The 72,089-nt window shown below is 37.9% G+C and overlaps 2 long non-coding RNA genes across 6 annotated transcripts; one reads left to right on the forward strand and one right to left on the reverse strand.

Annotated features, from left to right (window-relative positions):
• Positions 1-5,697: 5,697 nt before the first annotated feature.
• LOC126957156 (uncharacterized) lies at positions 5,698-34,301 on the reverse strand. Of its 5 annotated transcripts, none has more exons than XR_007726672.1 (7): positions 34,225-34,301; positions 19,421-19,491; positions 18,812-18,911; positions 18,267-18,441; positions 11,138-11,279; positions 7,486-7,919; positions 5,698-7,102 (listed from the first exon to the last, which is right to left on the reverse strand). It is a non-coding gene; the product is annotated as an uncharacterized LOC126957156 (long non-coding RNA). The 5 variants fall into 5 exon arrangements; XR_007726671.1 differs by lacking the exon at positions 34,225-34,301 and adding an exon at positions 22,992-23,096; XR_007726669.1 differs by lacking the exon at positions 18,812-18,911.
• A 59-nt stretch (positions 34,302-34,360) lies between these two features.
• LOC126957158 (uncharacterized) lies at positions 34,361-42,215 on the forward strand. Its single transcript, XR_007726674.1, has 3 exons — positions 34,361-34,452; positions 41,774-41,859; positions 42,128-42,215. It is a non-coding gene; the product is annotated as an uncharacterized LOC126957158 (long non-coding RNA).
• Positions 42,216-72,089: the final 29,874 nt, after the last annotated feature.

Consider the following 72,089-nt stretch of genomic DNA (forward strand, 5'->3'; position numbering starts at 1 on the left):
AAAGCTTTACAACAAAAGTGACATAAAATAAAAACTCCCCAACAGATGCCTGTGAGAATAGTGACTGCAATTCCCAATCAACACAACTACTTAAGAAACGAAGTCATTGAAACAACTATGTTTGTGTATTGTAGGAAATAACGGAGTTGACTTTTTGTTTTTATTTTGGCTGCTATTTTAGTGTAATGAAGAATGATCTGAATTCAGGGGAAATGCCATGAGAACTTCCATGAAGGTCCAGATGTAGTTTCCATCTTGAGGACGGAAGGTAATTCCTCTTCCAGGGGTGGAGTTGCTTCTGTCTGTTCTCTTATCTGTCTCCCTCCTATCTCTGTGAAGGGAGCCAGAAGGAACTAAACTGTGCCCTGAGGCACCACTGATTGCCTTATCTGAAGTAAGCTTGTTTAGTTGCGTTTCTAAAAATATTCTGATCATATTTTCTGTTGTTTTTGGCTCCATGAAAACAGAGAATATATGTTTGCTTTAAAGAAATGTCCCAGCATAGGCCTCTAGGTACAACTTCAGGGCGGGCCCAAAGGGAGCATATGGTTGTCAAATGCTAATGATTTGGCACCTTGGAATGAAAACAATCCCCACCCACGTTTTCTGTTTGTGGTTGCAGCCAGCACCATCACTCCCACTTCCCCAAGGGAACACCTTCAAAGGTGATAACTTGCTTTCTCATGCCTCACACTTACTTTCCTGGAGTGAAGTATACTATGAGAGGTCTCTCTCATACTCTCTTCCTCATCTTATGATCAAATGGCAATGAGACCTCAGAAAGTGGTCAGGATCAAATGAGTTCACCAGTTTAAAGCATCTAACGTAGGAACTGGCACAGATAAAGTGCCAAGCCAAGAAAGTACCTCCACACCGCACTTTTTCTTCACCAGCACCTCACCTGGGCTTAATGTGAGGAAACATCAGTTCACCAAAATAGCCCAGATTCCTGCTGTGGTTTTAACACAGACAACTCATTTATTTATTTTTCATTTAGTTAAATAGAAATTACTAGCTAACACATCAAATTAGTTATTGAGGCCCCAGGAAAAAGTGTTACATTGATGTGATGTAACTTACAAATGAGGTTTCTGGATCCTGTTAATTCTCACCTCCATGGTGACACAAAAATAATTGAGTAATAAATTTATATTTGTTTCTTAGTAAGGTAATTAAACATAGGCACAGAAAGGAATTATGCATATGTGCATGGTCTTCATGCATACTGTTAAAGCACAAAAAATCTTTTTCAGCTTCCAATATTCACTGCAATGTTTCTTCTCCAGCCATGCTTTCAATTATTTGGGGTGTGACGAGGATGAATGTGTATGCATTGGGTGTGTGGGGAAGGAGAGGGATGGGAGAGCCCGGATACAGAGGCTTTGTACATGGTAAACTTGGGCAGACAGGCAGAAACGAGGAGAGCTAGTCACTGCAGGTAAAAGAAGCCCTTGGAGGCTCCTCTTGAAAACTATCTTCCCGCTACATATAATCAGGTGGAGACTTGAGGGTTTTTTTTCTAAGCTTCTCTATTAAAATGCAAAACACACTTCTGGTTTTTTACTTTAACACAGACATGTCTAAATGAAATCTTTTCCAGCCCCCTCATTTTACTTGTGAGGAAACCAAGGCCTTGAGAGACGGAATGACTTGCCCATGCCATACAGCTGGTTAGTGGGAGGAGGCTGAACTAGAACATAGTTCCCCTAATAGCCAGTCTGGTGCTTTGTCCCGACTTCCACGTGGCATGGTTAATCTGACTGAGTTACAGGAATAATGAGATTGTGGCTTCAGAATATAAAGTTGGGCATGCTGAAATGGTAGCAAGTATTTCACAAATGGTGGCATGCAATACAATTATACACTGCTCTTTTCAAGGCCGCCAAGGACTTCCATGTTGCTAAATCTAATGGACAGTTCTCTGTCTTTATCTTAATAGAACTTTGAGCCACTGTTGAACCAGCTGGTCACTGATTCCTTCATCTTAATTCCGGCACACCACACTCTCTGATTTAACCTGGCCCCCTGCTCCTTCTCAGTCTCTTTTGCTAACTTCTTTGCTGCTTCCTGGGCTCTAAATAGGAGACTTTTCAAAGCTTTGTCTTCCAATGTTCTCTCGTGTCTATCTATACTCATGTTGTAGGTGATCTCATTCAGTCCCATCAGCATCTGTATATTGATAACTTTTGAATCTATGCCTCTCCCTTAAATTCAAGATGCATGTGTAACTGTTTATTTGACATCTCCACTTAGATATCTATTTGGGACATCAGAGTTAAATGTTCAAAACTGAACTCTTCTTCTTCAGTGACCTACATAGGAAATGGCACGAGATTTACTCAGTAGCTCATATAAAAAACCTTGATGACCATTAGTACTACTAACGGTCTCTACCAACCCCCACCAACACCCCAAATATCCTGACACTGTCAATGTCTCACAACTCCTCCGCTATCATCAAAATAAGCTAAATCACCTTCATTTCCCCCTTGGAATGGAACAATTTCATTGTTTTTGTCTTCCTATTTCTCTTGCCCACCACATTTTATTCTTCACACAGCAAATGATTCTTAAAAACTCAACTCAGATCATTTCACTTCTCTGCTCAGAACTAAGCTCTCTCACAGTTTTCTATTAATCCTAGGGAAGGCCGGGCGCGGTGGCTCAAGCCTGTAATCCCAGCACTTTGGGAGGCCGAGACGGGCGGATCATGAGGTCAGGAGATCGAGACCATCCTGGCTAACACAGTGAAACCCCGTCTCTACTAAAAATACAAGAAAATTAGCCGGGCGAGGTGGCGGGCGCCTGTAGTCCCAGCTACTCGGGAGGCTGAGGCAGGAGAATGGCGTGAACCCGGGGGAGCGGAGCTTGCAGTGAGCCGAGATCGCGCCACTGCACTCCAGCCTGGGGCACAGAGCAAGACTCCGCGTCAAAAAAAAAAAAAAAAAAAAAAAAAAAAAAAATCCTAGGGAAAACAAAAACACAATTCTTACCATAGCCCACAAGGCCCCACATTATTCAGACCTTGGCTGCCTCTCTGACCTCATGATTGCCAACATACTCCTTACCCATGGAGATGCAACAATGTTAACAGTTTTATTACCCCTCAGATATGCCAGACGTATTCATGACTCAACTTGATATGAAACTGCATTGTTAAAAATAGAATGATAGTTCAAATAGGTTGATAAAAATTCAAAATCAAGATAAGGGTTCGCCCTCATAATTAAGTGTTAGGTTAACAGATCTTAAGAAAGATATACACAGACTTAAAAACATAATGAAACAAGTAAAAAATTTGACATCAATATAACTGATGATTAATTGGATGTGAGGGATAAAGGAAAGAAGGAATCAGTGGTGATCCTCATGGTCATCTGGGAGGGTGGTCAAGTTCAATTTACCTACTTGGGACCAACTAGGCTTTATAGGAGCTAATAGTACCCTCAGTGTAAGGAGTAATAAATTACTGCACAAAAGCATAAGTTCTTCAAAAATCAGTAATCTACTTACAAATAGATCAGCAATTTTCAACAGTAAGACCTCAAGGTGTCTTCATTTAAATTAGGACATATCGATTTTTAAATAGGATTATTTAAAAACTTGAAAAATTGCTTTTAATTTTGTTGAACCTAATTAAGCTAGATTGAATTGTTAACAGCAATTAGAATAGCAAAGGTAGGGAGATTTTGCCTCAGTTTTATCCATTAAACAGATGCAGTTGGCGTTATACTGTTGATTTCTGGCAATTGAAAGAAGATTCTGACCAGATTATCTACTCTTTGTCATTGATTGAGGTTGGACAGGGCAGTGGGGGGGATTTGGCGGTACTTGAATGTGCCACTTTCCTATTCTGGGCCATGAGTATGATTCAGCAATTACTGAAAAACAAATATTTATTAAAGTCCAGAGCTGTCATTTGGAGACTTTTAAAATGTATTTATAGCCTAGTGTGCTTTCACTTTAATAGACAGTGACAATTTGCGCTCACAGTTAGGAAATAAGAACAACAGACAAAAATATCACTCCTATAGTTGGAAGGGTTTTCATCCAAAAGACTTAGCTGGTTAATTGGAAAGAGAGACACTAGACTATTGTCTTAATTCTCATCTTGGCTTGAGGAAGTGATGAGAGAAGACAAATTTGGGCTGGAAAGTCTTTCTGTGCCCTCTTTTAGCCATTCCCTAAAACTTCTTTCACCATTGTAATTCCTTTCATTCTCTGCCCACATCAGTGTCAAACTGATTGCCTCTTTTCAGGAAATCTGTCAACTTGGTATTATCAGCCTTTTAAATTTTAGCCTTACAAATAGAAATAAAGTGGTTTCCCATTATATTTACTTATTTAATAAACTGTTTTTAATTTTATAGAAAAAATACAAAAGTAGTACAGAGTATTCCCTTATACCCCATATCAAGTTTCTCTTACTATTAACATCTTGCACTGATAAGGTACATTCTTTGCAATTAATGCAACAATGATGATACATTACTCTTACACAGTTCATACTTCATTAAAATATTTTTGGCTTTTACCTAATGTCCTTTTCTTGTTCCAATATTCTCATTAAGGATTCTGTACTACATTTAGTCATCATGACAGTTCTTATTTTTGATGACTTTGGAAGTTTTAAGGAGTACTGGTCAGGTGTTTTGTAGAATTCCTCTCAACTGGGAGAGGAAGACCACAGAGTCATCCCTTGCATCAGGGATACATATTATCAGCATGACTTACCACTCTTGACATAAAATTTGATCACTTGACTGAGGCAGTGTTTTTCAGTATCCTGTATAAAGTTACTCTTTTTATGCCTCTTCCTATACTGAATTATACTTTTTGGAAGGAAGTTACTGTGTGTAGCCCATATTTATATTTAAGGAATGGAAAGTTATGCTGTACCATGAGTGGGGAGTATCTACATAAATTATTTGGAATTCTTCTATATAGATTTGTTTTTTCTTTCTATTTATTTACTAATTCATTTATATGAGTATGAACTCATGGATGTTCATTTTATACTCTAAGTTATTCTCCAATGCTTCTGTAGCTCTTTTCTTCTCAGATCAGATTGTTCCAGTTTTGGATGTTAGGAGCTATTTCAGTTGTGCTCCTATGTCCCTTTGTCATGCCCCCATCATATTGTTTATGTGTGTGTTTATGTGTGTGTGTGCATGTGTGTGCACATGGGCATGCAGTGAACGCTTCCTTACTTTTTGGCACAATAAGATGTGCCTTCTTGCACAGAGAAATATAATCCTGTTTCAGTCCTAGAATTAGCCCTTTCTCCAAAAAGCCCTAGCTCCTTTTATTGGAGAAGTTATTAGAAACCAAGATCTGGCACTGGGTGTGCTGGTTGCTACTGGGTGTTGTTGCTTCTAGGCTCTTTCAAGTGACAGAGCAAGGAATCCTTGTGTATAGAAACACATATAAATATTCAGCATGAATGTATCTATATCTCTATTAAGCTAAATTAAATATAGATATGATTGGTATCTATAAGTTAAAGTTCACACAGATGTCTCTGATTCCAGTCCATTAATACATGGACTGTTCTAGACTCATCCCCTTGTTTATTTGTAACTTCCTAATCCTACAGTGATGAATCTGACTTCCATCAGGAACCATCCATTTACTTAATTATGCACTTCCAATATACATATATAGCAGTTTCAGAATTTTTGATTCATGCTCCCATGAAAAATAACTTTATTAAACAGGTATAGATTTTTGCCTCTAGTCTTGTAGATTTCTCCCATTTCAAACTTCTTAGGTCAACACATTTTTCCCCTACCTTTCACTAAGGTTGTTTGATACATTTATAACATACATAAGTACTTTTAAAAAATATTCTGCATTCCATCCTAGGTTGCCTTAACCACCTAATTTTTTTAGTTTCCCAATACATTAAGGTTCACTCTTTGTATTATAAAGTTCTATGCGTGTTGACATATACATAGTGTCATAAATCTGCCAGTATGATGTCTTACAGATTCATTTTACTGCCCCCAATGTAGTGGCTTAATACAACACAGATATATTGTATTATAGTTCTGCAGGTCAGAAGTCTAAGCTGGATCTCATTGGGTAAACATTAAGAAGTCAGCAGGGCTGTTTTCCTCCTGGAGTCTCTAGGGGAGAATCAATTTTCTTACCTTTCCCTGCTTCTAAAGACTGCTCATATTCCTAAGCTCAAGGACCCCTTCTTCCATCTTCAAGGCCAGAAATGTCATGTGCAGTCTTCCTCAGGCTGCATCTCTCTGGGTCTCCCTCTCTTACACAACTTCCACTATTAATGTTTATTACACTGGGCCCACCCAGATAATACAGTATAATATCCTTTGCTAATCACTAATCATGCCATATGATTAGGAACTTAGCATGCCATCTGTAACTATAATTGCCATTTGCTGTATAGCCTAACATATCCACTGGTTCTGGGAATTAGCACATGGACATTTTTAGAGGCCATTGTTTTACCTACCACTGCATTTAATTGTTGCAGTACCATTTGCTAGGTCATTTGTTGATAACGATGTCTTTTCTTCATTGAATTGCTTTTGTCAAAAAGCAGTCTGTGCCATTGTCAAAAAGAGTTTACTATGTTTGCATAGACCCACTGTGGTTTTTATTTACATTTTCCTGAAACCTACAATGTTAAAGCATTTTTTCATATACGATTCTGATAACTTCTGTGTGAGATGCCTATTTCTTTTGTGGGAAGTTTTTTTCTCATTTTTCCCCTTATTGTTGCTTCTCTTTTTCTTACTGGTTTATAGCTTTGCATTGATTCTGTATCCAAGTCTTTTGTTAGGTATGCATATAAAATATTTTCTCCTAGTCTATGGTTTACCCTTTCACTTTCTTAATAATGTCTTTGGATAAGCAAAAATTTTGATTTTGATGAAGTCCCAGTGGCTATTTTTGTTTTCTGAATGATTACTATTTGTATGTGTGTGTTTATGTCCTGTTTTAGAAATCCTTGTCTCCCTTGAGGACCTTAAGATATTTTTCTATTTTCTTCTAGAGCAGCACTGTCCAATAGAAGTATAATGTGAGCCACAAAAATGAGCCACAGATGTAATTTTGAATTTTCTAGTAGTCACTGTAAACAAAAGTAAAAAGAAACAGACAAATTAATTGTAATACTTCATTTTGTTTCACCTAAGATATCAAAATTTTGTAATTTCGAAATCTAGTCAATACAGATATAACTAATGAGTTAGTTTTCTTTTTGGTGTGTATACTAATTACGTTTTTTTTAAAAAAAATCAGTGTATATTTTAGACCCACAGCACATCTCAATTTAGACTAACCACATTTGACATGTTCAATAACTACATGAGTTTAGTGGCTACAATATTAAGATAGCATAGTTTCAGAAGCTTGCTTGTTTTAGTTTTTAAATTAAGGTCTATTACCCATCTTTAAATAGGTTTTGCGTAAGCTATGAGGGAGAGGTCAAAACTTATTGTTTAATACAAATACCTGGTTGCTCCAACGCCAGGTATAGAAAGACTTCCCTTTCTTCATTAGCTCCTTTCTTGAAAAGCTAGTAGTTGTATATGCCATATTCTCTATTCTGCTCCATTGGTCAACTTCTCTGTTCTTATGCCAGTATCAGATCATCCTTAATTACTGAAGATTAAAGTAGATCTCAAAATCTGGTAGTGTGATCCTCCAATTTTGTTCCTCTTCAAATGTGCCTTGGCTGGCGTGTGTCTTCCGCATTTTTGTACATACTTTGGAATAAACTTCACAATTTTTACTAAAGCCTTTTCAGATGTTGACTGATAGGGAACATTGTTCTTTGAACACTGGTATCAGCAATTTATTATTACCTCCAATAGTTAAAAGACATGTAGTTACAGAAATTGAAGTCTTTCTGTACAATTGATGATAACCAACTATTTTCTTTTGACCTGTAATGACAGATGGGAGAACAGAGATGATCATTGCCAAATAAGCAAGAGTGAGGATGAAGAAAGCAAAGAAAAGCTAATATGTACTAGGTTACATAGAACGTTCAAAATAGTCTTTGAAGAGACTCATGTCATCAAAAAACTCATGATAAATAATAAATTACAACAAATATTTCTTCACATATACATGGGTGTGTGGAGGTTGTGTGTATGTGTGTGTGCTATGGTTCGAATGTTTTTGTCCCCTTAAAAATTCATGTGTTTGAAATTTAACCTCTCATGTTCAGTGCCGGGGCGTGGGCCCTTGGGTGTTTAGGTCACGAGGGCTGTGTTCTTATGAATGTATTAATGCTGTTATTAAAAGGGTTTGCAGGTGTAGATTTGGTCTCTCTTGCTGTCCTACCACATGCAGACATAACAAGAAGATGTCACCAGATGCTGGCATCTTGATCTTGAACTTTTTAGCTTTCAGGACTATAAGAAATACATTGTGTTCTTTATATATTACTCAGTCTCAGATATTCTGCAGCACAAGATGAACAAAGGCCACATAGCTTCTAAAAATATTGATTTGTTTCTATTACCATGTACTCTAAATTTTTAGAGGTGGAAACATTATGCCAAAGGAGATTATATAATTGTCACAGAAAATATGTTAAAAAACAAAATAGTTTCTATGGGTTAATAAATTATTGCAGTGAAATCTAGTTTATTCTCCATTATGTCAAATTACACTGACATTCCTTTATATTTGCAGAAGAATGATAATTCAAGAATATAATACTGATCCTAAGAGACTAAATAATTCTTTAATGTATATATTCATTTGTTCAACACTTATTAAATGTCTCCTAAGGGTCAGGTGCTTCGCTTGGTTGGTTTTTTTTTTCTCTGAGAAATTGGACATCAGAGAAATATTGTTGTCATAAATATATTTGAATTTATTTTCCTTGAAAATTGATAATCTATGTATGCTGTTTATAACAACTCTCTATTACCCTGATTCCTCTAAACTCCCTGGATCAGTTTGCACACTAGAACAATCTTTCTCTCTTTGGGATGAAAGGAGGACTTGTTAGAAATTTGTAGAGGTTTTGACTCTACACTTTTAGAAGGTAAGAGTTGAAAGTGATGGTAGAGAAAATAATCCCTGTCTATTTTCTGGTTGTGGCATAGTTCCAATTCAGAAGGCTAGTCCTGAAAGCAATCATAGAAGCAAATCTGATTCTTAAACTTTTATATGCCTGAGCATCACCAGGAGATTTTTCTTAAAAAGCCCATTCTTTGTCCCACTATCAGAAATTCTGACTCATAAGACTGGAGAGGGACCTGAGAATTTGCATCTTTAGTAAATGCTGCTTATGATTCTTTTCCTCAAATTATAAACATTATTGAGTATTGACTGTGACCAAGACAAGAAAGGAATTGAGCTTGGTCCATAGGATAATGTTCCTCTTGTTATGGAGCTTACTTCTAGGGGAGGAGATAGGACAGAGGAAAAAGGGGCATAACATTCACTGAGACCCCAAACTGCACTAGTGGCCTACGTGTTTGAAATTCTCATACACTAAGTGCTCCTAAGAAATAGTCAGCATGCAGGGATTCCTAGGACCAAGGGGCTGGGGCAGGCAGTGGCCACACTCACAGGGAAGTGAGCTCGGTAAGTCAGAGAGATTCAGAGAGTATTTTCTGTGGGAGGTGGGGTTGGAGGGGCTTCAGAAGAATTGTGGGCGCTGCAGGAGCATCACAGAAATACTGTAACAGGCCATCAAGTCAAATTTGACAGCATGATTCCATGTCCCTTCCCTTTTCCCATCACTTCCTTTCGCAGCAGTAGACCACCCAAAAACAACCTGCTGTATCCCATCACTTCTGGTGATATTTAAAGTAGTTTAAGAAATTTTGCTCTAAGTTTTGAGTCAGTAGGCAAGGGAAGTGCTTTGCTCAGGTTTACCAAGTTGCTTCTTGTAAGCTTTCTAAGGTTTTTTTTTTTTTTTTTTTTTTTTTTTTTTTTTTTTTTTTTGGTTTTTCATTTGTTTTTTGTTCTAAGGGAGGGAGGAATCATAGGAAATGTTGCCGTTTTATGTCATTGGAGCCTCCAATTTAGAAACAGAATGCAAAATAGGGGAAGCGATGGGGTGTATTCACAAGAACATAAATGGCCAGTGTTCTTGCAAGCAGAAGCAGTCTTGGCCTTAGCAACATAGAACAATGAGAATGCTTTCTACTTAATATGGCCCTTGCTTGCAGAGAGACAACATGTGCTCTTGAAAATATTCCACCAACTATGAATTTCAACAATTCATAATAGGTTTATGAAATAGCCAAGCAAAGTGGAAAGCACAAAAAGTAGTAAAAATTTCTTTGACTAAATTAGTTACATCACTCTTACTTAGCCTGTAAAATTACTCTCAGGTAAGTGCATTTGTCCTGGCAGTTTATATTGAATAATAATAAATAACAGGCACCCGCAGAATACCATTTATTTCCAACTTATTTCAGGAAAACCATAATTCAGCATCCTCTAGATTAACAGGAGATTACATTTCAGCTGTGCTTAGAAAGACCACACAACAACATTTTGGGGGCTGCATAGCAAGACAAAAATGTGATCCAAGTGAAATTACCAGTATATTTTAAGATGCCCAAATCTAATCAACACATTGGAATTTTACCAAGGTTGTTAACTTTCCTGGTTATTCAATAACCCACACATTTGCCATGTTTTTTCTTATGTAAACAGTAGTGAAGGACAGTTTTATGACTTTCTAGTTTCAAAACAAAATGCAATTTTCTAAGGTATTACCAAGAGGTTAAGCTCGATGAGTTGGGATAACTCCCAATTCCTCGTACCCTCACTTGCTCAAATCTAAGGTCTACAAGCAAGAAGTTTTTCTTCTGAAGTCTTTTCAACACAGTGTGACAGTCATGAACAAACCTGCAGTCATAGAAGAAGTTAATTAAGATGAGAAGTAGGCTGACAGCTTCCTGTCACATTTCCCTGTGCTCTTTGTAGATCTCAGATGACACCGAGAAGCAAGCCACGGTTCATGAAGCTGTTCTGCCCATTCCTGTCCACCCTGAGATTTTAAGTTAAATTTTATATACTATGCAGTACAGAGTGCAGCAAACTTACAGAAATGCAGAATTATTTTAGGCATTCTAGGTGGTTTTAGACCTAGAATACATCTGTAACTCAAACCTTCCATGGAACTCACTTTTCTCTGAGGTCAAGTCTGGTAATGTCCTACACGCTTAGCAACACGGTTCTGAAACAGAATTCTTCTGACGTGCTTCCCACCACAGAATTGATGTCACAATGATAGTAGATATGACAATTTGTAATCTCACTTCATTTATCTGACAGGGAAAAAAATAGTAAATACAACACCCCTCAAAATCTGATGTTCTATTTTATGTTGCACATACAAACTTTAGGGAGAAAATTCTAAACCTTTTAACTGTCTTTAATTATTTTGTTGTAGGGAGAAGAATTCAGCTCTACCTGGAATAGTTTAGATCAGATAACTTTTAAAAGTTATGTTGTTATAGGGGCTCTGGATCTTTCTCTGAGTTTAAACTCCAGCTCCACTCCTGAGTGACTTGTACATGAGGTAGAGATTTCTTCATATATAGAAGCTGAAGAACTGATTTTTCTACTGCTGTAAAAATATTTTTTTGCCATACACTAGTTTAAAAGAAGCAGCGCTTCATTTCCAAATAAAACTGTGAATACTAATGCTTACTAGATAAGATTAACTTGTCCAATCCTTACAGAGGCCATTTCTATATAATAAACAACTGAAAAATTACCTTTAAAAAATACCACGTACAGTAGCATCAGAAATACCAAATACTTAGGAATCAATTTAATGAAAGGTTATTGATTTTATAATGCCATATTAGTTAAAATACCAGTACAGATAGATATTGCCTATATTAGAAAAAAGGCATTTAAAATGATAAATATCTCTAAATACCACTTTAGCTACATCCCAGCCCTTACAAAATGCTGTGTTTTCATAATTCAATTGAAAATATTTTAAACTTTTCCCTGTGATTTTTCTCTTTGACCAATGGGTTATTAAGAAATGTGCTATTTAATTTCTAAATTTATTAAATATTTTATTATTATAGCTTTTCAGTTTAAATTTGTTGTGATTAGAGAACATATGATGTAACATTTTAGCCTGTCGTATTTGTGAAGATTTGTTTTAGTCCCAGCATATAGTTTAACTTGGTAAATTTTCCACATGTAGCTGATAAAAAATACATATATACACTCACAAGTTGGGTATAGTACTCTATAAATATCAGTTAGGTCAAATTGGTTGATGGTATTCAAATTTTCTCTGTTATTACTAATTTTTTGGTCTACTTTTCTATTAATTAAAGAAACAGAGGTTTTAAAATATCTAGCTATAACTGGATTTTTCGTTTCCTTTATTTCTCTCAGTTTTGATTTATATAGGTTAAAGCTCTATTTTTAGGTACATACATATTTACAATTGCTATACTTCAATAAATTGCCCTTTTCATTAAACTATTCCACTTTATCTCTGGTAAAACTGCTTGTCTTGATGTCCGGTTAGACTGCTACTAATAGGACCACTCTGTCCTATTGTGCTTAATATTTGCATGGAACAAATGTCTGTTTTTTAAGGTTTAGTCAGTTCCGTTAATACTATCCTTCTAGAGAATGACTACTCTTGCATTTTTATTCCTCCTGAAAATTTATGCTTGTAATTGTAATTATTAATATGGTTGGATTTAAGTATACCATTGAGCTATTTGTTTTCTCTATTTTTAAATCTGTTTTTATTTGTTCATTGTTATTCTTCTTTTACTTCTTTTCTTCTCTTCATTTTTTCCCTATATTATTTCCTTCAGTCTGAAGAACTTCCTTTAACATTTCTTTTAGTAAAAATCTGCTGGAAGTAAATCATCTTAAGTTTTTTTCTGCATATATATGTGTTGGACCTTAATTTTCAGAAGTAGTTTAATGGATATTTAATTCAGGGTAGACAACTTTTATTTTGGAGGGGGAGACACTTTAAAGATGTTACATTGACTCTTGGCCTCCGTAGCTATTCTATTTCGATATCTATGTATCTCTGTATCTATCTATCATCTTTTTTATTCCAGCTGCTTTTAATATATTCTCTTTATTCATTATTTTTGACAATTTGGCTAAGATGTACCTATTTGTTGATTTCTTTTTTCTTATTCTGCTTGGGATTTGCCATAACAATTAAGGAAGTTGGGAGTATTTCTTTTCTGCCCCATTTGCTTCTTTCTTGCAATTTAGCCGCTAGTATGTTTAATTACACTAAGTCTTGTCCACTTTTTATTCTTTTTAAATCTTCAAATTAAGGACTTGCTCTTTATTTGCTTTAAAGTTTACTGATTTACTCTTTTGCCATTTTCAATCTGCTTTTAAGCTCAACTTGTAAATTTTTTAAATTTTCAATGTTTGTATTTCTCAGTTTTAGAATGTCTTTTTGATTTTTGTAGTTCATTTTTTCTTTTCTGATGGGATTCCCTATCTGTTCCCCTACTGTATTCATGTCTTCCTTTATGTCCTTGAAAGCTTCCATAATAAATGTTTTAAAATTTTTTATTGTCAAATTCTAACATTTAAGTGAGTTCCACTGACTGCTTTTTTAAAATTCTGTTTTATTATGACTGTAAGCTGAACATGTGAATGATACACTGCATGGAGTCATTTTATGTCATCCTTATTTGAAAAGTGTTTTATTTTTGTCCTGGCAAGCAATTAAATTATTGGCAGGTTTGATCCACTCTGGCTTCGTTTTTATGTATTTATTTTTTAGGAAAGTTCTGTTTTGTTTTCCCCTCCTTTATTTTTAATACATGCCCCTTCCTCCATGGACTGTTTCTCACTTCCTAGGTGTGACCTTTCTGGGGTTTAAACTGAATGCTCTAGTGTCTCAGTGAAGTTTGTCAGTTTTGGCTGTGTCGCAATTCCCAGAATTGTACAACTTACTGAATCTCCATTAAGCTCAGAGCCCTAAAGCAACCGCCTCTGCTAGACTTCAAAGAGTCTTACCCAGTACATGCACAGCCCATCCAAAGACCTTGCATCTGTCAAAATTCTCCAAAGAATCAGAACTAATAGATTATACATCTAGACCTAGATTTGTTTTAATGAATTGGCTTATATGATAATGAGACCAGCCAGTCCAAAATCTGTAGGGTAGGCTTACAGGCTAGAAAGACAAAATTTCTATGTTCCAGTGTTGAAGCAGAAATCCCTCTTCTCCAGGAAATTTCAAATTTTAGTCTTGAATCCATCAACGGATTGGATGAGGCACCTACACCAATGAGTGTAATTTTCCAAGTCAAATGATTGTATCAACCCAACTTTAGGGTACTCACTCTGCACATCCTACTCATGTCCAGTATCTGTTGGGAAAAGACTTTTGGGTTTCCCTTCCGTACAAGTTCCCCATCTCCAGTATCCTGACCCTCAATTTCCTGCCACTTCGGCAGTCACATTCTCCAATACTTGCCTTCTCACCTGGGTGAGACCTCTGTGGTCTGCTTGGTTATCAGCCCCCAGCACCATGGTTGGAACGTGCCCTAGGCAGGCAATTGGAGTAAATGTGGGGATAATCTCTACTTTTCCATTCTCGGGAATTACAGACCTCTTCTGTATTTCTCAATGCCTAAAACGGTTGGGTCATATATTGTGTCCAGGTTTATGATTGTTTATCATGAAAGGTCAAGTCCTACACCAATTACTATGTAATGGTTAGAAGCTGAACTTGAAAACTGTGTAACTAGTTCTTAGTTATCTATGTCAACTGTTCTAAACCCTTTGAAATGAAGCATAAATTACACCTTAGTGGTTCTCTGTTGCATATATCTTAATTAAAACAAAATTAGTAAAAAAATCAACATTTTATTTTAAGATTTCCCTTCCTATCTGATATTTTCAGTTCATTGAGAAGTGCCAATTGGTTTGGAGACATTGGCTGCTGCTATACTCTAACTCTCCCAATATAGCATAAATGCAATCCAATTGCTGAAAGTTTGAATGTTATTTAATATTACAGGTATTTATGGAAATGGTTATAGAAATAATGAATTTGAAAAATAATCAGTAACAAATATTTATACTGCACAAAACATTGTATTAGCAGCTCTGGATAATGCTATGTCTTCAAGAAGTTTACATTGTAATGGGAGAGCCAGAAAATTAACTGTTCTATGTGCTATCCTCAATTTTACAAACATTGTACATCAAACAAACACTGTGTCCTTGTGTATTTAGAATAATCAGAATTCTTAAAGACACAATGCTTGTTTATAGGAGCAGATGGGTGTCATTTTTCAGAAATGGACAAAATTTGGACAGGTTGCATGAGTTCACATTTTAGCAAGCATTTAAATAAAAAAGAATTGAGCAAATCAGGAAGATGATTGGTCTAAACAAGGCAAAACATATGACTATTTGGTTATCTAATGTCTTCAAATTTCTCAGCAGTTAGTCTTTCCAATCCCTCTTTGAAGGAATAACACAGTACCCATTGCATATATGTGCAGATAAGTTTTATAAAGTCAAGGTAGGACATGACTTAAATGAAAAGTACAAAAGATGGGGTGGGGAACTAAGCTATATCTTGAGACCTAAGCAGACATGTTATTCTTACCCACAATGGACTTCATTGATTAATTTATTTGCAAATCATTATTAAGTCCTCACTATTTGCCTGAAACAGAACAAGAGATTTGTGATACAGTGGTGACAAGGCATACATGGTCAGCTGTGAAGGAGCTAGGACATCCAGGCCTAGAACTAGACCAGCCATCACCTTCATGGAGTTGAGGCAGAAACCTTCAGAACCAGACTGGCTGAATTATATCTGAGGGTCTCATAGGGATCAAAAATAGACTAATAGTTTAAGTCCAATTGTCACCTGGGTTCATCAAGCCAGAAAAGCAGAAGTTAAATGGCTAATACAAAGATGTAAAGTATACCTGTTTTTAGAATCCTGGTATGGTATTAATAATGCATAGTTTAGGCTGGGCGTGGGGGCTTGCACCTATAATCCCAGAATTTTGGGAGACCAAGGCAGGCCGATCACAAGGTCTGGAGATTGAGACTGTCCTGGCTAACACGGTGAAACCCTGTCTCTACTAAAACTACAAAAAATTAGCAGGGCGTGGTGGCGCCCACCTGTTGTCCCAGCTACTTGGGAGGCTGAGGCAGGAGAATCAATTGAACCTGAGAGGCGGAGGCTGCAGTGAGCCAAGATTGCACCACTGCACTCCAGTCTGGGTGACAGAGCGAGACTCTGTCTCAAAATAACAATAATAATAATAATAATAATAATAATAATGCATAGTTTACTCTCCTTTGCTGAGCTAAGCTCATGTTCTTAAAAATAGCAAGACAAAACCAATTAAGAGTAGAAGCCTATAAGGGAAAGTCTTGGTCCTATCGTTGGAAGAAATTTCAGTCCAGTAGGTAAATATAATACCTAGAACCATGATATTTAATACACCATAGTCAACAGATAGTGGTCCAGAGTCACCATTGATATTAAGGACTTGTAAACCAGAGCAGAGATATTTTCCAAAATGCGGTTGGAGATTGAAGATAAGGACTCCAAAATCCAGTGATAATCAGAGTTGTAGGCCATTAGTATGCAATGGCCTCCAACTTTGTCAAGAGGCAAACCCCAGACAAAGATGAATTTTCAGAACCAGACCTTAGGCATTCAAGCGTTGCAGCAACAGGAACAGTTGCAAAACGAATGCTCAAATGTAAGGAAAAAAAAAAGGGTGTTATAATAATTGAGATTCGTGGTGGTATCTCAGTCATAAGAATAGGCTAGAATCCCAGCTTGCAAAGCTAGGCTTTAAGGTCAAAGCTTGGTCTCTGAACTCCAAGATGGAACTGGGTAAATACCTCCAGTTGTAGGGTAGAATTTGTACTAGGGACAGGGAGCTGGTCAAGCTGGAAGATGGTGAAATTCAGAGACAAGGAACTAAGCTGGTCCTGTCAAAGTATCTTCTTCATGAATTTGGAATTGACCTTGTAAGGTAGTTATCAGATTAGTTGACCTAAACATTAATACTTTTATCAGAATATCTTTGTTTTATACCACTAATGCTTTGGTCTTTAGAGTATATTTAACAGTATAAATTTCAGCCAGTCATCTATTTGAGTGATTTTCCAGGGAAAGACTTTCAAATTTGTGATAAAATATCTACCACTGCAGATCATTAGTTTATGGCAAGCATGAAGATAAAAATTAGTTCATCATTTTTGGTTCTACTGTCTTAATGTTTACAGAGCAGATAGTAAAAATGTCCCCAAATGAGAACAAAAGTGTATTAATTGACATCAGTAACTCATACCCCTCTGCTCTACCCATTGTCATTTCTGCTTTTACCATGTCTTCTATCTCTAATTATCCTACCCCCATCTACTGATTGAGGGCTTCCTCCTTCCTGTTTTCCTTAAAACCCTATATATTTTTTATGAAGGCACTTATTATAGTTCAAAATAATAATCATTATCATTGGTGCTATGTCAAGCTTTCTTGAGAATGGAGCTCTTTGGGAGTAGAGACTTAGTCATATTCTTGCCTTTTCAGGTCCTCATACTGTGCCTGACACATTGTAACTATGCAATGAAGTTTGTTAAACACATGAATAACTGAATACATACCTATTTTTTCTTTAATTTTTCAAAAGAACTGTGGTATACTAGTTAAAGAAAAAGTAGACTATGAACTTACGTTTTCTTTGGGCATTTTATTACCCTTGACTACATTCCTTCACTCATTCTTATCACCAAGGACTCCTGAGAAAATTTTATTGCCGGAGAATGGCCGCTGACAACTTTATTCCTCCTCAACGGAAGAAAGTTCTTTAAGTCTGCAGGAATTTTACTCTGTACCTTTGATGTGAAATTTTATCATCTATTTCTGGGAAAGCTTGTTATGTTATATAAGAACATAAAGAAAGAAACAAAGAGAGGCTACTAGTCTCAACTTTTGCAATCTGCAGATTTCAGCTTCAAAGCAAAAACGACAGATTAAGTTCCCAAGTCTTGAGTTTTGCTTGGAAGAAAAACAACATTTAGAACTTATTTGCATCTCATGGCTCAGTTTTATAAATGGCAAAGCTGTAATCTTGTGCAGAGAACTCCATCTGGGCCTGGTATCTGTGCTCATGCAGTGCATCTCACTGGGGTGATGAGTTTTCTGCCTATAACTGCTTTTGAGAGATGTTACTCTGAAACGTGTTACCGCCCGCTGGCATGTGAATAAAAGACCCCAGTCAGAACCTGTGTTGTTTGGGACAACTCACCATCTTGTCATTTTAATCATTGTAATACCAATCTCTCTTCTGCATAAGGTCATAGTTCAATGAGCCACCTCTTCCTTGATGTTGGGGCTAGCTCCAGATTTGTTCCTATCTTTAGCACCTGGTAGCTGTGCTATTCTGCATCTTCTTGTATTTCATTATTGAATCCCCTTGTCCTCTAAACATAAGTGGGAGCAAAACAGATATAAGGTAACATTGACAGATGAGAAATAACGCTATCATCTCCCTCAGGAATCATTTTGCAACCTAAAAGGTTAAGATTTGAGAAACTAATCATCCCAAGTGACATCTTATGTAAAAGACACATCTAATTTTATCATGTAGTTAAATCTTTATGCAGATGATTAAATCTGTGAATTTTTCCACATAACAGACACATTATAACCAGCTTCTGCCATCCGAGTTTCTTTAAATTATGTATATTCCATATATTATGCACATCTCTGATATATATGAGATATATGTGTATATATATACCCATATAAAATTATCATGTAGGTACTGTTATTCCCTGGTACACGTCTTACCCTGTAAGCCACGTCATTTCTGTTTTAAGATGAGCAAGTTTGAGGTTAAGCTTTGACCTAAAACCAGTCATGGACAGCTTGTTTACTTATATTCATCAGTCTAAAAACCAAAGCAAAACAAATAAATTGGTTTAGGAGAGGGAGAGATAAAATTTTACTGCAAAAATTTAAAAATATATTTTTGTGGCTTTAAGTTGGTGGTTCAAACATACTTAATTCGTCCTTCAAAAAACTCAGTGGTGGTGTTAGATGAGGCACAGGTATAATTATACATTAGTGTCCAGATTTTAGAAAATGTGCCACGGGTTAGGAAACGTACTAGGAAGTTAGGAAAGAGTTATGGCAGCAGTTAGCTGCAGAATTCTGATGAAAACCAATTGTTCTCTATTCACAAGACTGAGTCTTTTGGCTGAAGCAGTAGTCATCAAATGCTGGTCAGCTGACACCTGCATCAGAGTCACCTGAGAGCCTCTAAGAATCAGAGTTCTATAGCTAACCCCCTAAAGATTTCAATTCAGAATACCGCTGTAGGGCCTAGAAATCTATACTTTGAAAACTTTCCAAATAATTCTAATGGCTGAATTTAGGAAGCAGTAGATAAAAACTTACATTGTTCTGTTTATGAAGTCTTGCAGTAGAAGACGTGGTATTGTGTCAAATATAGATCAGGGACCTTCAGCCTTTAACAAGAAACAGACGAATAGGTCAGTGCCAAGAAGGTTTCAATGAACAGTCAAAGCACAAAGGGATGACTTCATTGGGTAAGAGAATTGACTGAGCTCTTAATAATCTTCCCTCATGCAAAGAAACATACAATCTAAGTAAAAACATGCCTTTCTTGTACAAAAGAACCTCACAGGACTAGTTTATAGCCCACTGGCCCCTTTATCCCAGCTCCTTACCAGGATTCCTATCCTTTGTTGTATTGAAATTCTGAAACTATAGTCATTATATATCCTACTATTTCACTTCATTGTAAATGAGCTTAGAAGAATATCAACAATTGGAAAAATTAGCAAGATAAGGAAGACTATACTGAGAATCTGTTTAATATATACTTGAAAAAGATTGTATATTATCTAATTGTTAGGTGCATTACATTCATAAGATAAAGTTCATTAATTGGATTTCTTAAGTTTCTGTAACTTTAATAATTCTTTTTCTGTTAAATCCATTGTTTCTGAGAAATGTTCAAAACCTCTCATTTTTGGCCAGGTGAAGTGGCTCACGCCTATATTCCCAGCATTTTGGGAGGCTGAGGCAGGTGGATCACTTGAGGTCAGGAGTTCGTGACCAGACTGGCCAACATGGTGAAACCCCATCTCGACTAAAAATACAAAAATTAGCCGGGCATGGTGGTGGGTACCTGTAATCCCAGCTACTAGGGAGGCTGAGGCATGAGAGTCACTTAAACCTGGGAGGTGGAGGTTGCAGTGAGCCAAGATCACACCACTGCACTCCAGGCTGGGTGACAGAGTGAGACTCCATCAAAAAAAAAAAAAAAAAAAAAATCCATCATTTTTAGGAAGACTTGTCCATTTTTTTCTTGCAATAATCAATCTTTGTCTCTGGCAATATTTTGGTCAATATTAGTATTCCTTAGTAACTGCCTGGCATGTCTTTTATTTATTTATCTACTTTTGGTTTTTATCATGTAGGTATGTATTTTATAAGTGATATATGTCCAAATTTATCAAAACCTAATTTTACAATTATTTCCTTTAACTGGTAGATTTAATTCATTCATGTTCAATACCATTACTGTTACATTCGATTATTTTAATCTTATTTTGCGTCATGTATTTTCTTTGTTTTTTTTTTCCTTTCCTGCCCTTTACTAAATTGATCAAGTTTTCTCTGTCATAATTTTTCTCCTCTATTAGCTTTTTTTTTTTTTTTTTTTTTTTTTTTTTTTTTTTTTTGAGACAGAGTCTCACTTTGCCATCCAGGCTGGAGTGCAGTGGCATGATCTCTGCTCACTGCAACCTCTGGCTCCAGAGTTCAAGCAATTCTCATGTCTCATTCTCCCAAGTAGCTGGGATTCCAGGCATATGCCACCATGCCTGGCTAATATTTTGTGCTTTTAGTAGAGACAGGGTTTTGCCATGTTGCCCAGGCTGGTCTCAAACTCCTGAGCTCAGGCAATCCATCCGCGTTGGCCTCCCAAAGTGCTAGTAAGCGTGAGCCACAGCTCCCAGCTATTAGCTTTTAATTATACATTCCATTTCTATTCTTTTAGTGGTTACATGTATTCTTAAGAAAGTCTAAGTTTAATTACTCTTCCTTTGTCCTAGAACTGACAAAGTTTGGTTGCTTTTTTTTTTTTTTAAAGAAAGAAAATCACATATCACCGGAAGGATAAATTGCGCTTGCTCCTCAATTTTCTAATAATTGAGATCCAGAGAAAATAATACTTTAGAATTGAGTCCATTATGGACTCTAGTCCTTTGTTTTGTGGTGGGTGGTGAAGAAGAGAATGGGAGGTGCTTTAGGGGCTGTCTGAGGGAAAGGAGGTAGGCACTAGGAGCTCAAAGTTTCAGTAAATCTGCTTAGGGGCTGTACAAAGAGTATAGTTATTACTCTCTACATCTCTTTGGTTGGATTATTTTCTCCCCCTCTTGTGCCAGGATAGGAAAAACTGAGAAGGCACAAGTAACTCCCCACAGACTCCCATATGTTTATTAAAACTCCTGTGATTACCAGGACATGAGGAAGGTCCCATGTGAGCAGATGCAGCAGGCAAAGTCTGATTTCTCTGAGGCATGAGCATAGTGTTTTCTTGGGAAGCTTGACTACTCTTCACCAAGTCTCACGTAGGCTCTCCTACCCTATTGAATAACTGCATTTGTTGCTCACTTTCCAAATTCATGTTGTTTTTAGGTCCTCTGTTTCCTGGTTCTCTTCTAGATCCTCATTAGATTCTTGCTCAATTTTCTCTTCTGGCTGTTCCTGCCCTGCAGATGGGCCCATCAGCCTGTCCAGCCCCAGGGACATGAGTTTGTTGATATCTCTGCTATTTCTACAGCAACAAATCCCAAACAGAGCCCAGATAATCTCTGGCCAGGCACTCTGCTCTCCATGGAGCACTGACCTCTGGGAGCTCGCAGTTCTGTGTGTTCAAGACAGTAATGAAGAAAGAGTCAGAATTGGGATGTGGGACAGGATTCAGAGTTATCGTATATACTTACTCAATGGTTTATTAGTATGCCTTCAATTGCAAGAGACAAAAAACCTGACTAACTGGCATAAGCAAAAAGATATTTATTGATTCATGTCCTCAGAAGTCCTAAACAGAGCTATTTTTAAGTTATACTAATCTAGTGGCTTGAAATACGTGAAAACTAGTGTTTTCTTCCTCCCTTTCCAGTTCCAACTCTTCTGTATCACTTTATTTTGGAAGAACCTTGCCTTATGGTCCTGAGAAAGCTGCCAACAGCTCCCTGAGCTCTATCTTTATTATTTGTGCCCACAGGGAAAAAAAGATTATCCTTGACTCAGCATTCCAAAGAAAAGTTCGAGGGTAGTTGAGGTTGTCTGCCCAGGACTGAGGCAATCACTGGGAGCGAGGGGATGAAATGCTGTAATTGGTTTAGTCTACCAGGTGATGCGCCCCTGGGGCAGAAGTACAGTCAAGTTCCATAGATTCTGTAAATCCCCAAATCCCAAGAATCAGTGGATGCTAGAAAGGAAAATATTGGTGCTGGCAAAGGTAGCAAAATGTCCACTATGCCTAAATGTGCTTATCCTCTCTTAGAAACTGTGGGGTCCAACAATTCATCTCCTCTTTATTTCTGATTTTTTTTTTTTTAACCATAGGCATACTCTTTTGTGGTTTCTGTGAAAAAAGCTGTCTTGTCAGTCAATGCTTCTTCTCTCTGGCTGCCTCCTACAACTACTTTTCCAGAAAAATGAGTTATGTCAGAAATAACATGGCATTCCATTAAATGTGTATTCTTTTCTTATTATCTGGGAGACATTGCTTTGATCAAAGAGTCTTAATGGGCAAATCTGTATGTGCATAAAAGACACTGTCTGTGATTTAGAAACTGCAAGATGCCTTCTTTGTTTTATTTGGAATATTTCTCTGTTTTATGGAAAAGAGTGTCTTAGTCTATTTTGGCTGCTATAAAAAAAATACCAAAACTGGGTGGCTTATCAACAACATAAGTATATTTCTCACAGTTCTGCAGGCAGGAAAATCTAAGATCAAGGAGCTGGTAAATTCGGTGTCTGGTGAGGGCCCACTTTCTGGCTCGCAGACTGTGCCTTCTTGCTGCGTCTTCACACGGGGGGTGGGAGGGAAGAAGGAGCTCCCTGGGGCCTTTTTTAAAGGGCATTCATCCCATTCTGCCATTATGACCAAATCACCCCCCAAAGGCCCCACCTCCTATTACCATTACCCTGAAAGCTATCACTTCAACTTTTGAATTTTCAGAGAACATAAATATTCACACCATAGTAAGTTGTTTTATTCTTATTAGGACCTTGGGCATGCTTAATAATGAATTTTGATATAAAATAATAAGTATCAAATAAGCTAATAGTTTGTGCTTCTCAACTGCAGGTTTACAGTTTCTGGAGTGTAGGATAGTTCAGGAAATAATAACCATGAGCCTTCCTTCTCACTCTGTAGTTGTGCTATCTTCATGTAAAATAGTATATCTCTACCAAAAGAGAGACAGAGAGAAAGAGAGAAACTTTTGACTCACTTCTATATAATTCTTGTATTCTCAAAAGAGAGAGCCACATACTTAGCTCACAACAAACAGGTAAGTCTTGTTCAAGAATAAGCTCAAAGAAAATCACATAAAATTTAGTTACAGCAAGACAGAATGCTATCACTAGAGCAAAACACTTGCCAATCTCTACCTTACTTCCACATGGCACACATAGTAGGAACACAGTGAACCAGAACCCTTATTTCAGAAAGCAGCTTCCAGCCAGATGACCATCACACACCATGGTACCAATCCCAGAGGCATAAATGTGTAATGTGTAAGGTGGACACAAGGTCAAAGAAAACACTAAAGCACCATAGACTAGGCAGTGGGTCCTCAATAAATCTGAGAGCCCGTTTTCTCTATCCATTTATTTCCAACATGAGTGTCAAAATTCAGTTAAGAAGAAAGCATGACAATGTGAATGAAGAGAAAGGAACAGGATGAAAACCCTGGCAAAGAGTCCTTGGCTTGAATTTACCCATGACTGGAATGGTTACAATTTCTAAGCACACTCGTGTCTCAGCAGAGGCTGCCAGAGGTGAGCCCAGCCCCACAAGTGCTTGTGACACAATTTCTGCCCTGTGCACGGCTCTGGGCCGGTCCCCCCAACCTCTATAAATCCTGCATCCATGTCATCACTGCTGCTCCAGCTTCCTGCTGCTCCAGCTTTCTGCTGGAGAAAGCCCTGGTGACCCAGGAACTCCTCAGCTTTCTGTCCTTGCCATGACTTTGATTGCTGCCCAGTCTTTGGCTTGGCCCAGGCTCAAGAGTTAACAGTTCTTTGGATAGTCTTGGGCCAAAGCCTCAGCTGGAGAGGAAATGTTGGGCTTCATCTTTTGTCACAGATAAGATTTAATGAGTCCAAAGGATGTGTGATTAAAGGAAGTTCACAGGAAGTTGGGCTGAAGCTTTTCTGATGATTGTTTAAAAGGCATTGACCTAGACATTCAAGTAAAAAAAAAAAAAAAAAAAAATTGAGCACATTAAAAAAAAGTCAAAGATTTGGTTCAAAAGTTATAAAGGCAAATCCATTAGGTTTGAGGCTGGAGGAATAGAGAAACAAAAAGAGGAAAGGTTTAAATGGGAATAAAAAATAGTTATTCATAGTTAATTACCACAGACCAGGATTTATCAACCAGCCTCTAAGAAGCTAACAATAGTAGTTAGGTAATTATTTTACATAGTGAGGCCTCTAGCCAAAGGTAATAAATTCCTTTTTTAAAAAGCAGTGTGCCTTCTTTTCATCTGGGAGGAGATATGATGAGAGGTGAAATTTAGGCTGAGGGAAATAAATGGCTAAAAGAGAATTAGTCCCTTAAATAAACAAATGCATGAATATACCCTTGCAGGGATTTGAAATCTTAAGAGTCAGAAAGTTAGACGATCTAATCCATGGATATTTTTTTCATAAATGCATCACGTAAGTATCTGAGAACTAAAGATAATTTGATATTTGTCTTCAAATGGCTGTGCTGCTGCCAGCAACATCAAAGGCCATCATTCTAAGTATGACATCTAGTGAGTACAGACTTGGTTCTCTCCAGAGTGTTGTCATAAGCATGGTGTGGTGGGAGAAAGAGTCAATTTAGAATCAAGAAACCTTGGATCTGAGATTGGAGCTGATACTTAGGAGTTGTAAGTCCCTGTAAAAGTCACTTTTCTTGCCTGGAAATTGTTTTTTCCCACTTCTCAAATAAAGGATTTGAATTAGACATTCTTTAAGAAATATTCTTGCTCTAAAATTTAATAACTCTCTAAGACATTAAACCACAGTTGATAGTTGACGTTGCAGTTTCATTTAGTTGGTTAGATGACCTAGTCATATTATCTATCTTGAAGGTAATTCCTTAGACATTTATGTCTAAGCATGTGTTAGACATATTATATGCATTTTAAGAGAAATGTAATTGTTGACATTCTCTAAGGTAAGCTTTATGACTCTGCCTTAATTCAGGCTTCTTATAACAATTATACCATAAACTGAGTGGCTTAAACAACAGAAATCTAATTCACATAGTACTGGAGCCTGGGAAGTCTAAGATGAAGGTGCTGACAGATGTGGTGTCTGGTGAGGGTCTGCCTCCTGGTTCACAGATCACTATCTTCTCCTTGTATCCTCTCATAGTGGGAAGCAGAGAGAAAGAAAAAGTAAGCTATCTTGTATCTTGTTATAAGAGAACTAATCCCATTCATGAGAGCTCTACCCTCATAACCTAATCACCTCCCAGAGGCCCCACCTCCTAATACCATCACATTAGGGGCTAGGGTTTCAACATATGAATTTGAGATTAACACATTCAATTCATAGCAGAATCACATTTTCTAGATGAGGTGTGTAAGGCTAAGGTAGCTGGCCTAAGGTCACAGTTCTGATAAATGGGAAAGTTGAAAGGGATCAAGGACCTCCGTTACACCATAAATGTTTCCGTCAACCTAAAGGGAACTGCCCTTCATTCTTTTGAGATATGAAATACCATTCTAACAATTCAATCATTTCTTCAGCAGTGAATATATTCTTTTGCTTGGAAATGCAATTTTTGTTCTCTTATGGATTGATTGCTTGATGTAAATCAGTTTGCACAAAAGTAAAAAAGAATCTTATGATGAAATTAACTGACACCTGGAATTTGATTCTACTTTTCTTACTTCAACCAACCCTACATTTGAAAAACGTGTCTCTTGAAGTAAGAATACTGTTACTAGGTGCCTTGTGCAAACTTTCTGGCTACCTTTAATTGAATTGCAACTATCTTAGTTCTCACTTGTTGGGAGAAGAAGGGAAAGAACAGAGTATTTATTAGGGAAAGAGCTTCACTTTTTAAAAGCAGAGCCACGGTAGAAGATCTGTGTGAACTCCAGTTAGGAAAACCTAATCTATTAATGAGTCATCAATAGGTTTGTTTTCATTTATTGTCCCCTTCTGTCTACCCTCCTCAAAAGATGCAAAAAGGACATATATGTTGACTTTTCAAAAAGAATTTGAGGAAAATATATAAACCTAGCGAAATAATTCCACCTTCCAGGAAAGGCAGAGAAACAAAGGGGGAAAAAAAAATCTCAAATTTTGATCATTCCACTTTGATTTGCATATGTAGGATAACTGAATTTAATCCTTTGCTGGCTGTTATAAGGGAAAAAACACAAACAAAAAATAAGCATTATTATTAAAGTAACATTTCCCAATATTAAAAAATAACTGCATTGGAAAAGTCCTCAATTCATTGGACAGGATACATTTTAGCTTAAGAGGAACTACAGCTTTAGAAATATAAATCAGTGTCACCTATATGTGGGTGAAAATTAAACGGATAAGCATATACTGAGAGGAAGGCATGGTATCTATTGTCATGCAAATCATTTTCATTGTGCTAGTAGCTCAGTATCGTCCAGGATTTAGGATCGCACAGTATGAGCAGCAAAGCTGCTAACACAAAAGTCCTATTCCTGGCTCAGAGTCACGAGTTTTATTCAGTTAGTTTCCTCATCTGTGGGATACAATGGTCACCCAGGCTCTGGGCTACAGAGAAGCCTCATTAGATTGTCCCCACCTATGGGCACTGGCATACTGACTAGAAGGCATCATACAAACAGAGATTATTTTATAATTAGGATAAATCCTTGGATGAAAGGGATGGGTTTGTAAATCATGTTTCACGAAGAATGAAACTATGGCTGATATTTGAAAAGACCTGCCTTTGTTAAAGACCATATTCTGAGTTCAAAAGCAGCACTCACCAGAAGAGCTCTCCCTCCAGCCCACTTGGCTACAGTTGTCTTCTACAGTTCAATACATGACCCAAGGGATGGTTCTTGTGGGGGTGCCTGGGGCTCTTTGCACATTTGCACATTGACTGGACCTGAGAAGCACACACTCTCAGGCTCTTTCAGGGCTTCCCTGCAGGTAAAAAAACAACTGGTCTTCTAGGGAGGCTCCAGGAAACCTTTCACAGTCCTATGCCAGGAACCCTTTGGAAATGGCACGTCAGCAGCATCTGCCCTATGGAAGTTATCCCAGATATCCTGAGGGAGCAGCTCTGTGGTTAACAAAAGAGCTTATAGTGTAAAACTAGATTTCCACACCTTAGAATTGAAAACTTAATAAAACCACACATATGTGCACTGCTCAGGGTTTATTTATTTGTTTACTTATGTAAAATGCACTTCTGTTTTTTCCCATGCTTTTTGCCTTCTTGGTTCTGTTCTTGTGGTTTTAAAACATGTTGTTTCCACTAAATAAGACTATAGAGGAGGGATGCTGATTTATGTGAACTAAGTTTTCAACATCTTTTGGGGGGAAAACACGGGTATGTGTATGCTACACTGCATAGCCACTCAGAATATTACTTTTTCTCCCTTTCTCTGTGAGTCCTGCGTGTGTGTGACAACATTTTAGCAATGTCTTCAGAGGAAATGAATTCCCCATCAATCAGGGTGTTCAAGCATTAACAAGTTGTCTACTTCACTGTAGACACGTTTCCGAGGGAAATTTCTTAGCAAATGAATAGCTCATTCACACATATGTCCAAAGTACTCTTTAATGCTTCATATGTATTCAGCACAAGTTTACATTATAGAGGTTGGTGACTAAATTAGTTGACACATAAGAATTTCATTTTCTAGAATATGCTCTGCCTTTGTCCCTGTGTCGTCTGTAATTCTCCATCATCATATAACACAGATATTTAATGAAATAGAAATCACAGACTCATTAATAAAAACAATGAGCATGAATTCCATTATAGTTATGATTAGTACTGAATTTGTCAAGTCACAAAATACACTAAGTTTATGATTAACAACACAATTTATATTATACAAATAAATTCATATTTTCAATAGTCCTTTTATTATTTTTGAAATTTGGATAAGCAGCTTATGAGATCTTATTAGTTCATAATATTTTTGGTGTCAACTCTACCATTTTCTGCTTCCTCCAACTTCTAAGGCATGCGTTATCAGTGTTATTCTTAAATTCCCAGTTGTCTGTTATGAGATAATATTGTCTGTAAATAGATTGAACTGGGCTCAAGTAACCTGCACCGTGTCCCAATATGCAGAAAACAAAGGAATCGACTGTGTCAGTGCTGCCAACCCCTGAAGAGGAGCTGGACTTCCCTTGCCTCCTGTCTGAGGTGTGATGCTGAGCAGGGCCAGCTGAGCAGGCCTAGAGCCAATGCAGTCACACAAGGCCCTGTGTTCAGATGGGGCTCACCCTTAGCATAATGTCCTGCTATCACAGTCCTGAAATTCTTAATAATTTTATTTTTGAACTTGTGTTTTGTCTACTGTTAATGTGGATGAGTTTCCCTTAAAAGAGTAAGAGGAAATAGTTTGGAAATTTTGAAAAGAGATGAAATTATCTTCTTAAAATTTGGGTTGGAGTGAGAGTCACTGGGAACTGAACAAAGCCCTAGAGTAGAATGGCCTGTTTACCTGGGATTTGTGAGCATAAATTTGTCATCATGTTTTTGCATTTTTCTCTAGCCACGTTCATCCACATAGGAATAAGTGGGGAGCAGTTGAAGAGTTAAATTTGAGCAAGGTTGAAACTTTTATAGGCAAATACAACAAAGAGAGCTAGGAGCACATGATAGTCTGTGACATCTAAGATGAGTAAAAACAAAAGTGATTTGACCTTAGGAGAGCAGCCAATAATGAATACATGGATTGAGGCCCCAATGCGCTTGAAGAATTATTTTCATTGGTGAACCAGAATAAATTGAAAGACAAGAGAAACTGGTAGTGAGTGGCAGGGATGGGGGTCAAAAGCACAGTTATTGGTAATTACAAGGTCTGAGATTTCAGCTCATGAATACTGGAGTGCTGGGATGGAGTATGGAAACACAATGCATGTGAAGTGGTTCAGACACAGGGCCCACGGTGCTGAGGGATGCATTTTTGTGAAATTCCCCAAAGTAGTGAAGTAGTAACAGAAGTATTCGGGGAGAGAAAGGAGGCAAATGAAAATCTCACATGAGGGTAACCAGCAGAAACAGTGGGTGCTCTCACCCGATGCTGCCTGCTTGGAGTGGTGGGGAATCACCACTCCAAGACCACATGTCGGCAGGGGTCAGAAATGCCCTCCATGAGGAAAAGTGAAAGGGATTTCTGAATATGGTGAAGATGGAGGGTGGGGGTAAGTGTTTGCTCTTTATTAAGGAGTGAGAATGTAATGAAAAGGGAAGAAAAATCAAGGCATTTAAAAATCATTAAAATGTCCTCACTCGGTCATGCAGACTAATTCCCTCAAAGATGAAGTCTGTCACAGTTCCAGTCAGGAAATTAATGGACACTTCAGGTAAGCTTTGCCTGCCCAGCCTTCCCTGCTCAGCATTATACCTCAGATAGGAGGCAAGGGAAGTCCAGCTCCTCTTCAGGGGTTGGCAGCACTGATGGAGTCGATTCCTTTGTTTTCTGCGTATTGGGTCACAGTGCAGGTTACCTGAGCCCAGTTCAATGTATTTATAGGTAATATTATCTCGTTGTAACAAACAGACAACTGTGAATTTAAGATAACACTGATAATGCATGCCTAGGACACCAAAAACATGGAGGACACCAAAAGCACTAGCCTTGCTGCTTTTCTCCATGTTGTATTGAATTGCACATCATCAGGTTGAGAGATCACAGGGATCAGCAGTAAGATCACTTTAAGAGCAGTAGTTTTGATCTGGTCACATCATCTTAGCCTAAATGTGGAAGAGAAAAAGTGTTACACTGTGTTCATCTAGCAAACAAATATTGTTTGATCTCTATGTGAAAAGCACTGTGCTAAGTGATGGGGAACAGGGAAATAGAGTAAATGCTATTCCTACCCCAATGACTTGATAGACTCTGGACAGGAAAATAGTGTCATGGCAATTGTCACCAGTTTATCTCATGGAGTTGAGTAATCTGGCCCCTTTGATGGGGAAGCCAAATTCTATAGCAGTAGTAAAGTTGGGCTTCACTTGCATCTCAAAGTGGCAGAAAGGGCCCCAGTCTCAGGAGTCTGGTCAGGTTGAACCTAGGTCCCAGATGCCTGGGGAGTCTAAGGCAACCATGGTTGTTAGGACACGAGACAGTGGTGCCATCAGATAGAACTCCCCACTGGAGCAGCGGCCATGATTTAGAGTAGTTGGAAGAGAGGGAGCCTGGGGACTCACAAAGAGTGGACTCCACAGAGAGCTGCTTCTTGTTTCTTAACAGCACCGTTTCCAAATTCATGTAAGAATTTAATGTTTTTATAATTTATACATGAAGTTACATCCCCAAGCTGTATTTACATGCATTCATTTCACTATGTCTGTCTTCAGGACTGATATTCAAACTGAAGCATTAGGCAAGAATCTGCATCCTTTGCTAAGGTAATCACAAGAAGCACATGTGCCCAGTTATTCTGGATCACTGGCCACATTACTGAGATCATCTGTATTTTGTAGCTAAAGTGTTTACTTATCTATAATGGATGTCCATTTTTATCATATGGCATAAAACAGAACTCAACGAGCCATAACATTGCAAAGTTTGCAATACTGAACTATTGCAAGGTTTGCATATTATTTTTAACTACCTTCTCTAATAAAATCTCATAATTAACCTGAGTGCTTAGGAATAGGATGTTTTAAGCTTTTAAAAGTTATTTATGGTTCATTAGAAGTGCTTTTTTTCCCTCTTCCAACCTTGCTACTAACTGAAATTGGTCATAATTCTAGATGCTGTTCTCATTGTAGAATCATGGATTTAGGGCTAGAAAAGTCCCGAGAAATAATGATGCTGGATTATAAAATCTCATCTCTCATGTGAGAGACTTATAAAAATCTCACAGCTAGTTAGTGGCAAGATAGACTTAAAAATATAAGATGATGTAACAAGAGCCCAAGATTTCCCTGTAAATTTTTTTTTCACTAAGTCTTTTATATGAGTGCCCTTATACAAATTACCCTTTCACTAAAAATTAAATAAAGAAACATATTTCAGAATATTTGGGAGCTCTGGTTGGTCATAGAAAATGATAATTCTCCTTGAATTGATATTTGAAGGTATTTTTCTGTTTAAATTATTATTTTTAATTTTAGCCAGTGTCACTATTTAAGAAAAAAAAAAAAATACCTGAAAGCAAAATTAGTTTTGACAGAGAGCAGAAAATCAAGGTTGCTTTGAGTTACACATGAACTTCTTGATATTTTTATCAATTCAAATAATGGTTCTACACCTCTCTTTAGCTGACTTTTACAAGGTCATTGTGTATAGATGAGTCATCATGCTGCTACTGGCTAATGATTTTAGGAATAAGCCATACGGAGGTTTGAAAGAGCCTTGTTCTTCACTGTGACAGTTATGCAAGTGGAAAGTATAGCCTTGGATCCAAAGAAAGGAATATAGCAAGAGCCAGGGCATTTCAGCAACTGAACAGAATATTTACCTCCAGAAAATGAACCTGTTTATCTCTATTAGCTATACAGTTTTGCCTTGGTTTTATTTATTTGCTTCCTGGTAAAGAGATTTGCCAAAATAATCATAATTAATATGAATATGCCCCCAGCTACCAGCACTTTGGCTGTTTCACCAATTTCAACCCTAATGAGGCAGATGTCAAATTTAAATACCAATCCCTATAGTACTTGGCTTTGGAAGTAGGAGTTTATTATTCAAGACTAAAATTCAATTTCAGACTGGGGTACTCTTGGATGACAGTTTATTTTGTTACTCAGTATATCTCTGGATAATTAATTTTGTTATTTAGTTTGTTTGGGATTACTCCATACTAGAAACCACACACATCATATTTTTATTATTGCATTCATCATTTTTGGTCCATTGAAAAGAACTGGATGCTTCAACGTAAGAACAAAAGAGAACAGTTTTGTTCTCAGCAAACAATGTGTTAAGAATTTTAAAACTGCTGCTTTTCCTTAAATTCTTTTTTTGTCAATTTCTTAAACAATGAACCATAATGAAACTTTATGAGTTTTTCTCCTGGCTTTTGATATGTATGTAATAGAGTCACATGCCATTGTCATTGTGTAATGATTTCCAAGTTTCTACCAAGTTCTAATAAATAGCACTAATGAGATTTTCTCACATTCTTTGTGTGCTCAGAAAGCATACGTCTTATTTGTTGCATCAGCGCTATGAGGTAGCTAAGACAGAACCTTGTTACCCCTGCCTTACTGCTGATAAAATGAAAGCTCAAGACTCATATGATTTGATCTATATCCCATAACTAGTTTATACATCTTTAGAATTAAACTTTATGAAATTTAAATGGTTCATTGCTGTACGTGAACAGGAGATTTTGACCTGTCTATAAGACCCTATTTATACAAAACAAATAAACCAAGTTAGAGCTTCATTCTATCTTTATTTCATTTTTAACTTCCTAGTTTTGTCATTCTCTTAGACATGAGCTTTAAGAGTTCTCAAATACCCCTTAATTCTCAGGAATGTTGCTTTACACTTCCGGGGAAGACCTCAAGTTTCAGGGCTATTTAACTTTAGCTCCTGGAAGAGAAATGTCGTGGTAACAGAGGTTTAACAGAGGGCTTCCCATAGAGACAATCAGCTTACCAAAGGCTGAGAAAAATCAAGATTATTACAAGGACCAGGAACATAATGATGGCACTGTCCTCGTCCTGGATATAAGATTTAATCCATGATCTAGTCACAACTTTCTCAAAATCCCTTCAGAGATCAAACCTATTACAGCGTAGGGTCTCAGAAGTTTATTGCCAGAAATGAGCCTGGAAATCAGCCATATCACATCCTCATTTCAGAAAAGAAGAACCCTGAGACAGACATGGAGAAAGGAAAGAACTCAGTAGGCATCTCACAATGAGTTCTAGAGGCAAGGCTGCCTTATAGGCCCCTGACTTCCAGACCTGCAATCTTGTCTTAAATAATGATCACTAGCCTGGAAAGTGCTCTTGTAATTATTTATGAAAAGATTTTGGCTAACGTCTCATAGCGCTCTTCAAAAGTAAGTTTCTCATAATCATTCTTTCATGGATGAGAAAAGGAAAATGGAGGCGTGGATATTAAAGGATTTGGTCGAGGAAATTCAGCCAGTAAATGGTAGAGCTAAGCTATGACGTATGTTCTTTTCACATGGCACAATGCAGCCAGCCCATTAGTGACTATGGACTGTAACCACCAATTAAAGGGAAAACGCCCTTTTATCAAGATCATGGTTCTGATCACAATCAACATTCATTTAACTGTTCATTTGATAAACATTTATTGACCAACTATATGCCAGGTACAAATATTTATTAGTTTGATATTCATTAATTTTCTATCATTACTAAATGCATTAACTGTTTCCCTCAAAGTGTGTTGGCTGAAAACTCAATATAGAGTATTTTTCTCATATCCATAGCTTTGCTCTCCACTATTTCAATTATCTACAGTCCAAAAATACTCAGTAGAAAATCCCAGCAATATACATTTCGTAAGTTCTAACCTATGCAGCATTCTGAATTCATGATGAAATCTTACCCTCATGCTCCATTCCACTCAGGACGTGAATCATCCATTCTGTCCAGAGTATCCACACTATATATGCTACCTGCTCATTAGTCACTTAGTAGCCCTCTCAGTTATCAGATTGAGAAAGCATAATATATATAGGGCTCAGTACTAACCTTACTTCTGGACATCCACTGGCATCTTGAAATAAACCCCTTGAGGATAAAGGGGAACTATTGTACTTACCAAATGCCTCAGGGTCTGACTTCCTCTGACTTGGAGCTCTCTTAGAATGGAAGTAGCTCTCTTAGAATGGAAACAGTTGTCATAATGAGAATAATTCTGGAGTATCTATGACCAAGGCTTCACCTTGAGTAAGACTGTGACTATGCTGAGCACTTAAATTGGGACTCCAAGGTGATCTGATCATTAGGTACACCATCTGGCTATTAGATGTACCACTATGTAATGAGAGTAAGTTAAGGCATGATTAGGATGTCCTGTCAGCTCCTGCATCAGAGGGAAGTAGGTGCACTGACTTCAGGCAGTTGGCTGGGACATTAATGGGTGGAGGAGACCACATAATGGGGTGACTCTTCTGTTCACCTGTCTACAAATGGAATCAAGACCACCTGGCCTCCTGTAGTGCGGGGAAGACTGAATTTCAAAAAATAGAAGGGTAGGTCACTCTGGAGGACTCAAGATGACCACATAGACTAATAATTTCTGCAAATGTAGAAGTAGGTAAGCATAAAGCAAAATGGATTAAGTAAGTTCCTCCTGAAATCCAGGAAAGTGTTTCTGAACAAAAACAGTGGTAGGCAGAGTACAGCCTCCCAAGATGTTCACAGCCTAATCTCCACAACCTGTAAATGTTACGTTACATGGCAAAAGGAACTTTGCAGATGTGAATAAGGTTAAGGACCTTGAGATGGGAAGATTATCTTGCATTTCCAGGCCTGCTTACTGTAATCACAGGAATTGTTTCCGAGCTGTGGTCAGACAGCAATGTTAGCAGGGAGAAAAGATGGAGATGTGTAAAGTTACCGAATGTGAACATGAAGTAAGGCCAATCAGCCAAAGCATCTCAATGGCATCTAAAATATGCAAATGGCACAGAAATAGATTCCCCCTGGAACCTCCAGAAAGGAATGCAGCCCTCTGGATACCTTGATTTTAGTGCAGTGAGACCTACATCAGACTACTAAACAACGTCATTATAAGATGATAAATTCGTGGTATTTTTGTTTTCTTTCTCTTTCTTTCTTTCTTTCTTTCTTTCTTTCTTTCTTTCTTTCTTTCTTTCTTTCTTTCTTTCTTTCTTTCTTTCTTTCTTTCTTTCTTTCTTTCCTTCCTTCCTTCCTTCCTTCTTTCTCTCTTTCTTTCCTTCCTTCTTTCTCTTTCTTTCATTTCTTTCTTTCCCTTCCTTCCTTCCTTCCTTCCTTCCTTCCTTCCTCCCTCCCTCCCTCCCTCCCTCCCTCCCTCCCTCCCTCCCTCCCTCTCTCTCTCTCTCTCTCTCTCTCTTTCTTTCTTTCTTTCTTTCTTTCTTTCTTTCTTTCTTTCTTTCTTTCTTTCTTTCTTTCTTTCTTTCTTTTCTTTCTTTCTTTCTTTCTCTCTCTCTCTCTCTCTTTCTTTCTTTCTTTCTTTCTTTCTTTCTTTCTTTCTTTCTTTCTTTCTTTCTTTCTTTCTTTCTTTCTTTTTCTTTCTTTCTTTCTTTCTTTCTTTTTCTTTCTTTCTTTCTTATACTTTAAGTTCTGGGATACATGTGCAGAACCTGCAGGTTTGTTACGTAGATATACATGTGCCATGGTTGTTTGCTGCACCCATCAACCTGTCATCTTGTCATCTACATTAGGCATTTCTCCTGATGCTATCCCTCCCTTAGCCCCCCACCCCCTGAAAGGCCCCAGTGTGTAATGTTCCCCTCCCTGTGTCCATGTGTTCTCATTATTCAGCTCTCACTTATGAGTAAGAACATGCGGTGTTTGGTTTTCTGTTCATGTGGTAGTTTGCTGAGAATGATGGTTTCCAGCTTCATCCATGTCCCTGCAAAGGACATTACCTCATCCTATTATATGGCTGCATAGTATTCCATGGTGTATTTGTGCCACATTTTCTTTATCCATTCTATCATTGATGGGCATTTGGATTGGTTCCAAGTCTTTGATATTGTGAACAGTGCTGCAATAAGCATATGTGTGCATGTGTCTTTATAGTAAAATGATTTAGAATCCTTTGGGTATATACCTAGTAATGGGATTGCTAGGTCAAATGGTATTTCTGGTTCTAGGTCCTTGAGGAATCTCCACACTGTCTTCCACAATAGTTAAACTAATTTACACCCCCACCAACAGTGTAAAAGCATTCCTATTTCTCTGCGTCCTCTCCAGCATCTGTTGTTTTCCTGACTTTTGAATGATCGCCATTCTAACTGGCATGAGATGGTATCTCATTGTAGTTTTGATTTGCATTTCTCTAATGACCAGTGATGATGAGCTTTTTTTTTTTTTATAGTTTGATGGCTGCATAAGTGTCTTCTTTTGAAAAATGTCTGTACATATCCTTCACCCACTTTTTGATGGGGTTGTTTGTTTTTTTCTCGTAAATTTGTTTGAGTTCTTTGTAGAATTGGGATATTAGCCCTTTGTCAGACGGATAGATTGAAAAAATTTTCTCCCATTCTGTAGGTTGCCTGTTAACTCTGATGATAGTTTCTTTTGCTGTGCAGAAGCTCTTTAGTTTAATTAGATCCCATTTGTCAATTTTGGCTTTTGTTGCCATTGCTTTTGGTGTTTTAGCCATGAAGTCTTTGCCCATGCCTATGTCTTGAATGGTATTGCCTAGGTTTTCTTCTAGGGTTTTTTATGGTTTTAGGTCTTACATTTAAGTCTTTAATCCATCTTGAGTTAATTTTTGTGTAAGGTGTAAGGAAGGGGTCCAGCTTCAGTTTTCGGCATATGGCTAGCCAGTTTTCTCAACACCAGTTATTAAATATGGAATCCGTTCCCCATTGCTTTTTTCTCAGGTTTGTCAAAGATTCGAGAGCTGTAGATGTGTGGTGTTATTTCTTAGTCTCTGTTCTGTTCCATTGGTCTATACATCTGTTTTGGTACCAGTACTATGCTGTTTTTGTTACTGTAGACTACTTGTAGTGTAGTTTGAAGTCAGGTAGCTTGATTCCTCCCACTTTGTTTTTTGCTTAGGATTGTCTTGGCTATACGGGCTCTTTTTTTGGTTCCATATGAAATTTAAAGTGTTTTTTTCTAATTCTGTGAAGAAAGTCAATGGTAGATTGATGGCAATAGCATGGAATCTATGAATTACTTTGCGAAGTATGGCCATTTTCATGATATTGATTCTTCCTATCCATGAGCATGAAATGTTTTTCCATTTGTTTGTGTCCTCTCTTATTTCCTTCAGCAGTGGTTTGTAGTTCTCCTTGAAGAGGTCCTTCACATCCCTTGTAAGTTGGATTCCTAGGTATTTTCTTCTCTTTGTAGCAATTGTGAATGGAGTTCACTCATGATTTGGCTTTCTGTTTGTCTATTATTGGTGTATAGGAATGCTTGTGATATTTGCACATTGATTTTGTATCTTGAGACTTTGCTGAAGTTGCATACCAGCTTAAGGATTTTTTGGGCTGAAACAACAGGGTTTTCTAAATATGCAATCATGTCATCTGCAAATAGAGACAATTTTACTTCCTCTCTTCCTATTTGAATACCCTTTATTTCTTTCTCTTGCCTGATTGCCCTGGCCAGAACTTCCAACACTATGTTGAATAGGAGTGGTGACAGAGGGCATCCTTGTCTTGTGCCGGTTTTCAAAGGGTAAGCTTCCAGCCTTTTCCCATTCAGTATGATATTGGCCGTGGGTTTGTCATAAATAACTCTTGTTATTTTGAGACACAGTCCATTAATACATAGTTTATTAAGTGTTTTTAGCATAAAGCAGTGTTGAATTTTATCGAAGGCCTCTTCTGCATCTATGGAGATAATCGTGTGGTTTTTGTCATTGGTTCTATTTATGTGATGGATTATGTTTATTGATTTGCATTTATTGATTTATTTATTTGGGAACCAGCCTTGCATCCCAGGGATGAAGCTGCCTTGATTGTGGTTGATATGCTTTTTGATGTGCTACTGGATTCAGTTTGCCAGTATTTTATTGAGGATTTTCACATCAAGGTTCATCAGGGATATTGGCCTGAAATTTTCTTTTTTTGTTGTGTCTCTGCCAGGTTTTGGTATCAGGATGATGCTGGCATCATAAAATGAGTTAGGGAGGAGTCCCTCCTTTTCTATTTATTGGAATAGTTTCAGAATGAATGGTACCACCTCCTCTTTGTACCTCTGGCAGAATTTGGCTGTGAATCTGTCTGGGCCTGGGCTTTTTTTGGTTGGTAGGCTCTTAATTACTGCCTCAATTTCAGAACTTGTTATTGGTCTATTTAAGGATTTGACTTCTTCCTGGTTTAGTCTTGGGAAGTTGTATATGTCCAGGAATTTATCCATTTCTTCTAGATTTTCTAGTTCATTTGCATAGAGGTGTTTATAGTATTCTTTGATGGTAGTTTGTATTTTGGTGAGATCAGTGGTGATATCCCCTTTATCATTTTTTTATTGTGTCTACTTGATTCTTCTGTTTTCTTCTTTATTAGTCTGCCTGCAGTCTATCATTTTTGTTATCCTTTTCAAAAAACCAGCTCCTAGATTCACTGATTTTTTGAAGGGTTTTTCGTTTCTCTATCTCCTTCAGTTCTGCACTGATCATAGTTATTTCTTGTATTTTGCTACCTTTTGGATTTGTTTGCTCTTTCTTCTCCAGTTCTTTTAATTGTGATGTTAAAGTGTTGCTTTTAGATCTTTCCCACTTTTTCCTGTGGGCAGTTAGTGCTATAAATTTCCCTGTACACACTCCTTTAAATGTGTCCCAGAGATTCTGGTATGTTGTGTCTTTGTTCTCATTGGTTTCAAAGAACATCTTGAGTTTTGTCTTCATTTCGTTATATACCCAGTAGTCATTCAGGAGCAGGTTGTTCAGCTCTCATGTAGCTGCATGGTTTTGAGTGAGTTTCTTAATCCTGAGTTCTAATTTGATTGCACTATGGTCTGAGAGATGGTTTGTTATGATTTCCCTTCTTCTGCATTTGCTGAGGAATGTTTTACTTCCAATTATGTGGTCACCTTTAGAATAAGTGTGATGTGGTGCTGAGAAGAACATATATTCTATTGATTTGGGGTGGAGAGTTCTGAGGATGTCTATTCGGGTCACTTGGTCCAGAGATGAGCTCAAGTATTGAATGTCCTTATTAATTTATTAATTTTCTGTCTCATTGATCTGTCTAATATTGACAGTGGGGTGTTTCACTATCAATACTCCCACTATTATTGCGTAGGAGTGTAAGTCTCTTTATAGGTCTCTAAGAACTTGCTTTATTAATCTGGATACTCCTGTATTGGGTGCATATATATTTAGGAGAGTTAGCTCTTGTTTTTGCATTGATCCCTTTACCATTATGTAATGTGCTTCTTTGTCTTTTTAGATCTTTGTTGGTTTAAATTGGTTTTATCAGAGACTAGAATTGCAACCTCTGCTTTTTTTTTTCTTTTTTTGTGACAGAATCTCTCTCTGTTGCCCATACTGGAGTGCAATGGCATGATCTAGGCTCACTGCAAGCTCCGCCTCCCAGGTTCATGCCTTTCTCCTGCCTCAGCCTCCCGAGTGGCTGCGAATACAGGTGCCCGCCACCACACCTGGCTAATTTTTTTTGTATTTTTCTTTAGTAGAGACAGTTTCACCATGTTAACCAGGATGGTCTCGATCTCCTGACCTCGTGATCTGCCCACCTAGGCCTCCCAAAGTGCTGGGATTACAGGTGTGAGCCACCACACCTGGCCTTTTTTTCTTTTTTTGCTTTCCATTTGCTTGGTGTACATTCCTTCATCTCTTTATCTTGAGCCTATATGTGTCTTTGCACATGAGATGGGTTTCCTGAATACAGCACACTGATGGGTCTTGACTCTTCATCCAATTTGCCAGTCTACATCTTTTAATTGTGTCATTTAGCCCATTTACATTTAAGGTTAATATTATTATGTGTGAATTTGATCCTGTCATTATGATGCTAGCCAGTTATTTTGTCCATTAGTTGATGCAGCTTCTTCATCATGTCGATGGTCTCTACATTTTGGTATGCTTTTGCAGTGGCTGGTACTGGTTTTTCCTTTCCATATTTAGTGCTTCCTTCAGTAGCTCTTGTAAGGCAGGCCTGGTGGTGACAAAATTCGTGTTGTTTTAGGCAACGAAGTTTGTGGAAGTTACAGCAGCAATTGAAAATTCATACAGGTATATTACTGCTAAAGCTGTTAAAGACAGTTCATGTGACTCTCCCTGCCTCCACCTGTCTGTGCCATAAGTCCCTCCCCTTCTTCCCCCATTTCTTGTCCTAATTGATTTTTGACTGTAGACTTTGAACATGTCACTTCCTGTTCCTTCAGAGGTTCCCTGTCACCTTCAGGACAAAACTTAGACTCCTCAAACCTGTCTGCTGTTTACCCCTCCAACTTTATTTCTAGCCACTCATGTCCCCTCCTTATTCTAGGTCAGAGGTTCCAAAACTTTCTCAGTTAACAAAATCCTTAGAATCTCAATATGCTCATGTTATCCCTAGGTACAAAGAATTGCCTAACAGTTCTGTCTCTTACATAGTGAGGTCCAAACAATGTAATGAGTATTTATATCCTAGCAACTTAGTAGCCAGTAAAGATGTAATTCATATAAACTGAAGGAAAAGTATTTTAAGTTTTTCTTAAGTAACCCTCATTATAGATACATGTAGAGCATCACTGCATTGCCCACACAGAATTTAAATATCCTGTGATGTCCCTGTGAATTTGCTACAGTGCTCCAGGATGCCTTGGTACACAGTTTGGGGTCAACAGCTCTGGGTTCCAGGCTGTTGGATGTTATCAAGGCAGCCTTAAAATTCTCCATGTATGAAAGGAGGAATAGAGGCAGGGAGCTTTCCTTTGCCTATACTTCCCATGGGCCTTTCCAAATTTCAGACCTTTTCATACATGGACTCTACCACTTACAGTGTCCACTTTTCCCAACTCTCTGCCTCTATTTCTCTTTTAACTAGTTCACAGCGTCTTCTTAGGATTCAGCTTAAATTTTGTTTATTTTTCTCTGGGAGTCCTTTCTTGCCCTCCTGAAGTCAGGGAACCCTCCTCTGTGCTCCTTGGCAGAAAATTCATCACATCACATTGTGATTGTCTCTTTATTTGTCTACTTCCCTCATTGGCCACAAGCATCTTAAAAAACAGTGTCCTCTCACTTACCTTGCAATTCCAGTGTCTAACACTGTGCCTGCACAATGAAGAACTTCCAAGGTTTTTAAGGAAGGTCCTGGGGTTATTTCACAGGTCACAGGAGGAGGGGGATTTTAAGGCTGCCTTGATAATATCTAGATGGCTCAGGTTGGGTTTCCCCAGAAGTAAACCCTGAGATAGAGATTTGGATACACTTAGTTTATTTGTGAGGTGATACCACTTGTGGGAAAATGAGACAAGGGAGAGAAGCCAATGAAAGTGCTTTAGCATACAGGTTATTTCTGTGGGCGAATCGGGCTCAGACCCACTGGGAACTCTGGGAGACAAGATAGAATATGACTAGAGTTATGCCAGTAGAGAGGGAGGCCAGATGGACTGTTTATCCCCAGTGCCCTTGAGTCACTAGTAGGCTGCTCCCAAGGGACAGTAACTTTTTGAATTTTCCCATCTGTCCTATTCAGGTTGAATGGTCTCTGGTGGCAGAGAAAGGCCTTCAGAAGCATCTCAGAGGCTTGCCATTGGAAGTTATCATGTAGAGGATTAAATGGTGAGTGTCCATGGAATACCATCTGTTACACAAATAACCCTGGATGGAAAAACTGAGAGAGAATAAGACTTATTTCAAAAGGAAATTGGTGTCACTGTCCTTTGCCTCTTGTCAAATATCTGTATATTGATTTTTCTTTGAACAAATCTATTTTTACATGCAATGGCCATTTTTCGTACAAGTCTGCAGTATATACCAGCTAATCTACTAAAGAGCAGTGGGATCTGGTTTGGAGATTATAGCCGAATTTCATTTGTGCTCTCTACAGGGAAACTGTCACCACATCCACGAGGAAGACAACTAGAGCTACTTGTAAAGAGAAATCCAAAGGAAAGGCAATGAGAGTGGCTTCCTTTTACAAATGTAATTGTGAAAAATATATGATAAGATTAGACTTACCTTCTAACTTGTGGAAAGTAAAAGTAGAAGACAAGGGGCTTTTTGTAAGCTACAAACTCTATTAAAGCTCCTTTTGATTTGATTTCTGGGTTGCAGCTGCCTTTTGCCAAGGGACGTTCACAGTTCTATCCTTGCCAAATTCGTTATTTTTATTTCATTTATTGACCAACAATTTACATGATTTTATTTAGGCCAGAGTTTGGATGTCAATATAGGGGACAATTAGTAATTTAGTGAAATATTTCAGTGTAATTCTGGATCTCTATATCCTAGTTTCATGACCTTGGAATACTCAAAATCTCAGTTTACTGTGAAAATATGGAGAATAAAATGCCACCACAGGAGTTGTGAAAGGTTTCCATAAAGTGATATATGTAAAGTGCTTACCATGGCCTGATATAGTATAAGCATGAAATTAGTTTTAACTATCATTACATTTAGGCATATTGAGTTTGCATTGTCATTAGCATTCTCATTCATTCACTTTTGAATGTGACCTTGAGGTTTTAACATTTCCAATTTACAGCTGGGAAAGAGAAATAAAATCCACACAAAGCTGAATGATTGCTAGTTACATATAGCATACATAATACATAAAGTGTATTTACTTTCTACTAGAGCTAAGGGATGGCCAAGTAAACTTGCTTGCAATAATTCCATGTAGTAAATGAAATATCTGAAAGCAAAGCTACGCAAATTTGGCTATTTTGTGGCTATAAACTTAACCAATCAATTCAAGGGAATGTTATCCATAATGTAATCTTTCAATGTTAGGATGCTAGAAAAATTAAAATGAGGAAAATTTTTACATCTGTGTTATGTTTAAACTAGCATTCTTCTGGGAAAAAAAATGTCTTTCTCATTTTTCTTCATTTATTTTGACCCCTCCTTTGTTGCCCTCCACAGAATCAAAACTGGGTACTGGTTACTTTTGGAAGTATCTGGTTTGTGTTCCCATTGCAAGTGGAGACATGCTAATGAGTCATTAACAACATGAGCAGCTCTCAGTAATATAAAAATGCTATTAGATTATGAGATAACAAATAATGAGTTCTAACTGTAAAGTTTGAGTCACTTAATTGTAGTACCATAAATAATCACCTAGAAATTTCAGATTAAAGATTAGAAAATTATAAATTCTCTATTTGCAGAACCATTTTACTAAAAAAAAAAGAACATTAGATTAGAATACTTTACAAGCTATCTGCAAATAAAAATAAAGCCATGGAGATATATTTACTAAAGATAATATGAGGGGGACTTCAAAAAGCTCATGAAAAATGTGTATTTTCAAAAACTGTTTATTGCAGCACTATTTACAATAGCAAAGAATTGGAACCAACCCCAATGCCCATCAATGATAGACTGGATAAAGAAAATGTGGCATATATATACCATCAGAATACTATGCAGCCATAAAAATGAATGAGTTCATGTCCTTTGCAGGGACATGGATGAAGCTGGAGCCATCATCTTCAGCAAACTAACACATGAACAGAAAACCACACACCACATGTTCGCAACATGGACACAGGGAGGGGAACATAACACAGCAGGGCCTGTCGGGGGGTAGAGGGTAAGGGGAGGGAGAGCACTAGGACAAATACGTAATGCATGCAGAGCTTAAAACCTGGATGACAGGTTGATAGGTACAGTAAACCACCATGGCACATGTATACCTATATAACAAACCTGCACGTTCTGCACATGTATCCCAGAACTTAAAATAAAAATAAATAAATACATAAATAAAAGAAAAACTGTGCATTAAATTAAAAAATTGTTTGCACCAAATTAAACTTATACTAACTTATTGTAACATGCCTGAACAAGGTCTAGTTTGAGGAACTAAAAAAGATAAGATATCAGTTTGAAAAGAGCTCCTGGCAGAGGAACCTGAATTCTACTAAAATTGAAGCAAGAGCAAACATCAAATTTATGGTGACACTTGGGTGGAAGAATGATGAAATCATTGAGCCTTTATGAAAAGTTTATGGGGACAATGCCCCAGATAAATCATCAGTCTCCAAATGGATAACTTATTTTAAGAAAGCATGAGATAATATTGAAGATGAAATCTGTAGCGGTGGGCTATTTACATCAGTTTGCAAGAGAAAATATCATCCTGTACATGCACTAATTGAAGTGGATCAACAATTAACAGCATCGAAAATAAGCCAACAGCATGGACATCTCAACTGGTTCAGTTTACCCAATTCTGACTAAAAAATTAAAGTTGAACAAATTTTCCATTTGATGGGTGTCAAAACTGTTGTGCCCAGATCAGCTGCAGACAAAAGCAGAGCTTTCTATGAAAATTTTAAACAGATTGGATCAAGATCCTGAAGCATTCCCTCAAAAAATTGTAACAGGAGATGCAACATGGCTTTACCAGCACAATCCTGAAGACAAAGCACAATCAAAGCAATGGCTACCAAGAGGTGGAAAGGGTCCAATCAAAGCAAAAGCAAACCAGTCAAGAGCAAAGGTCATGGCAACAGTTTTTTAGGATTCTCAAAGCATTTTGCTTGTTGACTTTGTGGAGGACCAAAGAACAATAACATCTGTTTATTATGAGAATAATTGAGAAAGTTAACTGAAGCTTTAGCAGAAAGACATCTGGAGAAGCTTCACCTGAGAGTCCTTCTCCACTACAATGCTCCTGCAAACCAGGGTAATTTTTTCTTATAGAGTTTCAATGGAAAATCATTAGGTATCTACCTTACAGTCCTGATTTGGCTCATTCTAATTTCTTTTTGTTTCCTAATCTTTTTTTTTTTTTTTTTTGAGACGGAGTCTCGCTTTGTCGCCCAGGCTGGAGTGCAGTGGCCGGATGTCAGCTCACTGCAAGCTCCGCCTCCCGGGTTTACGCCATTCTCCTGCCTCAGCCTCCCGAGTAGCTGGGACTACAGGCGCCCACCACCTCGCCCGGCTAGTTTTTTGTATTTTTAGTAGAGACGGGGTTTCACCATATTAGCCAGGATGGTCTCGATCTCCTGACCTCGTGATCCGCCCGTCTCGGCCTCCCAAAGTGCTGGGATTACAGGCTTGAGCCACCGCGCCCGGCTTGTTTCCTAATCTTAAAAAATCTGGAAAGGCATCCATTTTTCCTCAGTTAACTTTATATATATATAATACTGCATTGACATGGTTAAATTCCCAGGACCCTCAGTTCTTTAGTGATAGACTAAATGGTATCATCACTTACTAAAGTGTCTTGAAAGTGACAGAGCTTATGTCAAGAAATAAATCTTATACTTTTTTATCTTTTAATACCAGTTTTCTACAAACTTTTTGAAGTCTCCTTGTACATATGAATAAAAATAGAAGCACTGTCAAGTATAGTTTTACGGGAACAGCTGCCTCTTAAAGTCGTTTTGTACCTGAATATTCTGCAGTTCTGAAATTATCAAATCTTGACTGAGAAGGAATGAATTTAGCAAACAAAATTCAACAAATTTTATCCCTGACCCCTATCCCTTCTGTTAAAGTTAACACCATAACACTTCAGGCTTCAAATGTTAGTGTTTCTTTGAAATACCTTTCAACTATCCAGCCTTCTTACTGGGCACTAAGTACGATTGATTCTGCTTCGACAGGGGCGTCTATATCTACCTTATCTTTTCTAGGTTTTCCGTCAAAGCCCTAGCTCAAGCTCTCACTCTTTCTAACCTAGCCTTTTGAAGCAGCCTCCTAGATACTGTTTATGCTTCCTCTCTTATCTCTTGGAATCCCTCCTGTAAATTGCTTCTGGCTTAATATTCATGAAAACCAGCTTCAATTCTGACATGCATTTGACTCAAATAATTGATGGCTTCCACAGTGTCCAAACTCCAGAGTCCAGTAAGGCAGACCATCTCTAATGTGACCACAGTCTTTGATTTGATAACCCCGCTTGACATGCCTTATATATACCCTACTTTCACGTACATCAGACTTTTACAGCCAAAGAACACACACAAGCCCACCTCTGAATCTGAATTCCATTGATCTTGGTCTCCTTTAAGTAGCAATTAAGGCTCTCATAAACCTTTCCCTATCTACTGCTGACTACCTTTCACACTCCTTTCTGCATTATTAGAGTAGGTAGCACTAATTGACATAAAAGTATTTTTTCTTACTTAGATCATCTGCTGCTGATAGTCATTCTGAATTTACATCCAGAGAACACAGACTGATTTGACCTGGAACTCATGATAAAATGGTTTTCCTTTTATCATTTACTACTTTAATGAAAGTTTGAATTAAAATATGTAGTAAACATTGAATATATTTTGTTAGATTTAGAGGGAAAGGGTGAAAGAAATTAGCACTTAGAAAAAGTCAAAGACATTTCTTCAACTGACAGATAGCCGAATCTTGTCCCGCTGTGGCAGCAAGAACCTGTATAGACACAGGAATCATCAAATCTACCACACAAAACTGGTTAGAACAAGAAAGATTCAATAAATCCTGGCTGATTAGAGAGGAGAAAGAGAAATGTTGCCCTGTACTGTTTCAAGGTTCTAACACAGCTTCCTCTGGTACTGCACTGCAGTCTATGAAAGAACCTCATCCACAAATCCAGAGACCTAGGTTCCCCTCCTGCTCTGTAACTCTGTAACTGCATCCCTGCAGGTCAAATACATCTTTTCTTTATAATTTGCTTATATTTCTATAGAAGAAATGGACCAGCTATCTCAAGACCCCTAACATCCTAATTAATTGTATTACGATTTATGAACTCTACAAAAACTGCATTTCCATTTTATGCAAATACTTTGAATACTACACAAGCCCAAAAGAATGTTTAAGACATGGGTGTGTTAAAATATTTTTCAGAAATTTCTCCCTAATGTCTCTTTCATGACATTGAGTTTAAGTCATAATAAAATGCCCCAGTTACTACCGAAGTGAGCAGCAAATTGACAGTTTCTTCCCAGACCATCCTTTTCTTTTTTCTCACTTCTACCAAAATCTTTCTCTTAGTCATGAAGGGCATGGCCTTCTTAAACAGCGGCATGTTTAGCAAGAAAAATAGATTTTAGCTTGCTATTTTCCCTGCATCATTAGTTAGCTCACAGCTGTAGTCTCCAAAATCCAACATAGTTTAGCTCCGTTACTGACTACATGCCTTAGCAACGTGAGGTAATTCAAAAGTCAGATTTTTCTTGGAAGCAGAATTTTTGTTTTAAAAGCAATGAAATTGATAGTGCCTCCTTTCAATCAAAGGATACTTACAACACTGGATTCCCATTCAGCTACTGTTACTTAACTCAATTTCCATTTTGCTCTCAATAGTCTGGCAGTTGTTATAAGAGAAAAACAACAGGGATACTTAGAACTGTAACCAATTGACTCAATACTGGATGTTATTTAGTAACTTTCATTTAACAAGCACCCTGCACTTACCGCAGTAGCTGTATATATTCTCATTGTCATTGACAATACTTTAAATTCATTGCATTCCCAGAATAGTATTAATAACACAGTTTCTACTAATTGCTACACTTATCTAATTTTCTTTCAGGTAATACAGACTGTCTTTTAGAATAATTGAATAGGCCCATGAACTTCTTTATTATCACCAATCTGCTAAAATGAGAAAAGAAAGGAGAGAATAAAATATCTATTGTAGACATCCTAATTATCAAGTGATTTCTAAACCGCTGATAGGAGACTATTCCCAGCTTCATTCGTTTGCACTTTGGATCAGATTTGAGTCTCTTTTCTGAAGGTTTTGTTGGTTCTGCCTGTGGGTATCCTATGACTCACCTCCGGTAAGAAGAGGTTTGTGCTCTGTTTAGGTGAAAACATTAAGACTCCTTAATTTCCTTAACAGAATAACAATACTACTATCTCAATATTGAGAGCATGCAAATTTCTTTACAATTAACAATAAAATTCAAAAAAGCTGCCTTTCAGTCATTCTCCAGGGAATTCCTATCAAACATGGATTTCAGATTAATAATATTAAAGATACATTATTAAAGTAATACTGATGTCAAATTCTTTTTTTTTCTACCAAGTTCTAATAAGCAATGCACTTGGACTACATTTGCTTAATTCCTTTCTGAACTGCTTCCATTTGCCAATACGGCAGCTGTCTCCTCCAAAGTCTGTTCTGCTGTGTTGGGTATCATCACTGCGTTAGGCACCGCCATCACTCTAGCAGATGCTACTCTCTCCTTCTGGGTATCACCAGCTCCTACTAGGTACCACATACTCTGCTGGGTACCACTGCAGATGCCACCATTGAAAAAACTGAGATTCTGAAATGATAACACCAAATGGGCACTCTGTTCTCTAGAATGCACTAGGTGCCAAAACATTTCACAGATCATCAGGAAAATGGTATTCTGATGAGTATCTCCCACTCATTTGTCAAACTTGCTCAGACATTTTTCAAATCCAGCAGAGGATTCCACATGGGTTCAAACGTGCAACACTGTTACTTTAAATGTAAGCTACTTCAATTCCTTTTTAGAAGCAGACGAGCAATGTTATTATATACACATAAGTAAAAGCTTATATTTTTATCTACAGAAGAAATGTGGAAGAGGCTGTGCTCATAGCCAAAATAAACAGATTCTTATATGGTGTGATCTAATGGTATCAAAGTATAATTTACAGAAGTTCAAAGAAATAATTCATATAGATATAAATGTTGCACATTTTAAAATGTTTAAGTTAATAATGAGGAAACTAGTGGCCGGGTGCGGTGGCTCATGCCTGTAATCCTAGCACTTTGGGAGGCCAAGGTGGGCGGATCACAAGGTCAGGAGATCAAGACCATCCTGGCTAACATGGTGGGTGAAACCCCATCTCTACTAAAAACACAAAAAATTAGCCAGGCATGGTGGCGGGTGCCTATAGTCGCAGCTACTCGGGAGGCTGAGGCAGGAGAATGGAATGAACCTGGGAGGCAGAGCTTGCAGTGAACCGAGATGGCACCACTGCACTCCAGCCTGGGTGACAGAGCAAGACTCCGTCTCAAAAAAAAAAAAAAAAAAAAAGAAGAAAGAAAAAAAGAAAGAAACTAGTGAAATGACAAAACTAGTTGCAAAACCATTTGAGAAACTGGATACTTACAAGCACTAAATAAAAACAAAAAAAAAAAAAAAGGAAAGAAGGAAGAAGGGAGAAAGTGAGGAAGGAAAGGAAGGAGGGAGGGAGGAAAGGCAGGTTAGAATAAGATTTCTGGGTTAAATTTTAAAAACTGCTTCATATCCTATAGGGCAATGACAGCACAAAATTTGAGGTTATCTTTTCAACTGGATAGAAGTACACAAATTAACATATGTCTGGATGAAAACTAAATGGTGAATAACAAATTAAATATATACATCCTCCTAGAGAATTAAATAAATCATCCAGTAGTCTTGTTAAACAGGACCCAGGTGATATTGAAAAGACATGCCTTCCCCAACTTTTGACTTAATTTTAGATTTTAGATACTCTTTTTTTGAAGTCTCCCGTTTTGGTTGTAAATCATCTGCAAACATATTCTTGATTAACAAAATAAGGCTGGTCTCAATTTTGGTCTGCTTACTTACATATGCAGAGCAAGAGGAGTTAATTACTTTTGTTAGCCTCCTTGAGTTTGCTCAGTAAATCTAGAGCTATTTGGCATTGAGCAACAATGAACCAGTGATTTGCTTCTGCCTGGAAATTTTTATAAGAACTCTTAGATTTGACTTATAAATGCTTCCAATTGTTTATTCGTCTACTTAGGGATAGGAATCATAGCCCAAGAAACTTTCCTCCCCTCCTTTATTCATAAATGTAAGTGAATTTCTCCCTTCAATCTACTTAAAATAAACTGAGGTCTCTGGCCTGCTAGGAAGTGATTTTTTTTTTAATCAGCTGTGAAGCTGGAACCCTGTAAGAAAGACAGAGACCAACCTGGCTTTCCTGGGAAGATTTTGCAGGCATTAACTTCATATATCAAATCAATCCTTGCACCTTAGTGGTAGGCTTGTCATAGCTGATTAAATGAGCATTACTCTTTACATGACTGACACACCAACCATGGAGTTTGTTGCAAAATCAATTTGATGTAGGACAAATGAGCCCCAAAGTGAGGCTTAGCCCATAACAGTTTTTGGCTTTGCCCAAGAAAGAATTCAAGGGCAAGTCAGAGCCAGAAAAAAAAAAAAAAAAAACAGCTTTATTGAAGTAGCAGTGTTACAGCTCCATGAGTGTTCCTGCAGAGCAAGGTTACCACGCAGGCAGAGAACAGCAGCTCAGGGCAGTTTTGCAGTCATATTTATACCTACTTTTAATTACATGTAGATTAAGGAGCAGCTTGTGCAGAAATTTCTAGGTAAGGGGGAGTAAGTTTTGAGTCATCAAGTCATTGCCATGGAAAGGGGCAGTAACTCCCTCATGTTGCCATAGCAATGGTAAACTGGCATGGCACACTGGTGGGCGTGTTTGGTGGAAAGCTGCTTCTACCTCTCCCTGTTTTAGCTAGTCCTCAATTTGGTCCAGTGTCTGAGCTCTGCCTACTGAGTCAAGTCTGGCCTCGTATCTCAGATTTGTCTATTTATATCTTGATAAGTAAGAGAACATTTTTATTGAACCTATGCAAATAAATTTATTACCATGAAAAGTAATGAGGCCCAGTAAAAGTACTTTTTCAGAATTCTGAGGAATCAATGAGAATCAGATACCATTTATTTAAATTTTATTTATTTATTTTTTATTTACTATACGTTAAGTTCTAGGGTACATGTGCACAACGTGCAGGTTTGTTACACATGTATACATGTGCCACTTTGGTGTGCTGTACCCATTACTAGTCACTTACATTAGGTATATCTCCTAATGCTATCCCTTCCCCTTCTCCCCACCCCACGACTGGCCCCAGTGTGTGATGTTCCCCTTCCTGTGTCCAACTGTTCTCATTGTTCAATTCCCACCTATGGGTGAGAACATGCGGTGTTTGGTTTTCTGTTCTTGAGATAGTTTGCTGAGAATGATGGTTTCCAGCTGCATCCATGTCCCTACAAAGGACATGAACTCATCCTTTTTCATGGCTGCATAGTATTCCATGGTATATATGTGCCACATTTTCTTAATCCAGTCTATCATTGATGGACATTTGGGTTGGTTCCAAGTCTTTGTTATTGTGAATAGTGCCACAATAAACATATATGTGCATGTGTCTTTATAGTAGCATGATTTACAATCCTTTGGGTATATTCCCAGTAATGGGATGGCTGGGTCAAATAGTATTTCTAATTTCAGATCCTTGAGGAATTGCCACACTGTTTTCCACAATGGTTGAACTAGTTTACAATTCCACTAACAGTGTAAAAGTGTCCCTATTTCTCCACATCCTCTCCAGCACCTATTGTTTCCTGACTTTTTAATGATCGCCATTCTAACTGGTATGAGATGGTATCTCATTGTGGTTTTGATTTGTATTTCTCTGATGGCGAGTGATGATGAGCTATTTTTCATGTGTTTGTCTTCTTTCGAGAAGTGTCTGTTCATATGCTTCGCCTACTTTTTGATGGGGTTGTTTTTTTTTTTTTCTTGTAAATTTGTTTAAGTTCTTTGTAGATTCTGGATATTAACCCTTTGTCAGATGAGTAGATTGCAAACATTTTTTAAAGTTTTGCTTTAGTTACAAAGGCATAGTCTACTAAATTGAGGATTTGCAATAAATAAAGAGAAAGGCAAAGTGCTCCCTTATATACCAATCAGAAAATAGAGCATTAAAACAATATCCACGATACTTAAAAAAATAATCACAATTAATTTTTCTTCACCAGTTCATTCACTTTTCCATAAGTAATTATTATTTCTGCTAGATTTTCAGTCAGCAGTCTCTTTTAATAAAATCATTTCATTGGTCTGAAAAGAGTCAGTTTGCTGTGGTCAGAAAGCTATCTAAGTTATTTCAGCTTTAAGCACTGAAGCTTGTACCCACATATTTTTTGTTGAAATGTCAAGAGTTAGGAATATCAAGTACAGCCCTTTTCACAAGGTTCTGAGACCATCCCATTTTATTGAAGAAACAGACTATAACTTGAAGTATGTAGCAGAGACTTCAGGCAAGCATCAGATAACTCAGAAACCATCTGTTGATGAAACTGAAGGGCTGTCATGAATTTATTACAGTAATCAGTAACCAAATGGAAGAAAGGAAAGTGCTCAATTGGAGTGCAGTGCACAGCTATCCCATCAGGGCCTGATCAATGTTTCCCCTGAGGATAAGAACATCACATCACAGAAGGGATATAGATAGACACCAAGGCCCCCCAATTTATTCCTTAAAGTGTACAGTCTTTGGGACATTGATATTAGTAACATTTTGTCTCTAAAAAATCAACACAAGGAAGGCCAAGCTTCTCTTTGATTTACAAATCTCCCCATACAGCTCTTACAATAGTGTTAACTAATTAAAAAATATTGAATGTACCAAACATTGAATAGCTTCTCTCATTTCTCCTTTTTATAGGTAAAATAACAAATCCATGGGATTTTCTAGGAGTCTACTAGGAAATCTGAAAGATAATTTTAGTTTCAAAGGATATTTTAAAATTTTATTTTTCTAAATTTGGATACTGGTCTTGGGAAAGCAAAATCAAAAATGATTGTGAGAGGATATTTGGTTACATGGTTGCAATAGAAGGCTGGGTGCCTGATGATAAATGGTTGTAGCATAGCTATCTGATTAACTTGACACTATTTTGGGGCAAATTTGCTCTCTTTTTTCATTGATTAGCAGAAACAAACCTCATTGCTTTGCATACACAGTTGAATGTCTTTATTATCTTTATTTTTGGAACAACCTCATCCAGTAAGCATACTGTATATATGTATGTGTGTGTGTACGTATGTATATATATACCTATACATACATTGTATTAGTCTGTTCTCGCACTGTTGTAAAGAACTACCTGAAACTGGATAATTTATAAAGAAATGAGGTTTAATTGGCTCACAGTTCCACAGGCTGTATAGGAAACATGGCTGGGGAAGCCTTAGGAAACTTACAATCATGGTGGAAGGTGAAGGGGAAGCAGCGTGTCTTAACATGACCAAAGCAGGAAGAAGAGAGAGAAGTTGGAGGTGCCACACACTTTTAAACAATGAGATCTCGTAAGAACTTTATCACGAGAATGACACCAAAGGGGGAAATCCATCCCTATGATCCAATCACCTCCCACCAGGCCCCACCTACAACACTGGGGATTACAATTCAACGTGAGACTTGGGCTGGGGCACAAATCCAAACTGTATCATTCACATATATGTGTGTGTGTATATATATATATACACACACACACACATACACACATACACATACATATATATTTTTTCCTTCCTTTTTTTACATGTGATTTTACATACACAAATGGTCACTGACTTATGATAGTACAACTTATGAATTTTGAACTCTGTGATGATGCAAAGGTGATATGCATTCAGTAGAAACCAGACTTCAGATTTTGAATTTTGATCTTTTCCCAGGCTAGCAACATGCAGTAGGATACTCTCTCACCATGCCAGACAGTGGCAATGAGCCACGGCTCCCAATCAGCCATGTGATCAAGAGAGTAGACAACCCACACTTTACAGTGTACTGTGTTGACAGATGATTTTGCCCAACCGTAGGTTAATGCAAGTGTTCTCAGCATGTTGAAAATATGCCAGGCTAAGCTATGATGTTCGGTAGGTTAGGTGTGTTACAATTAGTTTGAATGTACCAAACTAATTGAATGGTTTCTCTCATTTCTCCTTTTTACAGGTGAAATCACAAGTCCCTGGGATTTTCTAGGAGTCTCCATAGAAATTCTACATAGAAAGACATAAGAAAATCGTAGACAAATGTCACCAGCCTTTGCTCAGCAGGTGTATAAGGAAAGCCACTGCCCCGAGTGCTTAGGAGATGACAACGGCAAGAGAAACTCTCAACTTAGAAATTTTGTTAAAGTGACAATTGGTGGACTCTGATTAAAATGGGATCAGTAGTAGTGATGAGAAGGGAAGTAACATTATTTATTACCTATTATTTAGCTACTAGCTATTTCAAGTTAGATATTTTCAACTAAACGATAGGTTTATCAGGATGTAACCCCATCATAAGTATAGGAGCATCTGTATATTTAATATTTTAATTAAATATGGATCCTGATTATCATCTTAAATTGATCCACCATGTAATTAGCACAGATATAATTATAATGACATAAAAATGTTACTATTGATATATAAATGTTTGACAAAAATTAAAAAGGATATAAAATAATTTTATAAAGTAGAAAAAATTAAATAGGGAAAAATGTATGTTAGACTTACGCATCCTTTTGAAGGCCAGTCAATGTCCTGATACGATACTAAAAGATATGCTGCTGATAGTTTTTATTAATAAGGGATACATATAAAAAAACCCCTACCCCGTGCTCAGATTTCCTGATGTCCTATTGACCCTGCAAATAGTTAACCCTGCCAATAGTTAATAAGTGTATACTGGATGCAAATCACTGACCCATGAGTAGAGAAGGAGCAATGTGGGGACAATGGAAAGAACATATATTTCTATACAAATGTTGAATTTACAAGAGTGAATCCTTAATTTATGTGAGTCCCAGGATGACAATGAGTGAGATCAAGCGATATTCCCTCATGGAGAGAGAGTACCCAGGAAGGGAGACATAAGAAAATCACAGACAAATGTCATTGTCCTTTGCTCAGCAGATGTATAAGGAGAGCCACTGTCCCTAGTGCTTAGGCAATGATAATGGGAAGTAAAGCTATTGGGCTAGAAATCTTGTTAAAGTGATAATTTGTGGATTCTGAATAAAAATGGGATCAATAATAGTGATGAGAAGGAAAATAACATTATTTATTACCTATTATTTAGCAACTAGATAGCCTGTGCTAGCAACTGAGGGAGGTGCATCTCGTTTACCCCTATTCCTGTAGTGACTGTGAAAGAGTGATCAGTGCTGGTCACATGGGATATGAGATCTAGTGTGCGAAGCTGACACATAATGCAAAGAAGCAAGTTACTATCCAATTTTCCATGTCCATTTGGGAAGGACTAAAGCATCAATACTTCAGGTAACACAAACTGCGTTTGAAGAGTGAAGGCTCAGAGGAGTTTTCTTGGCCTCTGGATAGTTGACCCATGTAATGATTGATATCTTAATAAAACCATTAATAATAGCTGATATTTATTAAACACATACTGTATGCTAGACATGGTGCTCAGAATTTTACATTATTTTTTTAAGTTTTGACATAATCTTTTAAAGTGAGCACTTTATCAGCCGGGCGTGGTGGCTCACGCCTGTAATCCCAGCATTTTGGGAGGCCGAGGCAGGCGGGTCACGAGGTCAGGAGCCCGAGACAACCTGGCCAACATAATGAAACCCCGTCTGTACTAAAAATACAAAAAATTAGCCAGGCATGTTGGTAGGCGCCTGTAATTCCAACTATTCCGGAGGCTGAGACAGAAGAATTGCTTAAACCTGGGAGGCAGAGGTTGCAGTGAGCTGAGATTACACCACTGCACTCCAGACTGGGCAACCACAGTGAAAATCTGTCTTTAAAACAGTGAAAATTAAGTTCCAGATCTGTTTGACTCTAAAGTTTATGTTCGTATGTTGCATTTATTGTGGTTCTATTTCGAAAACTTCTCCAAATAGCTCTAGTTATTATTTTTCCTCTATTTCAGATGTTCCCAGGAAGGAAAATAAGGTATAGGAAATGGTGGTAAAAGCACCATGTGGCCCAGCAATATTCCATGAAACTAAACATTCTGGGGACATTAATGAGCCTTTTTGTAAATGAAAGTGCTACACATGGCTATTTCTACACATAAGAACAGGTGTTCACATATAATATACATAGAGGTGAAGCTAATTTGCGTAACTGTTCACACAACTCATGCTTTAAGCTATTTATTTACTTTATATGATTGACTCATGAGTACAAGGTAGAGTAAAAACATATTATAATAACAGCTAACACCACAAGTTCTCTTAAAGAAGAAACCAGATTTCTTTTTTCTGTTTGTTTTTCGGTTACCTAAATAAAGTGCTTGGGGCAAAAGATGGGTTAGTAGAAGACCAGGTACTAACAGAGACCTAGATGCTGGTATGTTAGAAATAAACAAGAAGTTGGGGGTGAAAATAAAACAAAGAGAAGAAAAAAGAAAAAGAAAAAGAAACGTGAGTGAAGAGAGAGAGGACACTCAACAGAATACTCAAGGATTTTTTTAAGTAACAGGAATATCTAAGATTCAGTTGTAAGTTACTTTTGTTTTGGGGTCTACATTTTTCCTAAACTTTCAGCAGAGCCTGCTGCTTAAACTTTGTTGTACTTGTGTACACATGTGCGTGTATATGTGTGTGACAGAAAAAGACTACCGTGCCATGGTGAGGGGCTATATAAACCGTGTTAATTCAGAGGGAGCAAGATCTCAGAACCTGATATCTCAGAAGTGATAGTGGTAATAGAAGTCCCTGAAAAGTCAAATGGTGAAATGGGAATAAAAATCAGTCTATTTAGTCTTTAGTGTCAGAATGGCCCTAGCTAAAAGGGTGCTGTGATCCTATGTCCTCCCTAAAATTCACTGAAACCTAATCCCCAATGTGATAGTTTTAAGAGGTTGGGGCTTTTGGGGAATGATTAGGTCACGAGAATGGAGCAGTCATGAATGAGACATGTCATTAAAAGAGGCCCGAGGGAGCTTGTTCACTCCTTGAACCATGTGAGGATGCATCAAGAGCATGCCATCTCTGGAGCAGCTACCAAATATGCTGGCATCCTGGTCTTGGACTTCTCAGTTTCTAGAATTATAAGCAATAAATTTCTATTTTTTATAAGTTGCCCAGTCTAAGGTACCTTGTTATAACAGCCCAAATAAACTGAAGACACAGCACTACAATGAAATCCATGAAAAAGTCAGTATGCCAAAAGAAAAAAGAATAATGCTGAGTATAAGACTGTTGTATAAACAACAACAAAAACAGTTGGAAAGAATATAACAGCTTTTCACGAGAATAAAATTAATTTTAAGACCTCCCTCGTATCCTTCAATATTTAACCCAAAATATGTTTAATTGTGAAGTTTACCAGACTTCTATGCCTGCACAGGGATATTGGTGGAAACCGTCAGGCTATCAACAGTGCAGCAGAATAAATTCATGAATTTTACATTTTATATGAACATGTGAATATCTTTGATATGTAGCTGAAAATCATTTTTGAAGAGAACGGGGTTAGGTGAAAGGAAATGAGGGCCATCTGTAGTCATAATTTCACTGACTTGACTTCTGTCTATTCTAGAGTCACAACCTGGCCTGTTGTTCATGCCAGTCATTCACTGGAAACACAGGTTAGAAAAATCGTATGAAAACTGTACTACCCTGAAAACGCTCCTCTCACTGTATGGAATGGCAATTCTATCTAAGCAAGACTATGTGGACAGCACAATTGTGCTTTGGAATGTCCATACACAACTCCAGAAATACAATGTGCTACATGGAATGTGCCCATTTTCATCAGGCCTTCGGAAATCATTTTGCTTAATAATCTGTAGAGTTGGCTACTTTCCATCAGACCTCACTTGCTGTTCCCCTTATCTAACATGTATAACATGAGGAAGAGTTTACCCATTTTATGATGGACTTTTAGCAAACATTTGAGTCCTATAAGAGGAATACAAGTGATTCTTATTTGATCAATGTGGAACTTGACAGATATGTCAACTTCATGTTAGAGGAGTAACAGTTTATTATCTGGAAAATAGCTGCTCTCATTATTTACATGTATTTTATAACTGTTCTTCTGGGCACCTTGAATTAGTAAATAATTCTAAGAATTTATGTAGCTGAGGATCATCCATGATTCTTTTACTCAATTAATCTAAAAGTTGTATGTATAACTTAACAGGGACTCCAGTGTCCTTGCTCTGAACGCTAACTTTCTGGAAGTGATTTTCTTTGTTTCACCTTTTTCCCTTTCTTCTTTTCTTCTTTATCTCCTCTGTCATTAGGGATAAAAATTAAAACCAAATAACTGTTGGATTTTTAAATGCGGCAACTGCAAGACAAAAATGGAGTGCTATTGCTCTTCCCATTTTAAAATTATGACTATTTTCAGCTCTAATGATCAAAGTCTTTATTTAGAAAGTCTATGACTGATTTTAAGTGGTACCTTATTTTCCATGCACCTTTGCTTTTTGTGAGAATGAAGCAGAGGTGACTGAGGCATCCTCTAATGGCTGCGTCTCTGCTGTTGTCATCTCATTTCTCATTGACACATAGGAATTGGAGCTCAAGTTGCCCAGCCCACACAAACTCACTATGTCAGAATCTGGGTACAATTTCTGTGCCTTTTTTTAAAATACTACTTTTTAAAAGGTTGAAAACTTTCTAATGAATAAGGGTATCATTTGAGAACCAAAAGTTACCCCAGTGCAGATTTGGAAATTCTGTAAACAGGGGACAGTCTCTTTGGTATCCAGTGGATGCCCTTTCTAGTGGTGTGCTTAGACACACTTAACTGTTGTCTCTCTGAGGGGAAAAACAATCTGATTTGTAGCATTGACTGATTTCCCTGGTGTAAATACTGTCATAATGGCCAATTTCAAGTTACCAATATAATATCAGTAACCATGGAATTGGGAATAGATGTGCCATAGCCCACCAATGTATTTCATGATACAGACACAGTAGATTTATATAACCTCAAAAAATAGATAATAGTAAAATATAGTAAAACAATAATAAAGTGATGAGTTTTTTAATATTGATTGCCTTTGTTTTCAGTATAACTTATTTAATTGTAGGTTTATATAATTTAATTTTTTAAAAATAAAACTGTTTAAACATTGGCTCACAACATTATTCAAAAGTTAACAATTGGGCCCGGGGCAGTGGCTCACATCTGTAATCCCAATACTTTGAAGAAAGTGTCACTGGGTGATGACACTGAGGCGGCAGATTGCCTGAGCCCAGGACTTCGAGATCAGCCTGGGCGACATGGTGAAACCCTGTCTCTACAAAAATTACCTGGGCATGGTGGTATGTGCCTGTAGTCCCAGCTACTCAGGAGGCTGAGATGGCGGAATTTCTTGAGCTGAAGAAGTTGAGGCTGCAGTGAGCTATTATGCCACTGTGCTCCTGCCTAGGCTACGTAGTGAGACTCTGTCTCAAAAAAAAGAAAGAAAAACCAGTTAACAAGTGGTTCTTGCAGGCTGGTACAAGGCAGCTTCAGCATCCCACTGACACTTTCTCTTTCTTGCAATGTCTGTTTCTTCTCAATATTCAGTGGTTGAAGACGGGGGAAGATAAGGAAATAAATGTATTGGGCATTAATGTGTTTGAAGCACTGTGCTTAGTAATTTGTATATCTTAACAAAAAATAGAATACTATTTATTGAGCACTTATTATAGGCCAGAATCAACACCATGCATTTTAAACAATTTACCTTACTTTAAATTTAAATCTATGAAGTAGACATTAACATGCTTTTTACTTATAAAGAGCCTAAGGCTCATAGAGAGAAAGAAACTTCCCCAAGGCTTCCTCAACATCTAATAGGTGAGGAAGTCAGAATTAATATTCCAGTGTATTAGACTTGACATTCCTGTCTTGTTATTCATCCTCACAGTAACTTGGTGAGAAAGATTTTACTATTACTTTTTACAGATGGTGGAAACTGAGATTAAGGAATATTTTCAAGGGCACATAGATGATAGATGTGGAAGACTGTCCACTTTCAAGGTCTATCTCCTGTCTACTACAATATGTTCTCTATCTCAACCTCAATATTCTCCTTTTATTTCAGCATGAAAATGATTTGATTTACTGGGTTACATTTAAGTTTTGGAATTGAGGCGTTACCTCCTCAATGGAAGCATCTGTAAATTAAAATAAATCAAAAGTAGAGGACAATGCTCAAGACAAAACAATAGATCCATTACCATGAACTGTCAACCAACAGCTGAGACAGAAGAGGTCGTATTTTTTATAGCTTGGGCCTCCAATACTTTTTCAGCAATATTCTTAATTCCATTCACATAAGACATAAGTCACTACTCAATATTTGAAACCAATAGTTGCACCTATTGCTTGCTTAAACAAGTGAGTGTTATATTTGAAAGTCAGCTTTTCTAAGCAAAAAGAGGATATCAATTTTATGTCTACTTGGCTTCCTTATTCATTCTTACTGAAGACAGGCCTCAGTGTGATGGGAAGATGATTGATAGCACTCCCAACTTCATATCCTTCTAGTATGTGATTCAAGAGGAAAGAATATTTTTTCTACTTCCCTAAATAACTCAATAGCAAGTCTCTCTGCTTGCTTTGAATAACATGTCCCTTACTGGGCCAATCCCAGAGTCCAGAGGAATAAAATATTATAACAGGCCAGGCCTGGGTCACTTCCCTAACTATGTTGTGGGGACTAAGAATGTGGTTACTAGGGTAGGGAGGGTCAGGTAGCATGATATTAAAAATCAGTAATGTGAAGACTTTCTAATAGCCTAAAACAATAACTACAAGGGTCTGCTGTAATAAATTATATTTGTTAATGCTTTCTGCATAATTTGTACCTGGTAGTCTGACTATAGGGTGTGGGAAAAAGAAAGAGATTAGACTGTTACTGTGTCTGTATAGAAAGAAGTAGACATAAGAGACTCTATTTTGTTCTGTATTTGAGATGCTGTTAATCTGTGACCTTACCCCCAACTTTGTCCTTGCAAGAGACATGTGCTGTGGTGACTCAAGGTTTAATGGATTTTGGGCTGTGCAGGGTGTGCTTTGTTAAACAAGTGCCTGAAGGCAGTATGCTTGTGAAAAGTCATCACCATTCTCTTAATCTCAAGTACTTAGGGAAACGTACACTGCGGAAGGTCGCAGGGACCTCTGCCTAGGAAAGCTAGGTATTGTCCAAGGTTTCTCCCCATGTGATAGTCTGAAATATGGCCTCGTGGGAAGGGAAAGACCTGATTGTCCCTCAGCCTGACACCCGTGAAGGGTCTGTGCTGAGGAGGACTAGTATAAGAGGAAAGAAGGCCTCTTGGCAGTTGAGATAGAGAAAAGCATCTGTCTCCTGCCAGTCCCTGGGCAATGGAACATCTCGGTGTAAAACCCGATTGTATGTTCTGTTTACTGAGAAAGGAGAAAACCGCCTTAGGGCTGAAGGTGGGGCGTGCTAGGGCAATGCTGCTCTTTATGCACTAAAAATGTTTGTGTAGATATTTGCATATGCATATCAAGGCACAGCACTTTTCCTTAAACTTATTCATGTCACAGAGATATTTATTCATATGTCTTACTGCTGACCTCCCTGCGATGATCCTATTATCCTGCCACTTCCCTTTTTCTAAGATGGTAAACATAATGATCAATAAATACTGAAAGAACTCAGAGACTGGAGCCCCCGAGGGTCATTTGTATGCTGAGCGCCGGTCCCCTGGGCCCACTTTTTCTTTCTCTATACTTTGTCTCTGTGTCTCATTGCTTTTCTCAAGTCTCTCGTTCCACCTAACAAGAAACACTCACAAATGTGGAGGGGCAAGCCACCCCTTCAATAGGGAAAGCAGACCGCTGTGTTTGATTGATACTGACAAGGCTTTTTATAACAGAAAGAATACCGGGTATGAAGAACTCTTTATCGTTATATACTTATCCCCGAATTTCCACAATTTGAATTTACAAGTAGTGAATTTGTTAAGGAGTTAACAAACAGAAACACCCTTTGCGGAAGCGCCTTCCTAAAGTCCACATGTTGCCTGATAGTAGTGTTTTACCAGTACGTTTCCACATGCGGGAGGGGTGATTCTGGAATGTGCAGAGTCGCCTCTGTCTTCTGAACTGGAGGCCTTGAACTATTTCAAATGCTTTCCATAAGCTCCTCATGATCCACTGAGCAGAGACCAGAAGATTAAATTTGACATTAGGATGAAGAAACCCTTTTATCTTAAAGATTCATTAATACAAAAGAAGGGATGGAAGTCTCCTAAAAATGTAAGAAAGATCAACAAGGAAATAAGTATTTTAAAACTTATATTTGCAAGATAGAAATTTGCATGCAAGATGCAAAATGTAGCTATGCACCTAATTGGTGTAAAAGTAAACCAACGTATGTAAACTAATTCCATTCTTGCAATGAGTGGTATGAAATATGATTGCATCTTTCTCATAGTAACTTCAATAATTTCCTTACTTATATAGTAACCAGCTGTCTGGTAAGGTATGCAAACAGTATGGAAGAAAAAACTGGGAAGGAGAACACAGGACCAGAGATGGCCCTTTGTAGGAAATAGGGTGAGCCCTGACACTTGGGACCCCTTTCTGTGGTGAAAATCTTGGCCTCTGTTGTGGGTTATTACATTTTTCAAGCTTTCCAGAGACTAAAGATGGCAGAAATAGTGTCATTTTCACTTAACTTAGAGAATCTAGAAGAGTTTCTTCAATACTGTAGTATGTGTACTGAAAATAGAAATAGAAATATAAAAATTGAAATACTCTAGAGATGCAGTATATCATTCTTCTATTTTCATCTGTTCCATTATTATTTTCCCCTCCCCTGTTGCTTCTGAAATAGGGAGAAAAAGGTAAGCAGAAAACTCATGCAGGCTGTGTGCACAGCACCTTCAGAGAGCTCCAGCTTTCAGAGACAGAGGCCATCACCTCTAGGCACTGAGACCAGATGCGTCCACACCCACCTGGAAAGATGGCATGTGTGTTCAGAGTCAAGATACCCATTTTTTTGCTGGATGTGCAGGAGATATTGAAGAGGAAGTGAAGAAGAGGCCACACTTCTGAGGTTCTTGTACTTCTAGTCATGGAGGAGCTTGGCTAACATTGTTAGCCAAGGTAGGAGTGACAATTCCTTAGTTTTATAAATGTCAATAAAGAGGCAAGACATGGGCATTCATTTTATTTTTTGTTATTTTAGATTTAATTTAATTTAGCAGTGCAGACCTAAAATATTTAATATGGATTTAGATGTGATTGCTACACATGGATCTCAACTATAGTGATGTAATTCTGTAGGCAAAATTTCCATGTCGGTTTCCTGTTTCCTGATGCCCACACCTCAATTATGGCAAAGTTGCCATCTTCCTAGTTTGGCATTTCAGGAATGTGTTTTGAGAGTAATTCCTGAGACAAGCTTAGAATCAACTCCTCTCCTTCTGTAGAGAGAGAACTGATAGGACAGGTGTGTGTGTATACACAGAGAGACAGAGAGGTTTATTTTAAGCAATTGGCTCACATGACTGTGGAGGCCGGCAAGTCAAAAATCTAACGAGGTGGGCCAGCAGGTGAGAGACTCAAGGAAGTTTTGATATTCCAGTTCAAGTGTAAATGCCATTTGCTGGCAGAATTCACTCTTTTTAGGAGACCTCAGTTTTTCTCTCTTAAGGCCTTCAACTAATTGAAAGAAGCTCACCCACATTATGGGGGTAATCTGCTTTACCCAAAGCCTGTTGATTAAATGTTACCCTCATCTAAAAAATAATTTTACAGAAACATTTAGAATAAGGTTTGATCAAATATCTGGGTATTGTGGCCTAGACAAAGGCACACATAAAATCACACCTTCCAATAATGTGCCAGTGCTCAATCCCCTGTGTCAAATCACTTTTTTAAAAATAGCTAGTAGTATCTTTTCCCTGAAACAAAATTCTAACCATTATAGTAGTAAATACCAAAAATGATCGCATGTAATAGTTCTTCAAAATAAGAATCTGGGGTTGATGACTTTGTTTATTTGAGTTTAAAGGCAATGAGGTTCTAGTTAACAACTAGGAGCCTATTGTCTTCATCACCTGGGGCTGCTATAATTAATACCATGAATGGATGCCTTAAAAAGCAAATATTTTATTTCTCACAGTTTTGGAGGCTGAGGAGTCCAGGATGAAGGTGCCAGTAGATTTGGTGTCTGGTGAGAGTCCTCTCCCTGATTTGCAGATGGTCACCTTCTTGCTGTATTCTCACATGGCAGAGAGAAAAAAAGAAAGAGAGAGAGAGAGCACATGTGTCTGATGACATGTCTTAAAATGACACTAATCCCATTCATGAAGGCTGTAACCTCATGACCTCATGACCTCCCAAAGGCCTCACCTCCAAATACCATTACACTGGGGATTGGGGATTTATTGTTTTGAATTTGGAGGAGATGCAAACATTAAGTCCATAGCATTCTACCCTTGCCCCCACAATTTATGTATTTCTTATATTAAAAATGCATTTATTTCATCTCAATAGCCCCAGAGGTCTTCACTCATTCCAGCATCTACTCAAGTCTAAACTCCAATGTTTCATCTAAATATCAACTAAATCAGATACAGGGAAGACATAGGGTATGATTCATCCTGAAAGAGTATAATCTTCAAATTGAAATGGTGATATTTGGGAGGATTTAAATAACTCCAAGTACTCTAAATCTCAACCTTCACTATGTTTCCTTGCAATCTGAAACATTCTTTATTTTCCTGTTTTACAAGGCCAGTTCTGACTAGCTTGAAAATACTGCAATGATTTCTTTTTTGCAATACAGTGTCAAATCTTCTCCTCTCCCAATCCCACCATTTTAAATTGCTTCCAAACTTAGAATCAGAATCACATCTCAGCTTTTTCCAGGCAGCCAAATAAAATGTTTAGCCTGGAGGAAGACCATTTAATGCCACAGATTTTGAAAGATTTTTTAGATGTACATCAGCAAATATCTGGAGAATCTTCATGAAAATGGATTTTGAGCAAGATGGCCGAACAGGAACAGCTCCAGTCTCCAACTCCCAGCGTGAGTGACACAGAAGACCGGTGACTTCTGCATTTTCAACTGAGGTACTGGGTTCATCTCACTGGGGAATGCTGGATGATCGGTGCTGGTCAGCTGCTGCAGCCCGACCAGCGAGAGCTGAAGCAGGGCGAGGCATCGCCTCACCTGGGAAGCGCAAGGGGGAAGGGAATCCCTTTTCCTAGCCAGGGGAACTGAGACACACAACACCTGGAAAATCGGGTAACTCCCACCCCAATACTGCACTTTAAGCAAACAGGCACACCAGGAGAGTATATCCCACACCTGGCCGGGAGGGTCCCACGCCCACGGAGCCTCCCTCATTGCTAGCACAGCAGTCTGTGATCTACCGGCAAGGCAGCGGCGAGGCTGGGGGAGGGGCGCCCGCCATTGCTGAGGCTTAAGTAGGTAAACAAAACTGCTGGGAAGCTCGAACTGGGTGGAGCTCACAGCAGCTCAAGGAAACCTGCCTGTCTCTGTAGACTCCACCTCTGGGGACAGGGCACAGTAAACAATAACAAAAGCAGCAGAAACCTCTGCAGACGCAAATGACTCTGTCTGACAGCTTTGAAGAGAGCAGTGGATCTCCCAACACGGAGGGTGAGATCTGAGAAGGGACAGACTCCCTGCTCAAGTGGGTCCCTGACCCCTGAGTAGCCTAACTGGGAGACATCCCCCATTAGGGGCAGTCTGACACCCCACACCTCACAGGGAGGAGTACACCCCTGAGAGGAAGCTTCCAAAGCAAGAATCAGACAGGTACACTCGCTGTTCAGCAATATTCTATCTTCTGCAGTCTCTGCTGCTGATACCCAGGCAAACAGGGTTTGGAGTAGACCTCAAGCAATCTCCAACAGACCTACAGCTGAGGGTCCTGACTGTTAGAAGGAAAACTATCAAACAGGAAGGACACCTACACCAAAACCCCATCAGTACGTCACCATCATCAAAGACCAGAGGCAGATAAAACCACAAAGATGGGGAAAAGCAGGGCAGAAAAGCTGGAAATTCAAAAAATAAGAGCGCATCTCCCCCTGCAAAGGAGCGCAGCTCATCGCCAGCAACGGATCAAAGCTGGACGGAGAATGACTTTGACGAGATGAGAGAAGAAGGCTTCAGTCCATCAGATTTCTCAGAGCTAAAGGAGGAATTACGTACCCAGCACAAAGAAACTAAAAATCTTGAAAAAAAAGTGGAAGAATTGATGGCTAGAGTAATTAACGCAGAGAAGGTCATAAACGAAATGAAAGAGATGAAAACCATGACATGAGAAATATGTGACAAATGCACAAGCTTCAGTAACCGACTCGATCAACTGGAAGAAAGAGTATCTGCGATTGAGGATCAAATGAATGAAATGAAGCGAGAAGAGAAACCAAAAGAACAAAGAAGAAAAAGAAATGAACAAAGCCTGCAAGAAGTATGGGATTATGTAAAAAGACCAAATCTACATCTGATTGGGGTGCCTGAAAGTGAGGGGGAAAATGGAACCAAGTTGGAAAACACTCTTCAGGATATCATCCAGGAGAACTTCCCCAACCTAGTAGGGCAGGCCAACATTCAAATCCAGGAAATACAGAGAACGCCACAAAGATACTCCTCGAGAAGAGCAACTCCAAGACACATAATTGCCAGATTCACCAAAGTTGAAATGAAGGAAAAAATCTTAAGGGCAGCCAGAGAGAAAGGTCGGGTTACCCACAAAGGGAAGCCCATCAGACTAACAGCAGATCTCTTGGCAGAAACTCTACAAGCCAGAAGAGAGTGGGGGCCAATATTCAACATTCTTAAAGAAAAGAATTTTAAACCCAGAATTTCATATCCAGCCAAACTAAGTTTCATAAGTGAAGGAGAAATAAAATCCTTTACAGATAAGCAAATGCTTAGAGATTTTGTCACCACTAGGCCTGCCTTACAAGAGACCCTGAAGGAAGCACTAAACATGGAAAGGAACAACCGGTACCAGCCATTGCAAAAACATGCCAAAATGTAAAGACCATCGAGGCTAGGAAGAAACTGCATCAACTAACGAGCAAAATAACTAGTTAATATCATAATGGCAGGATCAAGTTCACACATAACAATATTAACCTTAAATGTAAATGGACTAAATGCTCCAATTAAAAGACACAGACTGGCAAACTGGATAAAGAGTCAAGACCCATCAGTCTGCTGTATTCAGGAGACCCATCTCACATGCAGAGACATACATAGGCTCAAAATAAAGGGATGGAGGAAGATTTACCAAGCAAATGGAGAACAAAAAAAAGTGGGGGTTGCAATACTAGTCTCTGATAAAACAGACTTTAAACCATCAAAGATCAAAAGAGACAAAGAAGGCCATTGCACAATGGTAAAGGGATCAATTCAACAGGAAGAGCTAACTATCCTAAATATATATGCACCCAATACAGGAGCACCCAGATTCATAAAGCAAGTCCTTAGAGACTTACAAAGAGACTTAGACTCCCATACAATAATAATGGGAGACTTCAACACTCCACTATCAACATTAGACAGATCAATGAGACAGAAAGTTAACAAGGATATCCAGGAATTAAACTCATCTCTGCAGCAAGCAGACCTAATAGACATCTATAGAACTCTCCACCCCAAATCAACAGAATATACATTCTTCTCAGCACCACATCGTACTTACTCCAAAATTGACCACATAATTAGAAGTAAAGCACTCCTCAGCAAATGTACAAGAACAGAAATTATAACAAACTGTCTCTCAGTCCACAGTGCAATCAAACTAGAACTCAGGACTAAGAAACTCAATCAAAACTGCTCAACTACATGGAAACTGAACAACCTGCTCCTGAATGACTACTGGGTACATAACAAAATGAAGGCAGAAATAAAGATGTTCTTTCAAACCAATGAGAACAAAGATACAACATACCAGAATCTCTGGGACACATTTAAAGCAGTGTGTAGAGGGAAATTTATAGCACTAAATGCCCACAAGAGAAAGCAGGAAAGATCTAAAATTGACACTCTAACATCGCAATTAAAAGAACTAGAGAAGCAAGAGCAAACACATTCGAAAGCTAGCAGAAGGCAAGAAATAACTAAGATCAGAGAAGAACTGAAGGAGATAGAGACACAAAAAACCCTCCAAAAAATCAGTGAATCCAGAAGTTGGTTTTTTGAAAAGATCAACAAAATTGACAGACCGCTAGCAAGAGTAATAAAGAAGAAAAGAGAGAAGAATCAAATCGACGCAATAAAAAATGATAAAGGGGATATCACCACCGACCCCACAGAAATACAAAGTACCATCAGAGAATACTATAAACACCTCTACGCAAATAAACTAGAAAATCTAGAAGAAATGGATAATTTCCTGGGCACTTACACTTTTCGAAGACTAAACCAGGAAGAAGTTGAATCCCTGAATAGACCAATAGCAGGCTCTGAAATTGAGGCAATAATTAATAGCCTACCAACCAAAAAAAGTCCAGGACCAGATGGATTCGCAGCTGAATTCTACTGGAGGTACAAGGAGGAGCTAGTACCATTCCTTCTGAAACTATTCCAATCAATAGAAAAAGAGGGAATCCTCCCTAACTCATTTTATGAGGCCAACATCATCCTGATACCAAAGCCTGGCAGAGACACAACAAAAAAAAGAGAATTTTAGACCAATATCCCTGATGAACATCGATGCAAAAATCCTCAATAAAATACTAGCAAACCGGATTCAGCAGCACATCAAAAAGCTTATCCACCATGATCAAGTGGGCTTCATCCCTGGGATGCAAGGCTGGTTCAACATTCGCAAATCAATAAACATAATCCAGCATATAAACAGAACCAAAGACAAGAACCACATGATTATCTCAATTGATGCAGAAAAGGCTTTTGACAAAATTCAACAGCCCTTCATGCTAAAAACGCTCAATAAATTCGGTATTGATGGAACGTACCTCAAAATAATAACAGCTATTTATGACAAACCCACAGCCAATATCATACTGAATGGGCAAAAACTGGAAAAATTCCCTTTGAAAACTGGCACAAGACAGGGATGCCCTCTCTCAGCACTCCTATTCAACATAGTGTTGGAAGTTCTGGCTAGGGCAATCAGGCAAGAGAAAGAAATCAAGGGTATTCGGTTAGGAAAAGAAGAAGTCAAATTGTCCCTGTTTGCAGATGACATGATTGTATATTTAGAAAACCCCATTGTCTCAGCCCCAAATCTCCTTAAGCTGATAAGCAACTTCAGCAAAGTCTCAGGATACAAAATTAATGTGCAAAAATCACAAGCATTCTTATACACCAGTAACAGACAAACAGAGAGCCAAATCAGGAATGAACTTCCATTCACAATTGCTTCAAAGAGAATCAAATACCTAGGAATCCAACTTACAAGGGATGTAAAGGACCTCTTCAAGGAGAACTACAAACCACTGCTCAGTGAAATAAAAGAGGACACAAACAAATGGAAGAACATACCATGCTCATGGATAGGAAGAATCAATATCGTGAAAATGGCCATACTGCCCAAGGTAATTTATAGATTCAGTGCCATCCCCATCAAGCTGCCAATGAGTTTCTTCACAGAATTGGAAAAAACTGCTTTAAAATTCATATGGAACCAAAAAAGAGCCCGCATCTCCAAGACAATCCTAAGTCTAAAGAACAAAGCTGGAGGCATCACGCTATCTGACTTCAAACTATACTACAAGGCTACAGTAACCAAAACAGCATGGTACTGGTACCAAAACAGAGATATAGATCAATGGAACAGAACAGAGTCCTCAGAAATAGTACCACACATCTACAGCCATCTGATCTTTGACAAACCTGAGAGAAACAAGAAATGGGGAAAGGATTCCCTATTTAATAAATGGTGCTGGGAAAATGGCTAGCCATAAGTAGAAAGCTGAAACTGGATCCTTTCCTTACTTCTTATATGAAAATTAATTCAAGATGGATTAGAGACTTAAATGTTAGACCTAATACCATAAAAATCCTAGAGGAAAACCTAGGTAGTACCATTCAGGACATAGGCATGGGCAAAGACTTCATGTCTAAAACACCAAAAGCAATGGCAGCAAAAGCCAAAATTGACAAATGGGATCTCATTAAACTAAAGAGCTTCTGCACAGCAAAAGAAACTACCATCAGAGTGAACAGGCAACCTACAGAATGGGAGAAAATTTTTGCAATCTACTCATCTGACAAAGGGCTAATATCCAGAACCTACAAAGAACTCAAACAAATTTACAAGAAAAAAACAAACAACCCCATCAAAAAGTGGGCAAAGGATATGAACAGACATTTCTCAAAAGAAGACATTCATACAGCCAACAGACACATGAAAAAATGCTCATCATCACTGGCCATCAGAGAAATGCAAATCAAAACCACAATGAGATACCATCTCACACCAGTTAGAATGGCGATCATTAAAAAGTCAGGAAACAACAGGTGCTGGAGAGGATGTGGAGTAATAGGAACACTTTTACACTGTTGGTGGGATTGTAAACTAGTTCAACCATTATGGAAAACAGTATGGTGATTCCTCAAGGATCTAGAACTAGATGTACCATATGACCCAGCCATCCCATTACTGGGTATATACCCAAAGGATTATAAATCATGCTGCTATAAAGACATACGCACACGTATGTTTATTGCGACACTATTCACAATAGCAAAGACTTGGAATCAACCCAAATGTCCATCAGTGACAGATTGGATTAAGAAAATGTGGCACATATACACCATGGAATACTATGCAGCCATCAGAAAGGATGAGTTTGTGTCCTTTGTAGGGACATGGATGCAGCTGGAAACCATCATTCTTAGCAAACTATCACAAGAACAGAAAACCAAACACCGCATGTTCTCACTCATAGGTGGGAACTGAATAATGAGATCACTTGGACTCAGGAAGGGGAACATCACACACCGGGGCCTGTCATGGGGAGGGGGGCGGGGGGAGTGATTGCATTGGGAGTTATACCTGATGTAAATGACGAGTTGATGGTTGCAGCACACCAACATGGCACAAGTATACATATGTAACAAACTGGCACGTTATGCACATGTACCCTAGAACTTAAAGTATAATAATAATAAATAAATTTTAAGAAAAAGTGGGCAAAGTTGTTGAATAAATGTTTCTTTAAGGAAGAGATATAAATGGCCAATTAACAAATGGAAAGATCCTCTTCATCTTTAGTTATCAGAGAAATGCCAATCAAATCATGAAATACTCTCTCATACCCACTAGATGGCTAGAATTTAAAAAGTCAATAACAAGATGTTGGCAAGGATATGGAAAACAATCCGCATACCCTTCTGGGAATGTAAATGGGAATGTTAAATGGTGCAGCTGCTTTAAATGTCAAATGGTCCAGCAATTCTATTTCTATGTATATATACCCAAGAGAAATGAAAGCATATGTCCCAACAAAAACTTGTACACAAATGGCATTATTCATAATAGCCAAAGGTGGGAATAACTCAAATGATCATCGACTGATAAATGAACAAAAAACTGTGGCATATCCATACAATGGAATTGGCCATAAAAATGAATGAAATGCTAATACATGCTACAACATGGATGGAATTTGAAAACGTGATGGTAAGTGAAAGAAGCCAATCACAAAGGGCCACTTATATCATTCCATTCATGTGAAGTTTCCAGAACAGAGAATTCTATGAGTCAGAAAGTAAATTAGTAGTTGCTTGGTGGTGGGGGATGAGAAGACAGGGGTAGTAGTTAAAGGGTAAAGGATTTCTTTTTGAGGTGATGATCATGTTCTAAAATTTGCTGTGGAGATAGTTGCATAAATCTGTAAATATATTAAAAGTCAAGACATTGTACACTTGAAATGGGTGAATTGTATGGTGTGCGAAATACATCTTAATAAAGCTATTTTTTAAAAACACTAAAAAAATGGATTTTGAGAGTGATATGATAAAAAAAGGAGAAAATATTTTAGATCAGCATGAATTTTTAAGATGTAGGAAATTACTAGAAATTCTGAATTTGATATGCTGGCTCAAGAAGCTGAATATAGTTCTAATTTCTGCTCAATGTTTTATT

The sequence above is a fragment of the Macaca thibetana genome, chromosome 6, assembly GCF_024542745.1.
Source record: "Macaca thibetana thibetana isolate TM-01 chromosome 6, ASM2454274v1, whole genome shotgun sequence".
Lineage (NCBI taxonomy): Eukaryota > Metazoa > Chordata > Mammalia > Primates > Cercopithecidae > Macaca > Macaca thibetana.